The 54,887-nt window shown below is 46.4% G+C and overlaps 1 protein-coding gene across 2 annotated transcripts; it reads left to right on the top strand.

The window, feature by feature from the left end:
- The first annotated feature begins 760 nt into the window (after positions 1–760).
- On the top strand, positions 761–53,443 carry LOC121280696 (clathrin light chain A-like). 2 transcript variants are annotated; one of them, XM_041192801.1, is made up of 7 exons: positions 761–1,050; positions 18,565–18,608; positions 25,552–25,663; positions 34,222–34,333; positions 36,758–36,811; positions 46,060–46,095; positions 52,900–53,443. In XM_041192801.1, exons 1-7 carry the CDS (start codon positions 882–884, stop codon positions 53,072–53,074), a joined length of 702 nt encoding a protein of 233 aa, XP_041048735.1. In that variant the 5' UTR covers positions 761–881; the 3' UTR covers positions 53,075–53,443. The 2 variants fall into 2 exon arrangements, with proteins under 2 accessions (XP_041048735.1, XP_041048745.1); XM_041192811.1 differs by lacking the exon at positions 36,758–36,811 and having other exon boundaries at positions 771–1,050.
- Positions 53,444–54,887: the final 1,444 nt, after the last annotated feature.

The raw sequence follows: 54,887 nt of genomic DNA, 5'->3' as shown, positions 1-54,887 counted from the left end.
CCAGCGAAGCTCAATGCAAACTGGAGGAACAGCACCTCATCTTCTGACTAGGGACTTTACAGCCTTCCGGACTTAATATTGAGTTCAACAATTTTAGATCATGAACTCTCTCCTCCATCCCTACCCCCTTTTTATCCCCCTTTTTTCAATATTAATTATTTTTTATTTTTTATCCACTTATTTTTATTTATTTTCATTTTTATTCACTGTTTTATCCTCACCTTTTATCCTATTTTCGCTCTCCCCCCCCCCCACCACCCACTATGACCAGCTGTCACTTGTTCATAAAAGCAAAATACTGCGGATGCTGGAAATCTGAAACAAAAACAGAAAATGCTGGAAAAACTCAGCAGGTCTGACAGCCTCTGTGAAGAGGAAGACAGAGTTAACGGTTCGAGTCCGTATGACTCCGCTTCATAATCACCAATTGGTCTAAAACTGCTTTTGGTTTCTCTGTGTCTGTGGGTCCCTCTCTCTCTTTTTCTGGACCCCTGTTGCTAGGCAACAGCACAGTTTTTTTTCCGACCTTGTGTTTCTTTTAACTTCCCTTCTCAGATGGTCAGTTAGCAGCTCTTGCTGCAACGCTGGAGGTCATTGCAGGTGGACAGTGGGGGGGGGGGGGGGCTCAGGGGCAGCTGTGGAACTGTCAGGCAGACCCACCTGGTTTTGGTGTTAATCTCCAGCCAGTGAGCCGAGCCAAGCTGAGCCGCAGTGTCTGGCGGATTCTGCTTGCGCGGTGACGCTTTCTCTCTCTCTCTCTCTCTCTCTCTGGCATCCTGAGCTTGTTTATGTGCAGGCTGGCTTGACCGCGGCTTCGTATCATTTCTGCGGCTTGTTTTCCTGCTTATTGCTACCTGTAGGTTCGATAAAGAGCGAGGGACATGGATATTGGGAACGGGTCCGCTCCCGGAGCTGAGGAAGACCCGGCCGCTGCATTCCTGGTGCAGCATCACAATGAGATCGAGGGCATCGAGAAGGAGCAGGAGGTTGATGGTATCCTGGGCACTGAGGGGTTGCAGAGCCCAGAGTTCCAGGGATCGATGACAGGAGGTGAGACACTGACAGCCAGCCCCCCTCTCTACCCCAGCAGTACAATCAGAGACAAGGATATGTCCAGATGTGACCAACTACTGGATGTTCAGAAATCACATCTGGGGCATTACCTTGATTCTACTGTGCTACGGTAATATCTGTAAATGTAATCTGTAAATATAAATTGCAAGTATTAAATACCAAGCTGCAGGGAGACAGCAAGTGTATGTTCATCTCAAGCACAGGAGACTTAGAGAATAATGGTGGTTGTTTAATCTAAAGGAATGAACGGTCAAACTCAATAAATCGGCGCAAACATAATTTCATTGATTACTTTCTATTTTTCAAAACGGGGACCTGCAGTTCTGAATTCCCCAAAGTTAGCAGATGAAGTTTATTTCTGTTTCCCCTCACCCCCCACCCCCCAATTATTATCCACTGTTACCGGGAACATTGTGACTCTCGTAACCCCCTTGCCCTGGGTCAGCAATAGAGACAGTGTGTATAGAGAAAAGGATTGAAACAAAACAGCAAATGCTTTAAGTACTGAATGCAGAAAGGAAATATTTGTAAAAGCACAGCATAGAGAGGAATAAAAGACAGGTGAACAATTTTTTTGCAATAATTATCAGAATCTTGTATTCTGACTGAGGATTTCTAGCTAAAATAAAGTATTTTTAAAAATTCTCTTGATAGATGCCAGGATTTTGTTCTCTGTCAGTGACAGATGGAAATGACGAGTTAATCTTTCTGTTTCTGTATCCCATGCTGCCTAGGGAACCAGTTGAAGGCTCCTGGCGGGGGGGTGGGGTCATTTACAGCTGCAGTTCCTTCAGGCTGCTGATGCCACCGTGGTTTCTACTTCCCACAGCCCATATTTCAATTTTGTACTGTTACATTCTGTTTTGAGCAATGGAACATCAAAGTCACAAATCTCCTTTACAAAGGAAGCTTTTAAATAAATAATTTACAGTTTTATGGTGTGGGTATTAATTTACTAGTAGACTTTCCTGTAAAGGTCATTTGACAGGCAATCCCTCCTGTTTCAAAACATGGTAAAGGGGCTGAATTTTCCTGCTGGTGTCAGGAATCAGACATTGGGACTATTTCTGGTTTCCTGAGTCCAAGCATTTCAGTAGCGCGCCCACTATCTTAATTTTACAGAGAAAAGCAATTAGTAGCGGCATCTGCATTCACCATCCATTTAGGTATGGGGGGTTGGGGGGTGGGGGTCAGTGCACATTCGGGATGGCTAATCGAAGGGGCTGAAGGGAGGGCTGGCCGACAGTGCCACTGGGAAGGATGAGTGCTGCTGAGGCAGATGGAGATCGAGAGGGCTTCACAAGATGGAGGTGTTCACCTAAAGGTCCAAATGGCATTGTTTAAATAGTGGACAGAATCATCTCAGGGACCAGGGAAGTGGTTCCAAATGTCTACCCATGTGCTGCATACAACCTTTCTGCTTCTTTATGGATGAACCTGCTAAGATCATCAAATGGTGTCTGATCTCCTGCTGTAAAGCCACCTCCGAAGGGTTGCAAGGTTCTTGATACAGCCGGGGACCTGTGTGACACTGGCAAACTTGCTTTCCCATCAGAAAATCACTGGTAATTAAGGCCTTAACATCCTTAATTGGTTTCCCACCACAGACAGGTGGGCTGCCAACATCAACCCCAGCTTTTCTTGAAGAAATCAGTCAGAGGTGGGAAATCATCATGGAGCCGGCCAACTGTTTTTCCACAACTTTCCCACTTCAAAGGGCCAGGAGAATTCACCATAATCTGCATATTAAAGTCTATTGAAATTAAAATGACTAAATCTCACAGTTTAAGATGGCATTTAATTGTAATGTTGAGGACATGCTGTGTATCACAGGTGATGTGTTGTTTGTATTGATGTGGTTCTGGTGGATGTAAACAGCACCCCCAAGAAAAAAATAATGACCTAAACTTGGTGCAGGAAGCAGCATTATAAATTTTGCAGATGATATGAAACTTGGAAAAGTAATAAATCATGATGCGGTAGACTCCAGTATGACATCAGTAGGCTGGTAAAAAGGGGAAGATGGGGAAGTGTGATGAGACACACCATAATGGCATGATTTTGAAAAGTGTAATGGAGCAGGGGAACCTTGATGTCCAAATACAGTAGTAGCGATGTGCCTAAGGTCCTCAACTCATTTCTCTACACCTCATGGGTGTAGAGAAACACATCAATACAAACAACACGTCACCTGTGATACACAGCATGTCCTCAACATTACAATTAAATGCCATCTTAGTCTTTTTAATTTCAATAGACTTTCTTCTGCTTGTAAGAGTCTCCCATTTTAAATTTCAATGAGCAATATGACTAGGGAAAAGAATACATGGTTTGTATACAGTTTCCCATTGCCTTCCTCACATGTGCTTACAGGAAATATGAGTCCTCTTCCTGAAGGATCCTGTAAGCAGTTATTGCCCCTTGAGGTTCCAGCTCTTCCACCATCATCACCAAAAAAAAATCACTGGTTCTGTCATGGCATGAAGCCTCATGAAGAGATGTGGCTAAGTGTCAATTTCTGTGATAACGCTCCTGTGAAGAGCCTTGTGACATTGTGCTATGTTAGAGGTGCTATATAAATACAAGTTGTTAATCACAGCACAAGTAAAGGAATTGGCTCTTGATGAAATCAGAAATCTCTTTGTGAGGCTTCACTTTTTTATTTATTTGTTCATGGGATGTGGGTGTCATTGGCTAGGCCAACATTTATTGCCCATCCTTAATTGCCCTTGTAGGCCAGACCAGGTAAGGACAGCAGATTTCCTTCCCTAAAGGACATTAATGAACCAGATGGGTTTTTACAACAATCGGCAATGGTTTCATGGTCATGATCAGACTTTTAATTCCAGATTTTTATTGAATTCAAATTTCACCATCTGCCATGGTGGGATTCGAACCCAGGTTCCCAGAGCATTATGAAAGCAAAAAACTGCAGATGCTGGAAATCCAAAACAAAAATAAAAATACCTAGAAAAACTCAGCAGGTCTGGCAGCATCTGCGGAGAGGAACACAGTTAATGTTTCGAGTCCGTATGACTCTTCAACAGAACTAAGTAAAAATAGAAAAGAGATGAAACGTAAGCTGGTTTAAGGAGGGGAGGGGGGGTGTGGGTGAGACAGGTAGAGCTGCATAGAGAGCCAGTGATAGGTGGAGATAGCCAAAAGATGTCATAGAAGGTGGTGATATTATATAAAGAATGTGCTAATTAAGGGTAGAATATTGAATATTGAGTTCATCAATTTTAGATCATGAACTCTCTCCTCCATCCCCACCCCCTTTCTGGATCCCCTTTTTTTTTCCAATAATTTATATAGACTTTTCTTTTCCTACCTATTTCCATTATTTTTAAATGTATTTCCATCCATTGTTTTATCTCTACCTTTTAGCCTATATTGAAATGCCCTTCACCCCACCGCACCCCCAGTAGGTCTATCTGTACCTTGCTTGTTCTGCTTTCTACCCTTAATTAGCACATTCCTTAGATAATATCACCACCTTCAACACCTCTTTGTCCTTTTGTCTATGACATCTTTTGGCAATGTCCACCAATCACAGGTCCTCTATCCAGCTCTACCTGATCCATCCGCACCCCCCCCCCCACCACTTAAACCAGCTTATGTTTCACCTCTTTTCTATTTTTACTTAGTTCTCTTGAAGAGTCATACAGACTCAAAACGTTAACTGTGTTCCTCTCCGCAGAGGCTGCCAGACCTGCTGAGTTTTTCCAGGTATTTTTATTTTTGTTTTGTTCCCAGAGTATTACCCTGGGCCTCTGGAATATTAGTGACAGTACCACTATGCCACCACCTCCCCTTCCTGTGCCAAACAATGGTTGAGATTGCAGAATAAGGCACAGTGGAAAGGATGCCAGATAGACACATGCTCCCAACTGGCAATTTCAGATTCTGATCTCTGCAAACATGCTAAGCAAGTCTCTATGCAAGGAGCACAACCTCTCAAAACTTACCCTATTGTGCCCCTAGAAGTAATGACGTAAGACCATAAGAAAAGCATATAAAGCACTGGGCTTCACTTCTAGAAGGATAGAATTGAAAAGCACAGAAGTTGCGTTTAACCTGTATCAAACTATCATTAGAGCACCCTTGGAGTACTGTGGACAATTCTGATCTTCATATGATCAAGAGGATATTGAGGCACTGGAGAGGTGCAAAAAAAAGCAGAAGAATGAAACCAGAACTATGAGGAAAATCAGGAAAGATTTAACAGCTGAGCCTTTCTACTTGAGGGATGACCTGATTGAGGTTTTTAATATTATGAAAGGGTAAACCTAGAAAAGATGAACCAGGGGTCATAAATATAAGATAGTCTTTTTTTGTCATATTCTCATGTAGCTATTTGTGCTTACAGCTCATCTACATATTTATCACACTGGTATTAAATAATAAAATATTTTTCAAATATATCGCTAACAAAGTAAGGCTGAGATGGGAATAGGTCCACCAAGGAATAAAAGTAATAATCCCACAGGTAACAATAGAAATATGGCAGAAATATTAATAGTTATTTTGCGTCGGTATTTACGAAGAGGATGGAACAGGCAGACATGACATTGAATGATGAGATGAACAAAGAGATAAATGCATTTAAAATAAAATAGGTCATGTATTGAATAAACTAAACAAACTCAAGATAGGTTTCATCTAAAAGAATTTAAAAAGTAATCTAAGGAAGAGATAGAAAAGGCATTACTTCTCATGTTTAATAATTTATTACAAAAAGGTGTAGTGCCAGGGGATTGGTGGATAACCAATGTAATTCTTGTATTGAAGAAGGGGGGGCACATGTCCAGAGAATTATAGATCAATCAGCTTAACATCAGTGTTAGGAAAAAAATAATGAAATCCCTACTAAAGGAGAGATTGAATGAACATCCAGAAATGGATTATAAAAGGAAAAATCTTACTTGACCACCAACCTTATTGAATTTTTAAGGAGGTGATAGAGAGAGTAGACAATGATAATGTAATAGATGTAATTTATCTGGATTTTCAAAAGGCATTTGGTAAGGTGCCCATAATAGACTAATAAGGTCAGAGAATGTGGAGTCAGGAGACAAGTGGCAGAATGGATTCAAGCTAGCTTCAAGCCAGAAAGCAGAGAGAGTGGGAGCAAAAGGTAGTTATTCAGAGTGACAGAAGGTGAGAAGTGATGATCCACAAGGATCAGTGCTGGGAGCACTGCTGTTCACAATTTATATTAATGATTTGGAGTTTGGAATCAATAAACACAATTTCTAATTTTGCGGATGAATCCAAATTGGGGAGAATATTCAATACTGAGGAGAACTGCAACAAATTACAGGAGGACATTAATAAACTTAGAGAATGGGCAAATAATTGGTAAATGAAGTTCAACACAGGTAGTACGGTGAGGTAGTACACTTTGGTCGGATTAATAGGGAGCTCACTTATTACTTGGAAGGTGTGAGTCTGGATGTGGTGGAGGAACAAAGAGATCTCAGAGAACAAACACAACTATCACTAAAAGTTACTCTTCAGGTTAGGAAAGCAATAAAAAATCAAACCAAGCACTGGGTTTTATTGCTTTTAGAATTGAAAAGTAGGGAAGTTATGTTAAACCAGCATCACATCTTGGTCAGGCCACACTGAGAGCACTGTGTGCAGTTCTGGTCCATGTAGAGATATAGAGACACTGGAGAGGGTGCAGAGATGATTTACAAGGATGATACCAGAAATATGTGGGCTTACATCTCAGTAAAGGAGTGACAGGCTGGGTCTCTCTTCTCTTGAAAAAAGAAAGCTGGGGGGGTGAGTGGGGGTGGTGACCTAATCGAGGTCTTTAAAATTCTGAAAGGTTTAATCGAGTGGATACAGAAAGAATGTTTCCTCTTGTGGGGAAGAGCAGAACTAGAGGTCATTAATATAAAATAGTCACCAAGAAATCCAATGGGGAATTCAGAAGAAACTTCTTTAACCAGAGAGTGGTGAGAATGTGGAACTCACTACCACAGGGAGTGGTTGAAGTGAATAGTGTAGATACATTTAAGGGGAAACTGGACAAGAATATGAGGGAGAAGTGAATAGAGTTACAATGATAGATTTAGATTTGGAAAGATGGGAGGAAGCCTGAGTAGAGCATAACCACCAACGTTGACAGATTGGGCCAAATGGCTTGTTCCTGTGCTTTATATCCTATGTAATCCTATGCTCCTCCCAGTCCTTTGTGCAACTTGTTTATTGTTCTTAATGCTACATCTTGGTTCCCACCCCAAAGCCAAGTTAATTTAAACCCTCCCCAACAGCACTAACAAGCTGCCCCTGAGAACATTGATCTTGGCTCTATTTTTGGTGCAATCTGTATGTCTTGTATAGGCCCCCCACCACCACCACCAAGGGCAGGTCCCAATGCCCCAGGAATCTACAGCCCCCTGCTGCACCATGGGCAGGATATTGAGGGCCGAGGGCGGGGCCCACTCGCCGATACGTAAAATGACGTGGGATGACATCGGGCGGAACTCCCAACATCACCCCGCATCATTTCAATTTTCAGGTCGGCGGGGGGGGCAGCTGAATCAGCTGTGTGCTCGCTGACCTGTCAACGGCCTATTGAGGCCATTTAAAAAGTAATTGAACTTGTTAATGGACCTGCCCGTCCAACCTTAAGGTCAGCGGGCAGGCCAGGAGCCCTGGCGGGCTTCAGAAAGAGCATCAAACCTCATCCACGGGCGAGATGAGGTTTCATGTAGGTTTTTAAAAATTAACAAATGTTTGATTAAAAGTGATGGACGTGTCCCAACTCATGCGACAGTGTCATGAGGGGACATGTCAGGGAAATTTTATTTTTCTCTGTTTTTAACATTTTTTAATGTGGAGCCGATCTCCCTGAGGCAGCACTTAGCCTCAGGGAGGTGAATGCTCTCTATCGAGCGCATGCGTGAAAAAGCGCACTCCCGGCTCAGGAGATCCCCCCCACCCCCACCGCCCCCCCCACCCCGCCTGCACAGGGAGTACACAGCGCTTCCTGGCAGATGTCACACTGGGTGGGCCTTCATTGGCCCGCCCACGTAAAATGGCGGTGCGCCTCCGATTGGGGGCGCCGATTGGTGGTGCGCCCGCATGCCCACTCCTGAAGATTCTGCCCTGTCTCTCCAGCCAGGCATTCACCTGCTCTATCCTGTTATTGCTATACTCACTAGTGCATAGCACTGAGAGTAATCTGAAGATTAGAAGCTGAGGCGAATAGCTTGGAAACATTTAAAGGCAAATTAAATTGACGCATAACAGAGAAAGGAAGAGAAGGCTATGCTGATAGATGAGATGAAGTAGGATGGGAGGAGGCTCATGTGGAGCATAAACACTGGCAGCTGGGATAAATAGCCTGTTTCTGTGCTGTAAATTCTATGTAATAATACCTGATGTTTCATTTGGCAATGCAGCGAGGATAACAGCAACCATTTTGTGTCATTTAATCTGAGTGACTAATTTATTAACTTATTTTCTGAATTGATAAATTGTCTGCACTTGGCGTTTATTTCATGATAAGTAAACAGAGTGACTGATGACCACAACCTGCTCAAGGTGCAACCTATTAGTGGAAATCCTTAAGATAGATTCAGAAGAGCTGGAAGTCTGGCATTGTTATAAATGCTCCTGGCATTTAATAAGCAGTTTGTGTTTTTCTTTCCTGTTAGCCCAAAGAGACAATAATGGATCAAATGAAGATTCACTGAGTGTTGAGTAATGATAGTTCAATTAAACTGGTCTATTTTTAGCTCTGTTTAATGCGTTAAGGTGGATTATCTTTTCTAATTCCAAATTACAACCTCCTGACAATAAATGGTGCTAATTTATATTGGGCCAGAATTTGTTGTCAAAGTAACAGTGAGGCTAATAGCACTTTCCATTAATTATGCCCAAATGCCAAAGTAACTTCAGGCAAGGGACACAGGGACCATGAAATGGTGAAATTCAGATGCTGCCAGATGCTACTCCATTGTTAGCTCTATTAAAAAGACCTGTCGCTGTCTGGCTTACCTTTGAATCACCTGAAGTTGCTGTATTTGCGTGGTCGAAATGAAATAAATTCTTCACAGAAAGTGAAGTCTTGTCCAATTCTGTCTAAGTACCCTTTTAATGACTAACCTCTTTGGCAATGAAAACTAATTATTACAAGTGTAGGGTCTTTCAGAATTTATTTGTTAGAAACATAGAAAATTGACATCACAGATGGAGTCCATCATGCCTGATGCTGGCTGATAAACGTGGTCTGCAGCCATGTAGGTTACAGCAATTCAAATGCATATCCAAGTATTTTTAGACTGTGATCAGTGTTTCTGCCCCTACCAATCCTCCAGGCAATGAGTTCCAGACCTGCACCATCCTCTGGGTGAAAAGAATTTCTCCTTAAATCCACTCTAATCTTACTGTCTCTAGCTATTGACCTCTCTACTAAAGGAAATATGTCCTTCCTATCCACTCTACCCAGGCCTTCCCCAATTAAATATCCTCTGAGCCCCCTCTGTTCCAAATAAACCAACCTCAGCATTTTCAATCTTTTGTTATAGCTAAAATTCTCCATTCTTGGCAACATTTTCAGAAATCTCCTCTCTACCCTCCCTATTGTGACCATATCCCTCCTGTAATGTGGTATCCAGAAATGAACTCGATATCTAGCTGTGGCCTAACTAATATTTCATAAAGCATATAACCTCTCTGCTCTTATATTCTATGCCTCAGTCAATAAAGGAAAGTATCCCATATGGTGGCCACCTTATCTACCTGTCCAGCACTGACCTTCAGGGATCTGTGGACATACACTCTAAAGTCCTTCTGTTCCTCTATGTTTCTCAGTATCATGCCATTTATTGTGTATTCCCTTGCCTTTTTGCCCATACCAAATGCATTACCTCACACTTCTCTGGACTGAATTCCATTTGCTACCTTTCTGCCCACCTCATCTGCCCTACAGGTAACTCCAGATCCAGAACAATGTGATTGACTCTTAACCACATCCCATGAAAGAATAAATAAAAAGGACCTTTTTCCAAATTTTGTTTTACCTGTGAATTTTAAACTTGTCCTGTACCCCCAAGCTCAAGTTATTAATGTCTATTAGAACTAGCACTGAACACTGGGAACCACTCGATACCTCCCTCCAGTCTGAAAAACAGCCATTTTCTGTCTTCCATCCCTTAGCCAATTTTGTCTCTATAATGCCATTGCTCCTCTAGCCCATGGGCTTCAATTTGCCTAACAATCCTAGTATGGGGTTCTTTATTAAATGCCTTTTGAAAGTCCAAATACCCAACATCAACTACATGACCCTCACCCACCCTTTCTGTTACCTCATCAAAAAACTGGATCAAGTTCATCAAGCACAATTTGCCCTAAACAAATGCATTTTTGAAAAATTCTTTCTTGGGATGTGGGTGTCACTGGCAAGGCCAGAATTTGTTGTGCATCTTCAGCAATTTCAGAGGACAGTCACATGTAGGCCAGACTAGGTGAGGAGGGCAGATTTCCTTTCCTAAAGGGCATTAATGGGCCAGATGGGATTTTACAATAATTGATGATAGCTTCATGGTCACCATTACTGACACTAGCTTTATATTTCAGATTTAAAATTTATTAATTGAATTTAAATTCCACCAGCTCCTGTAATGAGGTTTGAACCTATGCCCCTAGAGCATTAGGGCCTCTAGGTTACTAGCCCAGCAACATTATCACTATGCCACCACATCTAGATCAGATGGCCTATCTAATTTAAGTACTGCTGGTCTTTCTAGTACCTCCTGTTTTTCTAGTTTTATCTCATGCAGAATCCTAGCAACTTCTGTGTTTACCATAACTTACATTAGAATGTTAGAAATAGGAGCAGGAACCGGCCTTGCAGCCCCTTGAACCTGCTTCACCATTTGATAAGATTGTGGCTGATCCGATCTTGGCCTCAATTCCAATTTCCTGTTTGTTGCTCATAGCCCTTGAATCACAGAACTTTAATGGCACAGATGGAGGCCATTCAGCCCATCATTTCTGCACTGGCTCTCCAAATGAACATTATGACCTAGTCCCAATCCCCTGCCTTTTCCCTGTACCCCTGCACACTGTTTTTATTCAAATAATCATCTAATACCCTCCTGAATGCCTCAATTGAACCTGCCTCCACCACACTTCCAGTCAGTGCATTCCAGACCCAAACCAATGTCACATTTGCTTTTTTTGCAAATCACTTTAAATCTGTGGCCCCTCGTTCTTGATCCTTTTACGAGTGGGAACAGCTTCTCCCTATCTGCTCTGTCCAGCCCCCTCATGATTTTGAACATCTCTATCAAATCTCCTCTCAGCGGCCTTCTCTCCAAGAAGAACAGTCTCAACCTCTTCAATAGTAACTGAAGTTTCTCATCCCTGGAACCAATCTTGTAAACTTCTTCTGCACTCTCTCCAATGTGTTCACATCCTTCCTATAATGTGGTGCCCAAAATTGTACACAATACTCCAGCTGAGGTCTAATGAGTATCTTATATAAATTCAGCATCACCTCCCTGCTCTTGTACTCTATGCCCCTATTGATAAAGCCCAGGATATTATATGCTTTATTAACTGCTCTCTCCACCTGTCCTGCCACCTTCAATGATCTTTGCACATATACACCCAAGATCTTCTGCTTCTACACCCCCTTCCCTTCAAAATTTCACCCCTTATTTTATATTGTCTCCATGTTCTTCCTACCAAAATCCATCACCTCACACTTCTCTGCATTGAACTTCATCTGCCACCTATCTGCCCACTCCACCAACTTGTCTATGTCCTCTTGAAGCTCCACACCGTCCCCCTCACATTTTACAATGCTTCCAAGCTTCGTATCATCTGCAAACTTTGAAATTGAAATCCCCTGCACACCAAGATCTAGATCATTGATATATATCAGGAAAAGCAAGGATCCCAATACTGATATAAAAATAAAAACAAAAAAACTGCGGATGCTGGAAATCCAAAACAAAAACAAAAACAGAATTACCTGGAAAAACTCAGCAGGTCTGGCAGCATCGGCGGAGAAGAAAAGAGTTGACGTTTCGAGTCCTCATGACCCTTCAACAGGTTCCTAATACCGATCCCTGGGGAACTCCACTACAAACCTTCCTCCGGCCTGAAAAATATCCATTGATCATAACTCTCTGCTTTCTATTTTTCAGCCAATTCTATATCCATGTTGCTACTGTCCCTTTTGTTCCATGAGCAATAACGTTTCTCACAAGTCCGTTGTGTGGCACTGTGTCAAATGCTTTTTCAAAGTCCATGTACACCACTTCAACAGCATTACCCTCATCGACCTTTTCTGTTGCCTCTTCAAAAAATTCCAGCAAGTTAGTTAAACATGATTTCCCCATTAGAAATCCATGCTGGCTCTTCCTTATCAACCCATAGTTTTCCATGTGACTACAAATTCTATCCAGAATAATTGTTTTTAGAATCTTGCCCACCACTGAAGTTAAACTGACTGGTTTGTAATTGCTGGGATTATCCTTATAACCTTTTTTTTTAACAAGGGCATAATGTTTGCAATTCTCCCGTCCTCTGACACCACCCAAGTCTAGGGAAAACAAAGATTATAGCCAATGTCCCTGCAATTTCTACTCTCACTTCCTTCCATATCCTTGGATGCATCTCATCCATGCCCCTTTGTCCATGTGTAAATTCCCTTTTAGGTGCCTAATGGCCCTACTCCTCCTTTTATTGCCTTTTTACTATTTATATGCCTATAGAAGATTTTGGGATTCCCTATTATGTTGGTTGCCAGTGTTTTCTCATAATCCCTCTGCTTCTTTAATATGCTTTTTCACCTCCCCTCTGAACCTTCTGTATTCCTCTTGGTTCTCAATTGTATTTTCTAGCTGACACCTGTCGTAAGTGCACTTTTTCTTCTTTATCTTATTTTCTATCTCCTTTTTTCATCCAGAGAGCTCTGGATTTGTTTGTCCTACCTTTCCCTTTACCTATACCTTGACTGTGCCCAAACCAATTCTTTTTTGAAGGTAGCCCATTGTTCAGCTAGTTTTTCCTGCCAATCTTTCATTCCAGTCTATCTGGCCCAGCTCCATTCTTGCCCCATTGAAATCAGCTCTTGTCCAGTTAATTATTCTTACTCAGGATTGCCTATCGTCCTTTTCTATCATCATCCTAAAACGAACAATACAATGATCACTGTCTCCTAAATGTTCCCCCACTGACACTTGATCTACTTGGCCCACCTCATTTCCAAGAACCAGGTCTAACAGTGCATCTTTTTTTTGGTTGGATTGGACACATACTGCTGTAGAAAGTTCTCCTCAATACAATCTCGGAACTTTTGCCCCTCTCCAGCCTTTACACTACCACTGTCCCAGTCTACATTCGGGTAATTAAAGTCCCCCATTATAACTGCCCTATAATGCCACAATCTCTCTGTAATTTCCCTGCAGATTTGTTCTTCTACATCCTTCTCACTATCTGTCGGTCTATAGACTACACCAAGCAATGCAATTGCACCCTTTTTGTTCCTCAGCTCGAGCCAAATTTATTCTGTCCTTGAACCCTCTGTGACATCCTCTTTCTCCAGCACTGCAATGCTCTCCTTAACCAATACCGCCACCCCTCTTCCTTTCCTTCCTTTCTTATCTCTTCTGAACACCTTGTATCCAGGAATATTTAACACCCAGTTCTGCCCTTCCTTGAGCCAGGTCTCTGTTATCATCACAACATCATATTTCCACATGGCAATCTGCACCTGTAACTCCCCAATCTTATTTACTATACTCCGTGCATTCACATACATGCAAAGTAACCCTGATTTAGATTTTATTACTTTCTCCCTTGCCCTGACTTTACCTATTAACTTACTATTCTCCATACTAGTGCTATCTGTCCCTCCCAGTATTTTGTTCACCCTGGTATTCCTCTCTAATACTCTCTCCTGGTTCCCACACCCCTGCTGAGTTAGTTTAAAGCCCTCCCAACAGCACTAGCACAACGCCCCGCAAGGAACTCAGTCCCAGCTCTGTTCAGGTGCGGCCCGTCCGGCTTGTACAGGTTCCATCTCCCCCAGAGCCAGTCCCAGTGTCCCGGGAATCTAAAGCCCTCCCTCCTGCTCCATCTTTCCAGCCACACATTCATCTGCCTTATCCTCCTATTTCTGTTCTCACTGGCACGTGGCACTGGGAGTAACCCGGAGATTACTACATTTGAGGTCCTGCTTGCTAATTTCCTACCTAGCTCCCTAAATTCCGATTGCAGGACCACATCCCCCTTCCTACCTCAGTCATTGGTACCAATGTGGACCATAACCTCTGGCTGATCAACCTCCCCCAAATGAATGACCTGCAGCCGCTCTGTGACACCTTTGACCCTGGTACCAGGGAGGCAACATACTACCCTGGAGTCACATCTATGGTCACAGAAACGCCTGTCTGTTCCCCTAACCGATGAATCCCCATCACTATAGCTCTTCCTTTTTCCTTCCTCCCCTCCTGTACAGCCAAGCCGCTTGTGGTGGCACAAACTTGGCTCTGACCGCACTCCTCTGAGGAACCAGTACCCTCACCAGTTTCCAAAACTGAAAACCAATTTGTGAGCGGGACCCCAGGGGACTCCTGCACTACTGCCTTCTCCTCTTGGACTGCCTGGTGGTCACCCATTCCGTCTCTGTCTCCAGACCCTTAAGTGGTGGTGTGACCACCTCTCTGAACATACTATCCACGTAGCTCTCAGCCTCCCGGATGTGCCACAGTGACTGCAGCCGCCCCTCGAGCTCTGAAACCCGGAGCTGAAGTTTCTGCAGCTAATAGCACTTCCTGCACATGTGGTCAGCTAGGACACCTGTAACGTCCATGGCTTCACACATATTACAGGACACTCATTCCACTCGACTGAGCTGCCCTGCCATGTCTTCACTCTACTTCCCTTACTTAACTTGATTCTACTTTGGATTATTTATATTATACTGGCCCTAAATTTCCCTTATTCCTGGCATTTCTCAGTTAAATCCAAGTACAGCAACTTGTTTAAAAACAGTACACTTTTCCAATTTACTCATCAGTTCCTAGTTACCAAGGCCACTGCTCTTCTTTCTGAGGGAAGGTAGAAAAAGAATGGAGCACCTCCTCCCTTCTCACTGAACTCCCTCAGTCACCAAACTCCAACTGAAGCACTCGGCTGCAGCCAAACACCCCAGGGCAGACAAAGTCAGCACTATAACACAGCCTACTTTTATACTCTCTGAACCTAGCCTCTGAAAACCTGATTAAGCAAGTTATCTAATTAACTAGTGTCATGAAGCTATTAATGTATATAATGTTATCGAAAATTATTTTTTAAAAATAGAGTTTTAGTCTGTGGATGTGTTAATTGGATTAAAGCCTGTTAGTCTGGGTGCTTTGATGTGTAGTAGTTTTGAGATGTAAACACAGAGGTAGAGGTAGGTTTGCATTTTGTTGAATAGAGCATTCAAGAATGGGAGTGAAATCTTGCACCTAGCTGGAGACACCAAGCAATATACTTATATTACTGATAAAATTGGTGCTATAAAGGGGTTTTATTGTTAGAAGAGGTGGAGTTCAAAGGGCCTGGTGATACAATGAGGATTTACATTCAAACAGAAGTGTTGGATATGACAGATAGCAGTTTTGTGTATGCAGGGCAGAGACAATGTAACATCAAAGCAGCTGTAAGCCTACAACTGTCTGCAAAGGAACCAAAGTGAAAGGAACCCTCATTTTGAATTTGTAAGGTGAAAATGCTTTGCCTGTTGTCTGCTTAAAGCCTATGGGTTGTTGTTGCCTTAATGGAGATTAGTTTGAAAATTTGTTAAAAGTTATGATAGTAGTAATTTGTAGCCATGTGTATATGTTTAACTTGTGTAAATTAATAAATGTCTCATGTAGTTTTATACAAAAACCTCTCAAGAACTGGTGGTCTGATTCCTGAATTTAGAGTTGCATCTCAAACATACCACTTAAAAATATATGTTATGACAGTTGTTTAAAGTTTCCCTCTGGGATTTTAAATAACAGCCTTTACCAACTGCTGTATCATAACACCAGTTTCAGTTGAATCCCCTTTGGTTCGAGGATCTGTCTAACTCAGCTCCTCTGTAAAGCCCCCTCAGTCTTTTATGTTTCACCTCTCATTCTTATGAACTCCAAAGAGTAAAGGTCCAACCTGCTCAACCTTCCCTCATACGACAACCCCTTAATTCCAGGAATCAACCCAGTGAACCTTCTCTGAACAGCCTCCAATGCAAGTATATTCTTCCTTAGGAGACCAAAACTGTACACTGTACTCTTGGGCAGGATTTAATGTCCTCTCCTGAGGTGAGTTTGGAGATGGGGGCATTTAATTGGGTGGGAGGGTGCCAGTTGGGGACCCTGCTACCTTTCCACTTCTGCCCCAATTAAGGGTGAAATTGTTCAGATTTGCATTAAGTACGGTAGTGGGTTTTAAAAAAGCTGTTTTACCAGCCGGTGGCAATACGGGTTTTCGCACCATATCATCCCCTTCCCATCTCATAAACTGTGCAGTCTAGGGAAACATGCTGTCTCGCTGATAGGAGGCCTCTGATTGGCCCGCCACACCGTTACCTCATTGCTTCCTCATGACTGGACAATTCTACCCTAAGTCTGGGGCGAGCAGGCCTTTCTGCCTGGACACCAATTGAAACCCATTAATGGGCAATATATTCAAAAGCCCCACAAACCTAACTCCCAATTTTAAATTCTACTCTAATCCTTTTCATAACACATTTCTCAAATTTCACTGTACCATCTCATAAGAAATCATCAACATGCATGATGAAGACGCCTGACAGTTTTCCTTTAAGATACCAATAAAACATACAGGATCTGCTTTAAGTTGAACAAAATCTATTTTCATCAAAACAAATATCACCAAAAAACCCACACACTAGAAGCATTGTTCAGGCCATGGGCACATTTTAGTTTCCATAGCTCCCTTTCTGTATCTGCTGCCTCTAAGGGCAGTACACTCCCATGAATAATGTGTCCATTAGAGCTGAAAGGATTTTCAAGATTACTTTTCCAGCTGTGGAAGAGTCCACTCTAATATCTGTATCTCCCAGTCCCTCTTCAAACCCCCCTAGCAACTAGCCTCGCTTTAGCCACTTATAAGTCTCATCCGTATAAGTCTCATTCTTCCCTGACAATTTACACTTGCTTTCTGCCATTTTTCACCACACAAACGGTGGTCAGGGAACAGAATTTGGGACCAAAGACAATGACATCAGTTTTTTCCATATATAGTTAGAGATAATTTCCGTTCATTAAATAAATTATATCAGATAAGCAGTGTGACAAATTGTTACATTTTTAATGCAGCAAGTGGTAAGAACATGATTTTTTTTTCATGCACAGGATGTGGGTGTCACTGGCTAGGCCAGCATTTATTGCCCATCCTTAATTGCCCTTGTTCAGAGAGCAGTTAAGAGTCAACCACATTGCTGTGGGTCACGTAGAACCATAAAACCATAGAAAAGTTACAGCACAGAAGGAGGCCATTTGGCCCATCTTGTCCATGCCAGCCCGAGGACACCCAGGTGCGCTTTCTAATCCCTCCTTCCTGCACCCGGCCCATAGCCCTGCAGCTTACAGCACTTAAGGTGCAGATCCAGGTACTTTTTAAAAGAGTTTAAAGTTTCTGCCTCTACCACTAACTTGGGCAGCGAATTCCAGACACCCACTACGTAAAAAAGTAGGACAAATCAGGGAAGGAGGGCAGATTTCCTTTCCTAAAGGCCATTGGGTTTTTACAACAATTGGCCATGGTTTCATAATCATCATCAGACTTTTAATTCTAGATTTTTACTGAATTCAAATTTCACCATCTGCTGTGGTGGGATTTGAACTCAAGCTCCCAGAGCATTACCCTGAGTCCCTGGAATACCAGTCCAGTGACAATACCACTAGGCCATCACCACCCCATACCACATGGCATTTGCTACCATATGGGGTAGTTGAGACGAATAATATCGATGTATTTAAGGGGAATTTGGTTAAGCATATGAGGGAGAAGGGAATAGAGGGTTAAGCTGATGAAAAGGGCAGGAAAAGGCTCAGGAGGAGTATAAACAGTGGAATGGACCGGGGACCGAATGGCAAAAGTGTGTGTGCATGCACATGTAAAAAAGTCTTCCTCAAATTGCCATTGCTTCCTTTGCCAATTACCTTAAACTTTAATTCAAATCTGAGCACATGCGGAGAAACTATTCCCATTGGTGAAAGGATGGAGAACCAGAGGCACAGATTTAAGGTTATTGGCAAAAGAAGCAATGGAGATTTGAGGGAAATTGGTGAGCTACACTAATTCACTTGGAGTACACTTCACTTATTAAGTTTAAGTAGAATTGTTTTGTGCATCTTTCAAACAGAAAGCAGTGAAAGCAGCATGAATGGCTGTATGTATTCTTTATCCATCAGTGAGATGTGGTTATTAACACTGATATGGTCCTCTTGTTCTTTTCAGAGGTTACTGGTGAAGTGGATGCTGTTAATGGAGATTCGTGTCAGGTATGTTATAAATTTGCTGTGCCTTTGTGTTTTTTAATCCCTGAGTGCTTGTCAGAAAAAGTAAGTGGGAATATGTGGGGTGATCCCCTAGGCTTTGGTGTACAGGGCACAATTTCAAAAGTTCAAAATGGAAGTGTTGTGAACTGTGAGGAGAATAGTGTTAAACTTCAAAAGAACATAGGCAGGTTGGTGGAATTGGCAGACAAGTGGCAAATGACAGTTAATGCCTGCACCCTAAGGTCTGAAATTCCCTCTCTAAACATGTCTGACTCTATCTCATCCTTTAAAATGCTCATACATCAAAGCACCCAGAAACTAGCTGGCTTTAATCCAATTAAAACACACACACAGACACACCCACAGGCTAAACCTCTATTTAAAAAAAAAATTCCAATAACATTTTATACATTATTATCTTCATCACAGAGAGGATGAGTGGAACTAATTAGATTGCTCTTTTAAAGAATTGGCACAAGCAGAATGGGTCAAATGGCCTCCTTCTGTGCTGCAAGATTCTATGAATACCCCATGGCTGAGCTGAAGAACAGGTAATCATTATCAGAACATAAGAAAATAGAAACAAAAACAGAATTACCTGGAAAAACTCAGCAGGTCTGGCAGCATCGGCGGAGAAGAAAAGAGTTGACGTTTCGAGTCCTCATGACCCTTCGACAGAACTTGAGTTCGAGTCCAGGAAAGAGCTGAAATATAAGCTGGTTTAAGGTGTGTGTGTGGGGGGCGGAGAGATAGAGAGACAGAGAGGTGGAGGGGGTTGGTGTGGTTGTAGGGACAAACAAGCAGTGATAGAAGCAGATCATCAAAAGATGTCAACGACAATAGTACAATAGAACACATAGGTGTTAAAGTTAAAGTTGGTGATATTATCTAAACGAATGTGCTAATTAAGAATGGATGGTAGGGCACTCAAGGTATAGCTCTAGTGGGTTTTTTTTTTAATAATGGAAATAGGTGGGAAAAGGAAAATCTTTATAATTTATTGGAAAAAAAAAGGAAGGGGGAAACAGAAAGGGGGTGGGGATGGGGGAGGGAGCTCACGACCTAAAGTTGTTGAATTCAATATTCAGTCCGGAAGGCTGTAAAGTCCCTAGTCGGAAGATGAGGTGTTGTTCCTCCAGTTTGCGTTGGGCTTCACTGGAACAATGCAGCAAGCCAAGGACAGACATGTGGGCAAGAGAGCAGGGTGGAGTGTTAAAATGGCAAGCGACAGGGAGGTTTGGGTCATTCTTGCGGACAGACCGCAGGTGTTCTGCAAAGCGGTCGCCCAGCTTACGTTTGGTCTCTCCAATGTAGAGGAGACCACATTGGGAGCAACGAATGCAGTAGACTAAGTTGGGGGAAATGCAAGTGAAATGCTGCTTCACTTGAAAGGAGTGTTTGGGTCCTTGGACGGTGAGGAGAGAGGAAGTGAAGGGGCAGGTGTTGCATCTTTTGCGTGGGCATGGGGTTGTGCCATAGGAGGGGGTTGAGGAGTAGGGGGTGATGGAGGAGTGGACCAGGGTGTCCCGGAGGGAGCGATCCCTACGGAATGCCGATAAGGGGGGTGAAGGGAAGATGTGTTTGGTGGTGGCATCATGCTGGAGTTGGCGGAAATGGCGGAGGATGATCCTTTGAATGCGGAGGCTGGTGGGGTGATAAGTGAGGACAAGGGGGACCCTATCATGTTTCTGGGAGGGAGGAGAAGGAGTGAGGGCGGATGCGCGGGAGATGGGCCGGACACGGTTGAGGGCCCTGTCAACGACCGTGGGTGGAAAACCTCGGTTAAGGAAGAAGGAGGACATGTCAGAGGAACTGTTTTTGAATGTAGCATCATCGGAACAGATGCGACGGAGGCGAAGGAACTGAGAGAATGGGATGGAGTCCTTACAGAAAGTGGGGTGTGAGGAGCTGTAGTCGAGGTAGCTGTGGGAGTCGGTAGGCTTGTAATGAATATTGGTGGACAGTCTATCACCAGAAATTGAGACAGAGAGGTCAAGGAAGGGAAGGGAAGTGTCAGAGATGGACCACGTGAAAATGATGGAGGGGTGGAGATTGGAAGCAAAATTAATAAATTTTTCCAAGTCCTGACGAGAGCATGAAGCGGCACCGAAATAATCATCGATGTACCGGAGAAAGAGTTGTGGAAGGGGGCCGGAGTAGGACTGCAACAAGGAATGTTCCACATACCCCATAAAGAGACAGGCATAAGTGGGGCCCATGCGGGTACCCATAGCCACACCTTTTATTTGGAGGAAGTGAGAGGAGTTGAAGGAGAAATTGTTCAGCGTGAGAACAAGTTCAGCCAGACGGAGGAGAGTAGTGGTGGATGGGGATTGTTCGGGCCTCTGTTCGAGGAAGAAGCTAAGGGCCCTCAGACCATCCTGGTGGGGGATGGAGGTGTAGAGGGATTGGACGTCCATGGTGAAGAGGAAGCGGTAGGGGCCAGGGAACTGGAAATTGTTGATGTGACGTAAGGTGTCAGAGGAATCACGGATGTAGGTGGGAAGGGACTGGACAAGGGGAGAGAGAAGGGAGTCAAGATAACGAGAAATGAGTTCTGTGGGGCAGGAGCAAGCTGAGACGATCGGTCTACCGGGGCAGTTCTGTTTGTGGATTTTGGGTAGGAGATAGAAGCGGGCCGTCCGAGGTTGGGCGACTATCAGGTTGGAAGCTGTGGGAGGGAGATCCCCAGAGGAGATGAGGTCAGTGACAGTCCTGGAAACAGTGGCTTGATGTTCAGTGGTGGGGTCATGGTCCAGGGAGAGGTAGGAGGAAGTGTCTGCGAGTTGACGCTCAGCCTCTGCGAGGTAGAGGTCAGTGCGCCAGACAACAACAGCACCACCCTTGTCAGCGGGTTTGATGACAATGTCAGGGTTGGACCTGAGAGAATGGAGTGCAGTAAGTTCAGAGAGAGACAGGTTAGAATGGGTGAGAGGAGCAGAGAAATTGAGATGACTAATGTCGCGCCGACAGTTCTCAATGAAAAGATCGAGAGAAGGTAAGAATCCAGAGGGAGGGGTCCAGGTGGAGGGAGAATATTGGAGATGGGTAAAAGGATCCGTTGAACTGGGAGAGGACTCCTGCCCAAAGAAGTGAGCCCGGAGACGAAGACGGCGGAAGAAGAGTTCAGTATCATGCTGAGCCCGAAATTCATTGAGGTGAGGGCGTAAGGGTATGAAAATAGAAGCAGGAATAGGCCAAATGGACCCTCAAACCTGATCCACCATTTAATATGATCATGGCAGATCTTTGGCATTAACACCATTTACTGGTGTTCAGTCCAATCACAAAATCCCTTAGTTCCTTTGCAGTATTTTACATAACTTGTTAGTGGCTTAAACCAACACAGAGGTTGGATATCAAGTAAACAATTGTGTTCTATGTCACCAATTCTCAGCTTGGTCTGTCCCCCTTGTGCTCTTTTGAGCCCCTCACCTTGTTTATCCTTCTAGCCTTTCCTTTAAAATCCTTGCTTTCTACTGCCCGCTCAACCCCACACCACGTTTTGCACTGAAATATTGTCACTGCATTACACATTCCCCCACTCCCAGCTGCATGGAGCAATTTCTCAGCTTCATTATTTTGGGGAGGTGTGAACACCATTCTGATGCAACTGAGCTCCTTGTTCCAGTGAACAGCGGTACCTTGACCCAATGTACCAGAGACAGTGAAAGCGAGAACAAGGGGCAAGAAACTGAGCTTGGTAGCATCTGTGTTTAGGTAGAATGAGCGTCTTTTGGGCTCCACAATGGTGTCTATGCACATGCGCACACTTGTGACAAGATTGTGTTGGGCATTTTGGTAAAGGGATTAGAGCGCATGCAATGAACAGTTGCTGGGAGTGTACAGAGCAGGCAGATTGAGACAAAAATCAGCGTGCAACACGCATTTAATACTAGTGCTACTATTTTAGAGCTCAAAGTTCCAGATAACACACTCTCTTAACCTCACACAGCCTGAGCATGCATTCAGTAACAGGAAGGATCCATGACCCCCACCTTGTGGTATTTAAAGCAATTGCAAACAACAGGTTAGTTGCTGGTTGTTTTCTTTTCTTTATTCTTTCATAGGATGTGGGTGTCGCTGACAGGGCCAGCATTTGATGCCCATCTCTAATTGCTCTAATTGAACTGAATGGCTCGCTGGGCCATTTCAGAGGGCAGTTAAGAGTCAACCACATTGCTGTGGGTCTGGAGGCACATGTAGGCCAGACCAGGTAAGGACAGCAGATTTCCTTCCCTGAAGGGCACTAGTGAACCAGATGGGTTTTTACAACAATTGATGACAGTTTCATGGTCATCGTTACTGAGACTAGCTTTCAATTCCAGATTTATTAGTTGAATTTAAATTCTACCAGCTGCCATGATGAGATTTGAACCATGTACCCAGAGGAGATGGTCATTGCCTGGCACTTGTGTGGCGCGAATGTTATTTGCCACTTGTCAGCCCAAGCCTTGATATTGTTCAGGTCTCGCTGCATTTGGACATGGACTGCTTCAATGTCTGTGGAGTTGCGAATGGTGCTGAACATTGTGCAATCATCAGTGAACATCCCCACTTCTGACATTATGATGGAAGGAAGGTCACTGATGAAGCAGCTGAAGATGGTTGGGCCTAGGACACTACCCTGAGGAACTCCTGCAGTGATGTTCTGGAGCTGAGATGACTGACCTCCAACAACCACAACCATCTTCCTTTGTGCTAGGTATGACTCCAAAAAGTGGAGAGTTTTCCCTCGATTCCCATTGCCTCCAGTTTTGCTAGGGCTCCTTGATGCCACACTCGGTCAAATGCTGCCTTGTTGTCAAGGGCAGTCGCTCTCACCTCACCTCGGGAGTTCAGCTCTTTTGTCCATGTTTGAACCAAGGCTGTAATGAGGTCAGGAGCTGAGTGGCCCTGGCGGAACCCAAACTGAGCTTCAGTGAACAGGTTATTGCTAAGCAAGTGCCGCTTGATAGCACTGTTGATGACCCCATCCATTACTTTGCTGATGATGGAGAGTAGACTAATGGGCCGGTAATTGGCCAGGTTGGATTTGTCCTACTTTTTGTGTACAGGACATACCTGGGCACTTTTCCACATTGCTGTTTAGATGCCAGTGTTGTAGCTGTACTGGAACAGCTTGGCTAGGGGCGCAGCAAGTTCTGGAGCACAAGTCTTCAGTACTATTGCTGGAATATTGTCAGGGCCCATAGCCTTTGCAGTACCCAGTGCCTTCAGCCGTTTCTTGATATCACATGGAGTGAATCGTATTTGCTGAAGACTGGCACCTAAGGAGCTGGGGACCTTCGGAGGAGGCCGAGATGGATCATCCACTCGGCATTTCTGGCTGAAGATTGTGGCAAATTCTTCAGCCTTATCTTTTGCAATGATGTGCTGGGCTCCCCCATCATTGAGGATGGGGATATTTGTGGAGCCTCCTCCTCCAGTGAGTTGTTTAATTGTCCATCACCATTCACGACTGGATGTGGCAGACTGCAGAGCTTAGATCTGATCTGTCATTTATGGGATCGCTTAGCTTTATCTATCATTTGCTGCTTCTTCTGTTTGCCACAAAAGTAGTCCTGTGTTGTAGCTTCACCAGGTTGACACCTCATTTTTAAGCATGCCTGGTGCTGTTCCTGGCATGCCCTTTTGCACTCTTCCTTGGGGTTGATCCCTTGTCTTGATGGTAATGGTAGAGTGGGGGATATGCCTGCCCATGAGGTTACAGATTGTGTTCGAGTTCAATTCTGCTGCTGCTGATGGTCCACAGCGCCTCATGGATGCCCAGCCTTGAGTTGCTAGATCTGTTCGAAATCTATCACATTTAGCACAGGTTTAGCCACACAACACAATGGAGCATATCATCAATGTGAAAGTGGGACTTTGTCTCCACAATGACTGTGCGATGGTCACTCCTACCAATACTGTCATGGACAGATGCATCTGTGGCAGGCAGGTTGGTGAGTTTGAGGTTAAGGATGTTTTTTGCTGTTGCAATATGTTTGGCTGATGTGGTATCATGATTGATTACCTGGCAGTATGTGCAAGTTGTGAGATTGGATGTGAGGCTTGCAGCAATGCTAAGAGTGTGAGGGTGAGATGAAACATATATGTGTTATGTATGAGCATAGATTGACAGAGATTGCTAGTTGATGAGTGATGGGTTGTGCTGATTTGAGCAGTGGCTGAGGTTAAGTTGTTTACTTGGTTTGGATGTAACATTTGAAGATACCTTCACCAACTTTGACCACTTGTATAGGGTCCTTGAACTTTTTGCAGCACCGCATCTGAATCCCAGGGCTAGAGTCCTGCCATTGACTGTCACAGCTATCTGCTCCCCCTAGTCACTGTGTGTCTGGAGGGCCACTGCCTGTAGATACAAGACATCTCTCCTCTTCGTCAGTTCCTCCAATAAGAATTGCAGTGCAGCTTTGAACAACCTGAGTGCCTGCTCTATCCATTCTTTCTCAGGTCAGGAACCCCAGCACATGCTTCAGCCACAAGGTACCTTCCCTTTAAGATGCAGCCTGGCTTTAAGTAATAATAACAGATATCAATTTTAGGTCCCTGATGATGCATTTAGTCTGTCAACAGCACAGATAGTTCTGGCTGCGTGCAGAAATGATGGTGATGAATAAGCAGCACAAAGAGGTAGTGCTGCCTGAATTATATCAAATGGGTGTGGGGTAATCAGCGCATTGTGATTCCCATGCCCGTTTTAGGGGGCTATCCAATGTAACCTGTCGGAATTCCAATTTGTGGCTTTCCCAGGAGCTACCTCAGGCCAATCAACATTGGAAAAGTTCCTGATTCCCACTTCCATCAGGATCTAGACCAAACATACTATACCACTGCTTCCCAGGGATGGGAATTTCAGAGCCAGTTAATTTATTTGCTTGCTAATTAACACAATTCATGTAGAGATCAACTGATACATTTTTAAAAATTCCTCTTTTGACAGGAGAATGATGCTGATGCGTATTCTACTAGTTCACAAGCCGATCAGTTACACCAAGAGCCTGATAGCATACGCAAATGGAGAGAAGAGCAAATAAAGCATTTAGCGGAGCTGGGTAAGCAATCAACATCAATCGGTAAATCATTCCTAAATCTCTGGTGAAATGGCCAGACACATGGCAGGTGAAATTTAAGGTAGAAAAGTGTGAAATGGTTCATTTTGAAGAGAAGAATGAGGAGAGACAATATAAACTGTTACAATTCTGAAGAGCGCACAGGAACAGAGAGATCAGAGGGTGTACACACACAAATCTTTGAAGGTGGCATGACAAGTTGAGAAGGCAGTTAAAAAGCCTGCAGGATGTCTGGGTTTATAATTAGAGGCATAGAGTATAAAAGCAAGGAAATTATACTAAACCTTTATAAATCACTAACTCAGCTGGAATATTGCATCCATTTCTGGGGACCACATGCTAGAAAGGATGGAAAGGCCTTGGAAAGAGTGGAGAGGATATTTACTAGCATGATACCAGGGATGAGGAACTTTAGTTATGTAGAGAGAGTGGAGAAGTTGGGGTTGTTCTCCTAAGAGTAGAAAATGTTAAGGGAATATTTAATTGAGGTGAGAATTATGAGGCTTTGAGTGGATAGGGACAGAATGTTTTCACTGCTGGGAGGGTTGGCAACTAGAGGGCACAGATTTAAGATAACTGACTAAAAAGCCAGGGGAGAGTGAGAATGTTTTCACACCACAAGGTGAGATTGGCAGTGCAATACCCGGAAAAGTGGCAGAAGCAGATTCTATGGTAACTTTAAAAGGGAATTGGATAGATACTTGAGAAGGACAAAAATTGCAGTGATATGGGAGAAGTGCAGAGGAGTGGGACAGATTTGTGATTCCTTTAAGGAGGCAGCACAATGGACTGAATGATCTTCTTCTGTACTTTATGATTTGATGATTTATGGTTGGGTTAGTAGTCTACAATGTAGAGTAGTCCAGCTGGCATTGAATCCAGGGTTGAAAAGCTGTCAGTCTAGAATCACAGGGAGTTAAGATGCCTCTGCTGGCTATCTTGACCAGATTTTTTGGGGAGGGAGGGGAAATGGTGAAAGTCAGAGAGTAGAGTCAGATGCTCAAATAGACTGTGACCATTCCAGCCAAAATCAAACATTTCAGCAGGCCTTTCAACTACTCCTTACATATTTACACACAGGTACATCTAACTGTGCAGCCCATACAAGCAGACAATGCAGGTCAGTGAACACAACGTTAATGGATGAACAGCCAGCGCCAGTTAGGATACAGGAGAATTTCAGGTGAGCTCACGTTTATGGAAGATGCAAGGCTGGCCAGGAGACCATTGAAATTGTTGATCCTGGAGCTAATAAAGATATGGGTGAAGGTTTCAGCTGCAGCAGCACTGAGATAGGGGTGGAGACTGGTAATAATACAGAAGTGGAATTAGGCAGTTTTGGTGTTGGAGCGGATATGGGGGAGGGGTCAGAAGCTCAATTGTTTTCCTTTTGAATAGAGGTGGCAGCAAAGTGCATACAGTTGGGAGGGAATCCTGAGAGTCCTCAATTTTGACTCTGGATCCCATAAAGCCTCATGGCATCAGGTCAACCATGGGCAAGGGAACTTCTTGATTATTATCATCCACACCCTCCCTCAGCTCATGTCCTCCTCCATGTTGAACACCACTTGGAAGGAGCACTGAGGGTAGCAAGGACACAGATTCAACTCTGGGTGGGGGACTTCAATGCCCATCATGAAGAATGGCTCAATAACTCCATTATTGATTGCACTAATCTGAAGGACATATCCACCAGATTGGACCTGCGTCAGGTGTTGAGGTAACCAACAAAAGGGAAACAACCCACTTGACCTCATCCTCACAAATATACTCATCACAGATGCATCTCTCCATGACAATATTGGATTAGACTAACCACCCATAGTTCTTGTAGAGACTAAACGTCTTCACACTGAGGACACCTCCACCATGTAGTGTGGTGTGATGTTAAATGGGATACGTTCACAACAGGTCTGGCAGCTCAAAACAAGGCATCCATGAGGCACTGTGGGCCATCATCAGCAGCTGAATTGTGTTCCACCACAATCTGTAACCTCATGGCCTGGCATATTCCCCACTCTACCATTACCATCAAGCCAGGGGATCAACAAAGTAGCCCACTTGATTGGCACCATACCCATCATCTTAAACATTCACCCCCTCCACCACTGATGTACAGTGGCAGCAGTCTGTACTATATACAAGATGCACTGCAGGGACTAATCAAGGTTTCTTAGACAACACCTTCCAAACCCACGACCACTATCATCTAGCAGGACAAGGGCAACAGATAGATGGGGACACCACCAGCTGGAAGTTCCCCTCCAAACCACTCACCATCCTGACTTGGAAATATATCACCATTCCTTCACTGTCGCTGGGTCAAAATCCTGGAACTCCCTCCCTAACAGCACTGTGCGTTACCTACACCACATGGACTGCAGCTGTTCAAGAAGACAGCTCACCACCATCTTCTCAAGGGCAATTAGGGATGGGCAATAAATGCTGGCTTAGCCAGCAAAGCCCACATCCCATGGATGACTAAAAGAAATCGCAAGACAGAATCTGTACATTTAACCACAGGGAAGAGGTATGTACTTTTTTATCTGATAAGAAATTTTAATTTTCCAAGGTACAGAATGCTGAAATGTGACTGGTTAAAGCTGGGTGACTGTGGATACACATTCAGTGAAACGCGATTACACCTTCCAAACCTGTGACCTCTACTGTCTAAAGGCCAAGGGCAGTAGGCACATCGGAACACCACCACGTACAAGTTCCCCTCCAAGCCTGACACCATCCCAATTGTTGCTTCACTGTCAGTGCCTCAGAATCCTGGAACTAGCTTCCTACTAGCAGTGTGGGTGTACCGTCGTTGTCATCAATCCCTTGAAAGGAGGGGGATGTCTGCTAGCTTCATGATTTGTGTGTTGTCGGGTGACTCAGCAGGCCAATCCTGGGGCCACAGGTCTTTGATCAGGGAGGATAAGAGTTGTCCTTAGAGAGGGGTGTTCTCATGCCAGGATTCTGCTCTCTGCCCTTCCGCTTTTGTTGCTTCTCTACAGCAGAGTTTATGTGGTCAGTTTCTGACTGTGTTGTGCCTTATTGGATGAGGCACCACCATGTGGCACTGTTTGTGGCTAGTTCTTCCCACGAACATACTTCAATTCATCCCCTTTTCATTGAGGCTTTCAGAGTGTCCTTAAAACATTTCCCCTCCTTTAGATTGGATGCCATCCTTAAGTGATGAAAAGGGGATCTGCTTTGGTCACAAACAAGGAGAAGACCCAGCGTAGAATCAGCTATGCAGGAGAAGCCTTCCAAACATTTCGCAACAGAGTCTTCGACAGCAGAGATCTCCATAACAGGACAAAGGCTTTAGTCTATAATGCTTTTGTTGTCACCACCCTTCTATAAGGCAGTGGGACTTGGGTCACCTACCAAGGCAGTTCCAGGCTCTAGAGCATTTCCATGAGCAGTGTCTCTGCAGGATACTCAGAGTTGTGGGAAGGCAAGGCAAACTGGCTCCAGCATCATCACTGAAACCAATTCCTCCAGCATTGTAACCATGATCGTATGAAATCAGCTCTGCTGGTCTGGACACTGCCTCCACATGTGCCTACAGCACAGGGACTGCAGCGGTTCAATAAGACAACTCACCACCACCTTCTCAAGGGCAACTAGAGATGGACAATAAATGCTGGCTCAGCCAGTAAAGCACACATCCTGTGAATGGATAAAATAATTTGCTGAATGAAACTATGGAAATGAGGAAACTTTTTGCCCAGCATAAAATAATTGACATAATCATATGGAAAGGGCAAGTTTGGAAAGTTCTTGGCTCTGGGGGGACAGCTGATATGTTTGAGAACCCACATTCTTTCATTTATGAAAAATAAATTGACTTTGATGTCATTAAACCTCAGCTGATAGCAAATCTTTCTGGGATGTACAACAAATTTAATACTTATTTTCTAGAACTCAGACAGAACAATCTGCTACACACCGTGTGCTACAACCCCCTTGAGGTTAAACTGTCATCCATTTTGCGCTCAAAGATATTAGAGCAGCTCATTGATATTCATTGGACAGCTCCCTCAGAACCAGGTTCAGTGACATACCATTTTAATGTGAACGCTGTGATGAATACAGCAATAGTTCTTTTGCAACACTGAAAATGTTACATATGAACATAGGAATTAGGAGCAAGAGTAAGCCATTCAGCTCCTCGATCCTGCTCTGCCATTCAATAAGATCATGGCTGATCTGATTGTGGCCTCAACTCCACATTCTGCCAGCCCCAATAACCTCTGACTCCCTTGTTAGTCAAGAATCGGTCTACCTCTGCCTTAAAAATATTCAATGATCCTGCCTCCACTGGGAAAGAGAGTTCCAACTATTCACGGCCCACTTAGAGAAAAAAATTCTCCTCATCTCCATCTTAAATGGGTGATCCCTTATCTTTAAACTGTGCCCCTTAGTTCTAGTCTCTCCCACAAGGAGAAACATCCTTTCAGTATCCACCAACAGTCCCTGTTGGTCCTATTGAGCACAACCTCCTGATATGAAGCTGTATTTTCAGCAAAGACATTGATGAAACATCAAGTCAGAACGAACAGTGACGTGTGCTTGTCGAAGATACTTCCATTTCTTGTCAGAATTGTAGCTCAGCACAAGCAACAAGTTAACATTAAAACAAAAATGATAACGCTGTTCTTCCAATGCTTGAGCAGGTTACACTTCTTGGGAATTTGTAAGGGAAAAAGTACAATGCTGGGGGTGTGTTTCAATAAGTGAGGGAAAAGTTAAGAGATACATACTTGCACCATCTGTGACTGACAAATCAGAAGAGAGTGTGGGATGAGGGGAAGTGGGCTGACGGGAGGATTGGGTATAAGCGTACTGTCAGTTACAGAGACAGGAGAATCTATCCTTCTTTCCATCCCTTCCACCAAGGTCTCCTGCGCAGCAGTTGAAAATTTTGGTGTCCACTCTCCCCCATCTTGTTTAAAAGCAAAATACTGCGGATGCTGGAAATCTGAAACAAAAACAAAAATAGCTGGAAAAACTCAGCAGGTCTGACAGCATCAGCGGAGAGGGACACAGCTAACGTTTCCAGTCCGTATGACCCTTCATCAGAACTGAGGAAATATAGAAATGTGGTGAAATATAAGCTGGTAGAGGGGGGTGGGACAGGTAGAGCTGGATAGAGGGCCAGTGATAGGTGGAGGCAAAGAAGAGATTGCCAAAGATGTCACAGACAAAAGGAAAAAGGGGTGTTAATGGTGGTGATATTAGCTAAGGAATGTGCTAATGGAGACATTAAGGGTAGAAAGCAGGAAGAGCAAGTGGCAGGTGGCCCTAGTGGGGGTTGGTGGGGGAGTGGGGATCGAAATGGAGTAAAAGGTGGAGATAAAACGATAGATCAAAATAAATAGGTGGGAAAAGAAAAATATATTTTAAAAATTATAAATTATTGGAAAAAGGGGAGATCGGAAAGGGGGTGGGGATGGAGGAGAGAGTTCATGATCTAAAGTTGTTGAACTCAATATTCAGTCCGGAAGGCTGTAATGTGCCTAGTCGGAAGATGAGGTGCTGTTCCTCCAGTTTGCGTTGAGCTTCACTGGAACAATGCAGCAGGCCAAGAACGGACATGTGGGCATGAGAGCAGGGTGGAGTGTTGAAATAGCAAGCGACAGGGAGGTCTGGGTCATGCTTGCGGACAGACCGAAGGTGTTCCATAAAGTGGTCACCCAGACTGTGTTTGGTCTCTCCAATGTAGAGGAAACCGCATTGGGAGCAATGAATGCAGTAGACTAAATTGAGGGAAGTGCAGTGAAATGCTGTTTCACTTGAAAGGAGTGTTTGGGCCCTTGGATGGTGAGGAGGGGGGAAGTAAAGGGGCCGGTGTTACACCTTCTGCAGTTGCATGGGAAGGTGCCGTGGGAGGGGGTTCAGGTGTAGGGGGTGATGGAGGAGTGGACTAGGGTGTCCTGGAGGGAACGATCCCTGTGGAATGCCGCCGGGGGGCGGGGGGGTTGAAGGGAAGATGTGTTTGGTGGTGGCATCATGCTAGAGTTGGCGAAAATGGCGGAGGATGATCCGTTGAATGCAGAGGCTGGTGGGGTGATAAGTGAGGACAAGGGGGACCCTATCATGTTTCTGGGAGGGAGGAGAAAGCGTGAGGGTGGATGCGTGGGAGATGGGCCGGACACGGTTGAGGGCCCTGTCAACCAGCGTGGGTGGAAAACCTCGGTTAAGGAAGAAGGAGGACATGTCAGAGGAACTGCTTTTGAAGGTAGCATCATCAGAACAGATGCGATGGAGGCGAAGGAACTGAGAGAATGGGATGGAGTCCTTACAGAAAGCAGGGCGTGAGGAGCTGTGGTCGAGGTAGCTGTGGGAGTCGGTAGGCTTGTAATGAATATTGGTGGACAGTCTATCACCAGAAATTGAGACAGAGAGGTCAAGGAAGGGAAGGGAAGTGTCAGAGATGGACCATGTGAAAATGATGGAGGGGTGGAAATAGGAAGCAAAATTAATAAATGTTTCTGGGTCCAGACAAGAGCATGAAGCAGCACCGAAGCAATCATCGATGTACGGAGAAAGAGTTGTGGGACCATCTTGTGCCTTTCTTCACTGTTTCCCAAGTCAAAGTCACTTCCTGCACAACTGCCAGTGTCTGCATCAGTCACAATCCACTCCCCTTTAAGAGTTGCAGGCTACTGTTAAGCGGTGCTTGCCACTCACAATATTGGCCACCTGCTGATGTATCCAGCCAATCAACACCACCATTAAGGCTGACTGGATACTGAAATAATTGAAGCAAGTTCATATACTGTCTGCATCACAATCAATGCGTATGGGTTAATCATGCATCCCAGTCTTGTTTTTGAGTGATATCAGATTCCGTCCCCTTCCTGTGGAAGGCCCTGCAGGAATGAAGGAAACCTAATCCCAGTAAATTCTGGGGCAAGGAATTATTCTTACTTCTTAACCATAGAAAGGTTACAGTGCATAAAGAGGCCATTCAGCCCATTGTGTTTGTGCCAGCCAAAAGACAGAAAAAAGAAACTAACCACTCATTTAAATCCCACTTTTCAGCACCTGGTCCCTAACCTTGCAGGTTACAGCACTTCAGATGCAGATCCAGCTGCCTTTTAAATGAGTCAACTGTTTCAGTCTCAACCACCAACTTCGGCTGTGAATTCCAGATGCCCACCACCCTCTGGGTGAAAAAGTTTTTCCTCATGTCCCCTTCTGTCCTTTATCCAATCACCTTAAGTCTATACCCCCTGGTAACTGACCCCTCAGCTAGGGGATGCAAGTCTTTCCTGTCTATTCTATCTAGGCCCCTCATAATTTTGTGCACCTCAATTAGGTTCCTCTGTTCTAAGGGAAACAACCCCAGCCTATCCAATCTCTCCTCATAGCTGCAATTTTCAAGCCCTGGCAACATTCTTCTCTGTACTCTCTCCAGAACAATTATGTCCTTCCCGTAATGTGGTGACCAGAACTGCACACAAAACTCCAGCTGTGGCCTAACCTACGTTTCATACAGTTCCAGCATTACATCCCTGCTTTTGTATTCAATACCTCACCCAATAAAGGAAACCTTTCTTGTCCACCTGTCCTACCACCTTAAGGGACCTGTGAACATGTACCCCAAGGTCTCTCGCTTCCTCACCCCTCCCAATAACCTCCCGTTTATTCAATATTCCCTAGCTTTGTTTGCCCTCCCCAAATGCATTACCTCACACTTTTCTGGATTGAATTCCATTTGCCACTTCTCCACCCACTCAACCAAACCATTGATATCATTCTGGAGACAACAGCTATCCTCTTCACTATCAACTACACGGCCAACTTTTGTGTCACCTGCAAATTTCCCAATCATACCTCCCACATTTAAGTCTAAATCATTAATATATACAATAAACATCACAGGCCCCAACACTGAGCACTGTGGAACACCACTGGAAACCATTTTCCATTCACAAAATCATCCATCGAGCATTACCCTTTGTTTCCAGTCGCTGAGCCAATTTTGGATCCAACCTGCCACCTTCCCCTGTATCCCATGAGATCTCACTTTCCTGATCAAGTCTGCCATGTAGGACCTTGTCAAATGCTTTACTGAAATCCATGTAGACAACAGCCACTGCGCTATTCAGTAATCCTCCTTGTTACTTCCTCAAAAAATCCTATTAGGTTAGTAAGGCGCGATCTTCCTCTAACAAAGCCATGTTGACTATCCCTGAGGTCTTTCTAAGTGACATTTTATCCTGGCTTTCAGAATTGTTTCCAGTAATTTTCCCACCACCGAAGTCAGGCTAACCGGCCCATAATTTTCTGGCCTGTCCCTCACACGCTTTTTAAACAATGTTACAACGTTTGCAGACCCCTAATCCTCTGGGACCTCGCCTGTATCTAATGAGGATTGGAAAATGATCCTCAGAGCATCTGCTATTTCCTCCCTGGCTTCCTTTAACAGCCTGGGATACAATCCATCTGGCCCTGCTGATTTATCTACCTTCAAGGATGCCGGTCTCTCCAGTACTTCCTGTCTCACTATGCTACTTCCTGTCTCACTATGCTAGATGCCAACTCTCGTGAAGCAGAACTAGAATGGAAAGAGAAAGCTAAGAAAGAGCTGGAGGATTGGTACATACAACAAGCAGAGCACCTCGAAGAAATGAAAACTAATAACAGGTATTCACATGTTGCCAAGAGCTGAATGTTGTTGTGTATCAAAAAATAAATGTTTTGTACAGAGGAGCCTTGCCATAAAATTACCCAAACTTATTTTTTTTTTACATAAAGTTTTCTTGAACTATGTATAGGAAATTATAATCTGAAGCCTCATTTTAAAATAACAAATAAATAATTCAGCAAGGGACATAGGAATGGGGGAGGCCATTCAGCCCCTCAAGCCTGTTCTGCCATTCAATTGGATCATGGCTGATCTGTATCTTAACTCTATCCAATTGCCTTAGTATCATATTCCTTAATACTCTTTCCTATCAAAAATCTATCAATCTCACTTTTGAAATTTTCAATTGATCCCCAGCCTCAGCAGCATTTTCTTTGGGGAAGATGTGCCAGATTTCTGATTCCCTTGGTAACTGTGGCTATATTACATGGCTCATTGAAAGATAAATTCAAATTTTCAATTACTGTAAATTTAAAAAAATTATTTCCTTCAAATGCCCATCCAGTTTCCTTTTGGAATCATTGATCTTCTCCGCTTCCAGCACCCTTCTAGGCAACGAGTTCCAGGCATTTGCCACTTGCTGTGTAAAAAAGTCCTTTCCACCCTGCGTCTCTTGCCCAAAACCTTAAATCTGTGTCCCCTTAGTCCTTCTACCATCAGCTAATGGGAACAGCTTTGCTTTATCTACCTGATCTACACCTGCCATAATTTTGTACACCCCTCTCAAATCTGCCCTTTATCTCCTTTGCTCCAAGGAGAATAACCTCAGCCTTTCCAATCCCTCATTCCTGGAACCATTCTGGTAAATCTCTTCCACACCCTTTCAAGGATCATCACATCCTTCCTAAAGTGCGAGGGCCAGAACTGGACACAATACTTGAGTTGTGGTCTATGGAATTTTAAGTTTAGATATCCCTTGAAGTTTCTTTTTATATATTCACGGTTACAAGTTTCTCACTTCCCCCTCTTTGATTTGGTCAGTTCTTTGCCTTTCTGATGGAACACTTTGGATGATGAGGGAAAGTTCTGTACCAATTTTTCAGGAAGGGAAACATTCTAAATAAATCCTGCTGCGCTTTATTATTGATTGTATCACTCCCTTATGAATCAGAATTTCCCTAAAAGTACAAGTTACTCGAGCCAAATCCACAGCAGTTTGCAATTCTGACTTGGTTGATATTATGTCTACTTTGCCCCTCATTACATCAATCTCTCCAATACCTTACAGTTTGGTTTGGTGGTGCTACCAATTACTCACCCTCCTGGATCACACAGCCACTGTTGGCAGCAGTTTATCAGCCCTTTGAATGTTTCTGACCTGCTTCTTACTGGTACACCCATCGTCCCCCTCTGAGAACTGAGGGGCATTTGTGGGGACAGAGTCAGGCAATGGAAACAGGTCAAAAACAAAAATAATAATACCTGGAAAAACTCAGCAGGTCTGACAGCATCTGCGGATGACGTTTCGAGTCCATATGACTTTATCAGAAATGGAGACAGATTATCTGTTTAACATCTGCATTCAGCTTTCTTTTAACTCTATTTATTTCTCAGAGTAACTGAGAACCTCTGGATACATCTCACTGTTTCCACAGCCTCATAGATTCCTACTTTTTAAATTTGTTTTCTATCATTTTAGAAAGACAGGTTACCAATTCCTAACTCATTTTAAGGGAATTCTCTACTGTGGAAGCCATTACTCTCGGTTTAATCAATCACTGTAGAATTGTAGCATTAATGCTGTTGTTCAACAAACTGGGACATCTCTAAACTCAAAATAGCTGAAATTATTAGTAAATATTATGCAATTTAACAAATCCTCCTTCTATACAGGCTATTGCTCCACAGGTTATCAGAAACCCAGATCCATGTGGGAATTTCCCCTGAGGCATCTCCTACTTTTCCATCGTTCACTTACTTACAAGGGGTTTGCACCAAACCTCAGCCAGAGTTATGGAGATGGGGCAGGAGTGGCCGGGGGAATCTCCCACTGATCGTCTTTTGCTGAAGGTAGAAGTCATTTTGCTGTAAATGCTGGTTGTTGCCCTTGAGATATGAGTCTTTCAACCCTACAAAAAAGGACAGGAAAAGACCAACAGGCTCAGCAAGGCCATGCGCTCAGCCAGGTATACCGATTAGTGACATTACCCGCACCCCATCAATTCCCCACCTCCTGCCACTGGAATTTCGGGCAGATATTAAAGGTAATTGGAACTGGAACGCCCTCCCCAAATTCCAGTGCTCTGATCCAGGGGCAATGTTCCCACAGGCTGCCTTCTCCAGCCCCAGGAATTTCAGGCCCTTTATAAGTGATGTGTTTTGTCCTGTTTATTTGGGCAGCATCTTACTCTTGTTTTCCCACGTTTTCTCTTTCTGATTGTTGCTGTCCATGGACTACACAACTGACCTTTTGATCGTCCTAGGATTCTGGATGAGGCTTTCTACAAACAACCCTTCGCTGATGTGATTGGCTATGTGTATGTTGCCTTATTAATATTTCCCTCTTGCTGTTCTTACCTCAAACAATTCCTAATGAAAACTGTTTGCTCTTGTTTTGTACACCTGCTGCCACATTCTTCTGTTTTTATCACATCATTTTAGTGTTGAATAAATAGGGAATAAATGCTCAGGTTAATATTCTGCTTTGTCAACTAATTTGCAATATTTTAAAGTTTTGGATTGAATGTCCTGTTGAGAGACTGAACAGAGATGGCAGTCGTAGATCAGTGGTGGAACTCTCATCCGAGTCAGAAGGTTATGGGTTTGAGTTATATAAATGCCAGTTCATTTTTTATTAATTCTTTTTTTCCATAGAAGAAGTTTATGGAATTAAATGTTAGTCACTGTATTTACTGTGTACGCTCAGCTGCATTCCAAATTTAGATGTTGAGGAAAAATTGGGAATGACTGACATCTGAAACATAAAACACTGTGAATGCCAACTTAATCAGTCCGCATCTAAGGGTAGACAGGGTCAGTATGTGGTCCTGGAACAGCACTGAGCTGCACCTGTGTCCAATGAGGCAAGGGCCACTTAGTTAGATAATTTGGTAGAGTTTTGGATTAGGGTTGATACTGCAATTAGGGCCACAAAGTCAGGGGCCAGCAGCTTCTTGCCCATAAAACTGTGTCGCTCTTTCCCCACAAAAACAGGTTCAGTCACAATTAACCCCTTAGAACGTTGGGTGAACCCAAAAGAAGTTAATGAAATAATAGAATCTTACAGTACAGAAAGTGGTCAGTTGGTGCTTGTGCAACTTAATGGTAGATCTATCCGGTTAGTACCAGCCCTTTGCTCTTCCCTCACATCCCTGCAACTTCTCCATTGAAAGATTTAATCAATTCTCTTTTCAATATTCACTATTAAATCTGCTTCCTGCATCCTTTCAGGTAGCATAATCTGGATTACAACAGCTCTCAATGTGTAAAAAAAAATTCTTCTCAACACCCTCTCCCCAGCTCTTTCACCGATTATCTATCTCTCCTGGTTTTTGACCTGCCTGCCCGGTAACAATTTCTCCTTATTCATTGTATCATCATTTTGAACATCTATAACATCTGACGTTTCTGCCCTCAACATTTGCAGCAAGAGAACATCTAAGCAGCCCATTAGTGTCATTGAATATTCAACAGAATCAGAACAGATTGAAAAATGCAATTAGTGAGTCTGCAGTCTGGCGCTTCAACAACAACTTGCATTTATATAGTACCTTTAATGTAGTAACACGTCCCAAGGTACTTCACAGGAGACAGAAATTGATACTGAGCCACTTAAGGCAATACTCAGGCAAGTGACCAAAGTCTTGGGTGACAAAGTAGGGTTTAGGGAGCACCCTTAAGAGGAAGGGGAAGATAGAGAGGTGGAGAGGTTTAGGGAGCGAATTCCAGAGCTTCAGGCCCAATGCAGCTGCAGACATGGCCGCCAATGGTGGAGTGATGAAAATTGGGAATGCACAAGAGGCTGGATTGGTAGGAGTGCAGGGATCTCGGAGGATTGTAAGGCTGGAGGAGATTACAAAGATAGGGAGGGGTGAGGCCATGGAAGGATTTCAACACAAGGATGGGAATTTTAACATTGAGGTGTTGCTGAACCAGGAGCCAATATAGATCATTGAGCACTGGGGTGATGGGTGAATGGAGCTTGGTGCCTGTTAGGATATGGGCAACAGAGACTTGGATAATTTGACAAGGACTGGCAATTATAGTGGGCACATTTTGGGAAGTTGCAGGCCTATAACTTTGGCCTACATTCCAGAAGCATTGGGTCAATGGGAGTGCCCCTTGTTTGCGTAAGAACAGAACACTCAATGAGGACATTGTATCAAAGCAAGGCCAACCCTGAGTGTTCAGCTCCTCTCTCACAGGACTTATGCTGATCTCCACCCTTTTTCTGTTATTCATAGACTGTTTCTGACCAGTTTTTCCAGCTAGATTTCTTTGTCTATTTTCTATCAGGAGCAGATATCTGTGTTTTCTGTTCTGTGATTGATCCTAATCGTAAAACGTCATCTTTTCAAAGTCTTTGTTAAAAATTCTTCACGGATAATTACCTGTCCCCCAACACCCACTATTCAGAACCGACTCTTTTGTGGGTCCACTTTAAATGTAACAGTATTCTCTGGAAATTTACTTTGGTGTTTCACAAGCGGATCACTCAACAACTGAAACTAACAAATTGCTGCAGTTAACCATTTTATTGACTGAGACTTTCCCAATCTACCACCCCCTCCTTCCCCACTCTCCCACCCCCTCCTTCCCCACCCACCCCCTCCTTCCCCACCCACCCCATCCTTCCCCACTCTCCCACCCCCTCCTTCCCCACCCACCCCCTCCTTCCCCACTCTCCCACCCCCTCCTTCCCCACCCACCCCCTCCTTCCCCACTCTCCCACCCCCTCCTTCCCCACCCACCCCCTCCTTCCCCACTCTCCCACCCCCTCCTTTCCCAATCTACCACCCCCTCCTTCCCCACCCACCCCCTCCTTCCCCACTCTCCCACCCCCTCCTTCCCCACCCACCCCCTCCTTCCCCACTCTCCCACCCCCTCCTTCCCCACTCTCCCACCCCCTCCTTCCCCACCCACCCCCTCCTTCCCCACTCTCCCACCCCCTCCTTCCCCACTCTACCACCCCCTCCTTCCCCACCCACCCCCTCCTTCCCCACTCTCCCACCCCCTCCTCCCCCCACTCTCCCACCCCCTCCTTCCCCACTCTCCCACCCCCTCCTTCCCCACTCTCCCACCCCCTCCTTCCCCACTCTCCCACCCCCTCCTTCCCCACTCTCCCACCCCCTCCTTCCCCACTCTCCCACCCCCTCCTTCCCCACTCTCCCACCCCCTCCTTCCCCACTCTCCCACCCCCTCCTTCCCCACTCACCCCCTCCTTCCCCACTCTCCCACCCCCTCCTTCCCCACTCACCCCCTCCTTCCCCAATCTCCCACCCCCTCCTTCCCCACTCACCCCCTCCTTCCCCACTCTCCCACCCCCTCCTTCCCCACTCACCCCCTCCTTCCCCAATCTCCCACCCCCTCCTTCCCCACTCACCCCCTCCTTCCCCACTCTCCCACCCCCTCCTTCCCCAATCTCCCACCCCCTCCTTCCCCACTCACCCCCTCCTTCCCCACTCACCCACCCCCTCCTTCCCCACCCACCCCCTCCTTCCCCACTCTCCCACCCCCTCCTTCCCCAATCTCCCACCCCCTCCTTCCCCACTCACCCCCTCCTTCCCCACTCTCCCACCCCCTCCTTCCCCACCCACCCCCTCCTCCCCCCACTCTCCCACCCCCTCCTCCCCCCACTCTCCCACCCCCTCCTTCCCCACCCACCCCCTCCTTCCCCACTCTCCCCACCCCCTCCTTCCCCAATCTCCCACCCCCTCCTTCCCCACCCACCCCCTCCTTCCCCACCCACCCCCTCCCCCCACTCTCCCACCCCCTCCTTCCCCCACCCACCCCCTCCTCCCCCCACTCTCCCACCCCCTCCTTCCCCACCCACCCCCTCCTTCCCCACTCTCCCACCCCCTCCTTCCCCAATCACCCACCCCCTCCTTCCCCAATCACCCACCCCCTCCTTCCCCACCCACCCCCTCCTTCCCCACCCACCCCCTCCTTCCCCACCCACCCCCTCCTTCCCCACTCTCCCACCCCCTCCTTCCCCACCCACCCCCTCCTTCCCCACCCACCCCCTCCTTCCCCACTCTCCCACCCCCTCCTTCCCCACTCACCCCCTCCTTCCCCAATCACCCACCCCCTCCTTCCCCACCCACCCCCTCCTTCCCCACCCACCCCCTCCTTCCCCACCCACCCCCTCCTTCCCCACTCTCCCACCCCCTCCTTCCCCACCCACCCCCTCCTTCCCCACTCTCCCACCCCCTCCTTCCCCAATCACCCACCCCCTCTTTCCCAATCTCCCACCCCCTCCTTCCCCACTCACCCCCTCCTCCCCCACTCTCCCACCCCCTCCTTCCCCAATCTCCCACCCCCTCCTTCCCCACTCACCCCCTCCTTCCCCACTCTCCCACCCCCTCCTTCCCCACCCACCCCCTCCTCCCCCCACTCTCCCACCCCCTCCTCCCCCCACTCTCCCACCCCCTCCTTCCCCACCCACCCCCTCCTTCCCCACCCACCCCCTCCTTCCCCACTCTCCCACCCCCTCCTTCCCCACTCTCCCACCCCCTCCTTCCCCACCCACCCCCTCCTTCCCCACCCACCCCCTCCTTCCCCACCCACCCCCTCCTTCCCCACTCTCCCACCCCCTCCTTCCCCACTCTCCCACCCCCTCCTTCCCCACCCACCCCCTCCTTCCCCACCCACCCCCTCCTTCCCCACTCTCCCACCCCCTCCTTCCCCACTCTCCCACCCCCTCCTTCCCCACCCACCCCCTCCTTCCCCACCCACCCCCTCCTTCCCCACTCTCCCACCCCCTCCTTCCCCACCCACCCCCTCCTTCCCCCACCCACCCCCTCCTTCCCCAATCTCCCACCCCCTCCTTCCCCACTCTCCCACCCCCTCCTCCCCCCACTCTCCCACCCCCTCCTTCCCCAATCTCCCACCCCCTCCTTCCCCACCCACCCCCTCCTTCCCCACCCACCCCCTCCTTCCCCAATCACCCACCCCCTCCTTCCCCACCCACCCCCTCCTTCCCCACCCACCCCCTCCTTCCCCACTCTCCCACCCCCTCCTTCCCCACCCACCCCCTCCTTCCCCACTCTCCCACCCCCTCCTTCCCCACTCTCCCACCCCCTCCTTCCCCCACCCACCCCCTCCTTCCCCACTCTCCCACCCCCTCCTTCCCCACCCACCCCCTCCTTCCCCAATCACCCACCCCCTCCTTCCCCACCCACCCCCTCCTTCCCCAATCACCCACCCCCTCCTTCCCCACCCACCCCCTCCTTCCCCACCCACCCCCTCCTTCCCCACTCTCCCACCCCCTCCTTCCCCACTCTCCCACCCCCTCCTTCCCCACTCTCCCACCCCCTCCTTCCCCACTCTCCCACCCCCTCCTTCCCCCACTCTCCCACCCCCTCCTTCCCCACCCACCCCCTCCTTCCCCACCCACCCCCTCCTTCCCCACTCTCCCACCCCCTCCTTCCCCACTCTCCCACCCCCTCCTTCCCCACCCACCCCCTCCTTCCCCACCCACCCCCTCCTCCCCCCACTCTCCCACCCCCTCCTTCCCCACCCCACCCCCTCCTTCCCCACTCTCCCACCCCCTCCTTCCCCACTCCCCCCCTCCTTCCCCACTCCCCCCTCTCCTTCCCCACTCCCCCCTCCTTCCCCACTCTCCCACCCCCTCCTTCCCCACCCACCCCCTCCTTCCCCACTCTCCCACCCCCTCCTTCCCCACCCACCCCCTCCTCCCCCCACTCTCCCACCCCCTCCTTCCCGACTCTCCCACCCCCTCCTTCCCCACCCACCCCCTCCTTCCCCACTCTCCCACCCCCTCCTTCCCCAATCTCCCACCCCCTCCTTCCCCACCCACCCCCTCCTTCCCCACCCACCCCCTCCCCCCACTCTCCCACCCCCTCCTTCCCCCACCCACCCCCTCCTCCCCCCACTCTCCCACCCCCTTCCTTCCCCACTCTCCCACCCCCTCCTTCCCCCACCCACCCCCTCCTTCCCCCACCCACCCCCTCCTTCCCCACTCTCCCACCCCCTTCCTTCCCCACTCTCCCACCCCCTTCCTTCCCCACTCTCCCACCCCCTCCTTCCCCCACTCTCCCACCCCCTCCTTCCCCACCCACCCCCTCCTCCCCCCACTCTCCCACCCCCTCCTCCCCCCACTCTCCCACCCCCTCCTTCCCCACCCACCCCCTCCTCCCCCCACTCTCCCACCCCCTCCTTCCCCCACTCTCCCACCCCCTCCTCCCCCCACTCTCCCACCCCCTCCTCCCCCACTCTCCCACCCCCTCCTTCCCCAATCACCCACCCCCTCCTCCCCCCACTCTCCCACCCCCTCCTTCCCCCACCCACCCCCTCCTTCCCCACCCACCCCCTCCCCCCACTCTCCCACCCCCTCCTTCCCCACCCACCCCCTCCTTCCCCACTCTCCCACCCCCTCCTTCCCCACTCTCCCACCCCCTCCTTCCCCCACCCACCCCCTCCTTCCCCCACCCACCCCCTCCCCCCACTCTCCCACCCCCTCCTTCCCCACCCACCCCCTCCTTCCCCCACCCACCCCCTCCTTCCCCCACCCACCCCCTCCCCCCACTCTCCCACCCCCTCCTTCCCCACCCACCCCCTCCTTCCCCAATCACCCACCCCCTCCTTCCCCAATCACCCACCCCCTCCTTCCCCACCCACCCCCTCCTTCCCCACTCTCCCACCCCCTCCTTCCCCACTCTCCCACCCCCTCCTTCCCCACTCTCCCACCCCCTCCTTCCCCACTCTCCCACCCCCTCCTTCCCCCACTCTCCCACCCCCTCCTTCCCCACCCACCCCCTCCTTCCCCACCCACCCCCTCCTTCCCCACTCTCCCACCCCCTCCTTCCCCACTCTCCCACCCCCTCCTTCCCCACTCTCCCACCCCCTCCTTCCCCCACTCTCCCACCCCCTCCTTCCCCACCCACCCCCTCCTTCCCCACTCTCCCACCCCCTCCTTCCCCACCCACCCCCTCCTTCCCCACCCACCCCCTCCTTCCCCACTCTCCCACCCCCTCCTTCCCCCACTCTCCCACCCCCTCCTTCCCCACTCTCCCACCCCCTCCTTCCCGACTCTCCCACCCCCTCCTTCCCCACCCACCCCCTCCTTCCCCACTCTCCCACCCCCCTCCTTCCCCCACTCTCCCACCCCCTCCTTCCCCACTCTCCCACCCCCTCCTCCCCCCACTCTCCCACCCCCTCCTTCCCCCACTCTCCCACCCCCTCCTTCCCCCACTCTCCCACCCCCTCCTCCCCCCACTCTCCCACCCCCTCCTCCCCCCACTCTCCCACCCCCTCCTTCCCCCACTCTCCCACCCCCTCCTTCCCCCACTCTCCCACCCCCTCCTTCCCCACTTTTCCATCCCCTCCTACCCCCACAATCACCCTCGTTCCTCTCCCACTTGCCACTTTGAATCTCCTTCTCCCAACTCACCCTTCCCCCACTTTTCCACTCTCCCCCTCCTTCTCTATCCCTCCCCAGTTCCTATTCCCCTCCCACCCTCCTCCACTCACCCCCCCACTTCCTTCTCCCTCTGTCCCTCCTTTCCCTCTTCTCTCCATTCCTCCCCTCCCTACGTCCCTTACCCCTTTCTCCTGACTCACTCCTCCACTCCCAGTGAGAGTTGTGCTGGGTTGTGATCAGAATAATAGACTGGGACATTTCATTGGGTTTATTCCTGTTCAGTCACAGTGGAGTCGCTGATGTGAATAGTTATTAATATATTTTTGTCTGTTACTACACGTGGGCTCAAATAAGAGCTGGTATCAGCAAACAGGGTCCCTAAAAATCCCATAAACAAATAAAGTGAGTTTACTGTCAACACCGAAACCACGACCAACACTTAATTTCTCTCAGGGTTTAGGATAAAACCCTCACTCATTACAATCTCATTCTCGAACGTCCAACGTCCTGATACTGGAATGAGTAAACTTTGATTCCTTGATAAAAGGAATCTTTTTCACTTTTAATGCTGGAAATGCTCAGCAGCTCTGGCGGCGTCTGTGGAGAAAGGAACAGAGTTAACGTTTCAGGTCGATGACCTTTCCTCAGGATTCCCATTTAATTTCTCCTGCCCTCCACCCTATTGCAGAAATTCCCTTAGGGTTTTATTCCCCCCACCACCCCTTTCCCTGCCTTTGTATTTGCTTAAAATCTCTAACTTACATCTTACATTTCTAACCTTTTACCGTTATGACAAAAAGTGACTGACCCAGAACGTTTGGCAGAATCTTAAGCCCTTTGAAAAATTTCAGAGGTCAGAACTATTTCTGGGTCCGGACACCACACGAGATTAACAGCATCCCTCCACACTCGCTGCTGGGTGGGTTCCCGAGGCTAGAGGTCCAGTAGGAGGGTCCGAATCTCAAGCTGGCCAGCAGCCCCAATGGGAGAGGTGGGCGCTGCTGAGGTATGTAGGGGAGTGCGAGGGCACCTCAAAATGAAGGCACTTTCTGAAGGGTAATGAAAATTTAAAAATAAAGAATGCTCATAGCTGTCAGGGCCATCAGTATGGAGGGGGTACCAGTACACAAACCACAGTTTGTGGCTGTACCTGTGGCCTTTTCACCGCAGTGGCTCTGTAATTGGGGATGTGAAGGGAGGCTCCAATTTCCCCCTCCCAACTCCCTGGAGGTGGCCTCCTTGTGGCCGTCTGAGGGCAGCAACAAACCTCTTCTCAAACCCCCAGTCATGGAGCTGCTGGGATCAGAGGGCAATCCCACAGGCTCCAGCCTCAGCTGGAAGATTCTGGAAATGTCGCCTAAGTAGGGAACAAAAGCAGAATTACCTGGAAAAACTCAGCAGGTCTGGCAGCATCGGCGGAGAAGAAAAGAGTTGACGTTTCGAGTCCTCATGACCCTTCGGCCTTAATTGCTGTTGGATCCTGGTCACCAGTTTATTGGGACTTATGGATCTGGGTTGCACATTTGTTTTGGGATGGCCGAGTTAGTACAATAGACAGAGTAGGTCAGCAGATACTTCTGGAAGAACACATTCTGTTTATTTACAAAGGTATTCAGCAGCTACACTTGTGTGCTTTCAACTCAAACTCTGTCTCCACACTACAGACTCTAACTTTAGACTACTGACTACTGAGCTCGCCCACGCTTCTCTTCTATTGGATACTAAGATCATGTGATCTTCCATTATTACATTCTTCTTAAAGGTGTATTACACATCAGATTACCACAATTGCCCTATATGTCTGCCTGGCTCCATGAAGCAGGTTTGCCAGTATTTGCTGCAGTTTCAGCATTGATTTTGTTTATGTTACTGTGACATTGGAGGTGTATAGCTATTGCTTAAAAATAAACTGCTAACTCAGTTTTTGCTGTTAATATTTTAAGTGTGATGATCAAGAGATTAGAATAGATTTTGACTCTGCAATAGTGTAAATCAGGTGACAGTAAATTGACAGGTTGAAGTCAATGGAAATAAACCCCAGTTTTACACTTTAGCAAAAAGCCAACATCTACACCTGTAGCTGCCATTGAGCAGTTTGTTCCTGTAAGAGCAGTGAATGGAATTTCCAATATCCAATTGTCTAACTTTCCTTTTTTGCTTGTTTCTTTCATACACACCGTGAAGTACAAACATAAAGCAGCACTGCTACAACCTACAACAGTTAAGTAAACTATTCTCGATTTTACCTTGCTACAGACTGGATAGGGGTCAGTTAGCAGAGGAAAGATTATCCACCAGGAGAGGAGCTTCATTAAACAGGAACACAAGTCCCAGAATCCATCTTCTAGTCATGTGGGATGTCTCTAAGCTGCTCTTCTGTCTACTGAGGCAGTATAGGGACATAGTTACCCCACACATGTAGTTCAATTGATGTTGCTGTGCAACTTCAATCTGTCAGGATTATTACTAAATCAGAACTATGTTCCAGCACACTCTGCTGAACAGTTTGAAAAGTTTTTCTGCCCTGTTTGATACTGTGGCCTGTAACGGTAATTATGAATGCTAAACAAAAACAGAAAATGTTGGTAAAACTCAACGGGTCTGACAACATCTGTGGAGAGAGAAACAGAATTAACGTTTCAGGTTCGTATGACTCTTTTCCAGAATTATGAATGTTACTTGTCCAGGTCAATGTAAACAGCTCATCGTTTCAGGTCGTGACCTCTAGTGTCACAGCTGCTTGTGATGTAAGGTCATCGACCTGAAACATTAACTCAGGCCCGGGTTTTAGCCACAAAATCCAGGAAATAACCGAAAATCATAAGTCCCACCCCTGAACCTGGCATTTCCCCTCTTTGCAGGGGTGGGACTGGATTCGGGGTTGGGGTTTGGACACACACATGATTCACGGAGGCCGCAGGGCCACTTAAATCATCAGCTGTCTCCGCTAAAGTGGGATTTTGGAAGAAGATATGTGTGGAATCCGGAGTGTGCAGATTAGAACAGATAAGAGGAGGTTTGAACTTGGTGGGTGTTTATGGGTAGCAAGGATATCCCTTTGGAGAGGTGAGGTACCCCTTCGGATAGAGTTCTGGGACACCTTTGTGAGAGGGAAGGCACTTTTATGGATGTTAGAAGTGAACATGATAATGTACTTTTTATGTCCAAACTCATTGGAACTGTCAAACTGTAAAAGAGGTGTCTAGCTGTCCAGGAACTGTCTGGCTGTCTAGGAACTGCCCCACTGTCCAGGAACTGTCTGGCTATCCAGGAACTGTCCAGCTGTCCAGGAATGTCCAGCTCAAGGAAATGTTAAGGAATTGTCCAGCTATCAAATCTGTCAAAGCTATCCTGTAAAAGTTACCCAGGAAGTGTCAAAGCTGTCAAGGAACTGTCCAAGGTTACGAGGTGAGTTGGTGTGGAGGGGGTAAAGGCAAAGGTGGTGGGGGTATGGGTTGGCATGAGTTGGCATTAAGTTAGCACAGGGGATATGGAAGCAATGGGGGTGGATAGCAGGCACTAAATTGGCATGGGGGTGTGGGGGCATTATTAAGTGGAATGTGGTGTGAGGGGCCATGGGGGTGGGGTAGAGGGTAACTAAGTTGGCAGAGGGGTGTGGGGGACATGGGGCCATGGATGGGGAGCATGGACGGACATAGGGAGTGTGTGGGGGGGGGCTGGTGAGGGCTGGATGGATGGTTTTTGTTTTGTTATTATTTTTTATTTTATTAAACATAGTGTGGGAGCACCGTGACTGGCCTTGCACCTGCCTCCACACCAGCATCTGTGGATTTGTTCTGGGGTCACCTACCCCAAATCCTGTTTCAGCCCTGCCCCCAGCCCCTCCCCCAACTGAAAATCCCACCTGTGGACGGCCATTTTTAAAGGTCGGGTTCACCAAGCATGAAATCTCCCCACCCTGTGAGTCTGATCCACGGGGGAAAACCTGGGCCTCTGTTTCTCTCGCCAGAGACACTGTCAGGCCAGCTGCGTATTTCTAGCATTTCATGTTTTTATTCCAGAATTCCAGCATTTATCTATTTACTTTATTACAAAAAGCAAATGTACAGAAACAACATCAAATTTTTAGTTGTAAGATTTACAAGCACAGAAGGAGCCTTTTGGCTCTTTGGGGAGGTAATGGTGCAGTGGTATTGTCATTGACTGGTACTCCAGAGACCCAGGTTAATGCTCAGGGGACCCGGGTTCAAATCCCACCATAACAGATGATGAAATATGAATTCAATAAAAATCTGGAATTAAAAGTCTAATGATGACCAGGGCCCTCAACCGTGTCCGGCCCATCTCCCGCGTATCCGCCCTCACACCTTCCTCTCTCTCTTCCGGATCCATGATAGGGTCCTCCTTATCCTCACTTATCACCCCACCAGTCTCCGCATTCAAAGGATCATCCTCTGCCATTTCTGCCAACTCCAGCATGATGCCACCACCAAAAACATCTTCCCTTCACCCCACCTGGTGGCATTCCGCAGGGATTGTTCCCTCCAGGACACGCTGGTCCACTCCTCCATCACCCCCTACACCTCAACCTCCTCCCACGGCACCTTCCCATGCAACTGCAGAAGTTGCAACATCTGCCCCTTTACTTCCCCCCTCCTCACCGTCCAAGGGCCCAAACACTCCTTTCAAGTGAAGCAGCATTTCACTTGCACTTCCCTCAATTTAGTCTACTGCATTCATTGCTCCCAATGCGGTCTCCTCTACATTGGAGAGACCAAATGCAGACTGGGTGACCGCTTTGCAGAACACCTTCGGTCTGTCCGCAAGCATGACCCACACCTCCCTGTTGCTTACCATTTCAACACTCCACCCTGCTCTCTTGCCCACATGTCCGGTCCTTGGCCTGCTGCATTGTTCCAGTGAAGCCCAACGCAAACTGGAGGAACAACACCTCATCTTCCGACTAGGCACTTTACAGCCTTCCGGACTGAATATTGAGTTCAACAATTTCAGATCCTGAACTCTCTCCTCCATCCACCGCCCCCCTTTCCGATCCCCCTTTTTCCAATAATTTATATTTTTTAAATATATTTTTCCTTTCCCACCTATTTCTATTATTTTTAAATTTATTTCCATCCATTGTTTCATCTCCACCTTTTAGACTATTTCGATCCCTTCCCCTACCCCACCCCCACTAGGGCTATCTGCACCTTGCTCATCCTGCTTTCTACCCTTAATGTCACCATTATCACATTCCTTAGATAATATCACCACCTTCAACACCTCTTTGTCCTTTTGTCTATGACATCTTTGGCAATCTCCACCTATCACTGGCCCTCTATCCAGCTCCACCTGTCCCACCCCCCTCAACCAGCTTTTATTTCACCTCATTTCTATATTTCCTCAGTTCTGATGAAGAGTCATTCTGACTGGAAACGTTAACTGTGTTCCTCTCCACTGATGCTGTCAGACCTGCCGAATTTTTCCAGCTATTTTTATTTTTGTTTCATGAAACTATTGTTGATTGTCATAAAAACCATCTGGTTCACTAATGTCCTTTAGGGAAGGAAATCTGCTGTCCTTACCTGGTCTGGCCTACATGTGACTCCAGACCCACAGCAATGACTCTTAAATGCCTTCTGAACAAGGGATGGGCAATAAATCCTGGCCCAGCCAGTGACGCCCACATTCCATGAATGAATAAACAAAAACCGGACCCATCTAGTTTCCTTGTCCTTTTATATTATTCTTCCTTTTCACATAATTATGCAATACCTTTGCAGTGTTATTGGCTGCAGTACTTACAGGGAGTAGCGTGGGAGAATTTCTGGAGAGGAAATCTGGAAGTACTGGTATCACAGACCTCCTGCTGAAATACCTTTGGACTGATTTCTGCAGGTTGTCTGCCCAACAGCCTGATTGTCAGGCAAAATCTTGCAGATTATTACAATTTACAGCACAGAAACAGACCATTTGCCCCAAATGGTCCGTGCCCATGTATATACTTCACATGAGCCTCTCTCTTCGTCTCACTCTATCAGCATATTCTTCTATTCCTTTCTCCCTCATGTGTTTACCCAGCTTCCCCTTAAATATATTGATACTATTCACCTCAACCATTCCCTGTGGGAGCGACTTCCGCATTCTCACCACTTTCTGGGTGAAGAAGTTTCTCTTGAATTCCTGATTGGACTTAATAGTGACTGTCTTATATTTATAGACCCCTAGTTCTGCTTTCACTTGCAAGTGAAATGTATCACCTCAATACTTTGTCTATACTGAAGTTAATTTGCCTATTACATGCCCATTCTGCAAGGTTATTATCGTCTTCCTGTATTTGGCCACAGCCATTCTCTGCATTAGGCACACACTCCAATTTGATCTCAGGCACAAATTTTGAAGTAATATTTCCAATTCTAGCATCCAAATTGTTGATGAAAATGGGAGTAAGCGTCCCAGCACCAATCCCTGTGGAACACCATTTCCCACTTGTTGCTAGTCTGAGTAACTCCCATTAAGCCCTGCTCCTTGTTTCTGTTCTGTAACCGGCTTGCTATCCATTCTGCTATTTGTCCTGACTCCACAAGCTCTGCCTCTTGTTGTGAGTCTACCATGTGGTACCTTATCAAAGGCCTTTGGAAATGCAATTATGTTAACTTCAATGATATCACCCTTTCTGTTACTTCTTTTAAGAATTCAATAAGTTTAAGAACAAAAGGGGTAGAGCAGGAGTTTTCCAGACACCTGTGTCTGCTTCACCACTCCATAGTATCGTGGTTGAACTTCCACATCAACTCTGCTTTCCCAGCCCTATCTCTTTATCCCAAAGATCTATAAATCTCAGTCTTGAATATACCAATCAACTGAGCATCCACAATTCTCTGGGGTTGAGGATTCCAAAGATTCACAAGCCTCTGAGTGAAGACATTTCTCCTCATCTCAGTCCTAAATGGCTGCCCCCTTATCCTGAGACTGGGACCCTGTCTTATAGACTCCAGCCTCTCAGCATCGATCTTGCCAAGCCCTCTAAGAATAAGTCTATTATGTGGTACTTTATCAATTGCTTTTTGAAAATCCATATATACATCTCACTAGGACAGGAAAAGATGACCCCCAAGCAAACATTCTGGGAATGCACAAGGGTGATTAGTTTATCTTTGTGTGGATGGCAAACTGGGAAATGTTTGGGATGTCCCTTCTCCTGCCTGGAGCAGGTTTGGTTGTGTAGAAGTTGGACGTGATGGTGACCTTGGTGGCTACTGGTGTCATTGTTCTATGAGGCTGTAGGAACTGCTGAAAGAAGTGGTTCAGTTCTGTGAGCATCTCTTTGCTGAATCTCAGGTATTGCCCCTGGTTGAGGTGGGGCTGTGTGAAGTCCTTCCGTCAAGAATCATTTCCCTCCCTCTGTGGACAGCTTCCCCTCTCTGCAGCATCAGCTTCAAATCCCTATCAGATTGTGACAGTTTGGCTTTCATAACTATTAGCAACCGTTTGTCACAAAACACCTTGGACTGCCCTGTCAGGATGCAACAACACCCTCTTTCAAATCCAGTCTTTCATAAAAAATCCTCTAAGAACACAGCACAATTCTTCCACAAACTTTGCAATAGCAAAAATAATTCAGAAGTATCCGGCTAATCCTTTAAATAGTGTGAATGTGAGTGGGATCCCTCGTACAGCTGAACACAAGTTCAGTTGGGAATGATTTGGAGAGGGCAATAACTAGACCTGCATGACTCAAGTTTGTGGAACATACATTGGATCAGTCTGAGAGTCTGTTTGATGTCATGACTGTCTACTCTGCAAGCGTGTGATGAACGCGTGGCACACTGTTGTTGGAGATGAGGGTGGAGGAGATAAGCAGAGGGGTTTTCAGTATAGAAAAGAATCTGTATTGAATTGTATTCTAGGATGCTCCTTGGATAATGAGCAACTTAGACGGACAAGAGCAGGACCCAGTAGTGCTTGTGTGCTTCAGCCAGACCTGGCATTAAATATATCTGTCCAACACTGCGTTCCTTGGACTTAAGGGAGCAGAGATGATGGACAGACCATGGAAAATGGCTAGAGTGGGAGAGACTAATTGTTTAATGGGGATTAGGATGTTGAAGATGGAGGTGAGGGTGAGGCTGAGCTGAACAGTAGCTGCAGAAATGTTGTGGTGAAGGCCAGAAAGTTAGTATTTTGAAAGTTGTACTTTCTTGATTCTTTCATGGGATGTGGGTATCACTGGCAAGGCCGACATTTGTTGCCCATCCCTAATTGCCCTTGAACTTAGTGTCTTGCTCGGCCATTTCAGAGGGCAGTTGAGGGTCAACCACATTACTGTGGGTCTGGAGTCACATGTAGGCCAGACCAGGTGAGGAGAGCAGATTTTCTTCCCTAAAGGACATTATTTAAGCAGATGGGCTTTTACAACAATCGGTGATAGTTGTCATGGTCCCTATTACTGAGATTTGCTTTATATTCCAGATTTATTAGCTGGATTCGAATGCCTGCAGCCACCATTGTGGGATTCAAACTCATACCCCTGGGTATCTGGAGTGCTAATCCAGCGACATCTCCACTACACCACCAGCACACCATTAGTACTATTGTAGGTAAATTGGGAGATAGTTCTTTCCAGGGATGGACACAGAAGGAAGTCAGATTGGGAAGGGAAAGTAGAATATGGGTAGAGAGCAATCCAAGGAAATGATTAGAGAAAGCTGGGATGTTATGCTAAGCTTATATAAAATATTCATTCAGCTCCAGGTGGAATATCGTCCCCAATTCTGGGCACTGCACTTTCGGAAGGATGTGAAAGGGGACAGGAAAGATTTAGTAAAACAGTAGAGAAGCTAGGGTTGTTCTCTGTATATTTAATTGTAGATCTGCATCATTGCTGTCCACATTGTTTAAATGGTTTAATATAAACTAGAATAAAAAAAGGCTTTTTTTTAAAAGCTTGTGAAATCCTTTGTATAATCTTATATTCTGGGTTTCATTTCAGTTCAGTAATCTAAGGCATTCCTTAAGAAGTGATGAAACAGGAATAAAATGGTTGTTTTCACCCTCCTTCAGGGCAGCTGAAGTCTCAGATGTGAACGAAGGTCAAGAAGTTGTTGCAGGCTCTGAGTGGGAACATGTCTTACATCTGTGTGATTTGAACTCCAAGACCAGCAAGGTGTCTAAAGATGTGTCACGGATGCGATCTGTTCTAGTCTCACTAAGCCAGGTGCCACTCGCCCTAAAATGAAGTCAAAACTGTCAGGCTTGTGTTTTTAATTCTAATCAGTTTGAACCTCAGAGAAATATTCAGTTTAAATTATGAGCTGTGTGGGATGTTCGCTAGTGTTGAAATTTGCTGCTTGTGGTTCTTTACGCCTGCCAGATTAAAACTTGGTGGAAGAGGAGCAAGTCTAGGAAATGTGCTCCAACAGAACAGATTAAATAGAGCATTTGCTGTTTGATTTGTATCCATTAGTGTGTGTGTGTTTTTATTGCTTTGTGGACTCTGGACTGCAGTACAAGATGTACCATGTGTTTCAATACTGTAAATATAGTAAAACTAAATTATAAATCTGCTGTTACTATTCTGATGAAATAAAATTTATCATCAAGTTCATAACAGAGTTGTGTTTTGTTATTTGCAAAAGCTTTTAAACTTCAAAGGATCATCCTCCTCCATTTCCGCCAACTCCAGCATGATGCCACCACCAAACACATCTTCCCTTCATCCCCCCCAGCGGCATTCCGCAGGGATCATTCCCTCCAGGACACCCTGGTCCACTCCTCCCCTACACCTCAACCCCTTCCCGTGGCACCATCCTATGCAAACGTAGAAGGTGCAACACCTGCTCCTTTACTTGCCCCCTCCTCACCGTCCAAGGGCCCAAATACTCTTTTCAAGTGAAGCAGCATTTCACTTGCACTTCCCTCAATTTAGTCTACTGCATTCGCTGCTCCCAATGCGGTTTCCTCTACATTGGAGAGACCAAACGCAGACTGGGTGACCACTTTGCGGAACACCTTCAGTCTGTCCGCAAGAATGACCCAGATCTCGCTGTCGCTTGCCATTTCAACACCCCACCCTGCTCTCATGCCCACATGTCCGTCCTTGGCCTGCTGCATTGTTCCAGTGAAGCTCAACGCAAACTGGAGGAACAGCTCCTCATCTTCCGACTAGGCACTTTACAGCCTCCCGGACTTAATATTGAGTTCAACAATTTCAGGTTCTGAACTCTGTCCTCCATTCCCACCCACTTTCTGTCCCCCTTTTTTCAATAATTTATAATTTATTTAAAAATATAATTTTTCTTTTCCCATTTTTAAATTAATTTCGATCTATTGTTTTATCTCCACCTTTTAGTCCATTTTGATCCCTTCCCCCCCCACCCCACCCCCACTAGGGCCATCTGCCACTAGCTTGTCCTGCTTGTTACCCTAAATGTCCCCATTAGCACATTCCTTAGATAATATCAGCACCATCAGCACCCCTTTGTCCTTTTGTCTATGACATCTTTGGCAATCTCTTCTTTTTCTCCACCTATCACTGGCCCCCTATGTAGCTCTACCTGTCCCACCCTCCTCTACCAGCTTATATTTCACTTCATTTCTCGATTTCCTTAGTTTTGATGAAGAGTCATATGGACTTGAAACGTTAACAGTGTTCCTCTCCGCAGATGCTGTCAGACCTGTTGAGTTTTTCCAGGTATTTTTGTTTTTGCTTTAAATATTAGTGTTCACACAATTGCTTTTGAGTCTGAAGCTTGTGGATTAAATCCTCAGTTCAGTATTTCAGCACAAAATCTGGGCATCTCGAGAGGGAGTGCTGCACTGTCGAGAGGTCATTGCACTTTGGACTTTAAACAGTCTCCCTATTATTAAAAGGTCTTTCTCCTGGTATCCTGGCCAACATTGCTTCCTCAAACATCACCAAAAATAGACTTCTCTTTGTGGGATCTTGCTGTGTACAAATTGGCTGCTGTGTTTGCCTGCACTTCAGTGACTGAACTTCAGAAGTAATTAATTGAAAGTGAAACACTTTAAGGTGTTTAAGGAAGCAGAAT

Source organism: Carcharodon carcharias, chromosome 1, assembly GCF_017639515.1.
Source record: "Carcharodon carcharias isolate sCarCar2 chromosome 1, sCarCar2.pri, whole genome shotgun sequence".
Lineage (NCBI taxonomy): Eukaryota > Metazoa > Chordata > Chondrichthyes > Lamniformes > Lamnidae > Carcharodon > Carcharodon carcharias.
This window is presented reverse-complemented; position numbering and strand designations above follow the sequence as displayed.

What these genes read in the sequence shown, in the direction of transcription:
- LOC121280696 (XM_041192801.1), top strand. Translation starts at nt 882, where the DNA reads ATGGATATTGGGAACGGGTCCGCTCCCGGAGCTGAGGAAGACCCGGCC. An exon ending in CCAGGGATCGATGACAGGAG is followed by an intron (nt 1,051 to 18,564) that starts GTGAGACACTGA and finishes TGTTCTTTTCAG; the next exon opens with AGGTTACTGGTGAAGTGGAT. An exon ending in AAAGCATTTAGCGGAGCTGG is followed by an intron (nt 25,664 to 34,221) that starts GTAAGCAATCAA and finishes TCACTATGCTAG; the next exon opens with ATGCCAACTCTCGTGAAGCA.